The 57,352-nt window shown below is 40.3% G+C and overlaps 1 protein-coding gene across 1 annotated transcript; it reads right to left on the reverse strand.

Moving 5' to 3' along the window:
* Positions 1–2,332: 2,332 nt before the first annotated feature.
* LOC123944012 (synaptojanin 2 binding protein) lies at positions 2,333–42,582 on the reverse strand. The gene is made up of 5 exons (XM_046008658.1): positions 42,413–42,582; positions 19,614–19,750; positions 9,157–9,252; positions 3,494–6,551; positions 2,333–3,426 (listed from the first exon to the last, which is right to left on the reverse strand). Exons 1-4 carry the CDS (start codon positions 42,474–42,476, stop codon positions 6,411–6,413), a joined length of 438 nt encoding a protein of 145 aa, XP_045864614.1. The 5' UTR covers positions 42,477–42,582; the 3' UTR covers positions 2,333–3,426; positions 3,494–6,410.
* Between the last annotated feature and the right edge of the window lie 14,770 nt (positions 42,583–57,352).

Below are 57,352 nucleotides of genomic sequence, written 5' to 3' on the forward strand. Positions count from 1 at the left end.
TCTATTAAGTTCTTCTTGGGGACTAGAATTAAAGGAATTTGCCATTTCATGAATCCAGGAGCCTTTTCCTTCTGACTGTATGACCATAGGGCTTATTTATCAACTTCCTTTGCCAGTTGTTTGAAGGTTTCTGGAAGCATTAGAGTTCTTAAAGCCTGCCCTTTATGAGGACAGGGTGCAAAGCTTTTACTGTTTGTATACATTGGTGTCCGTCAAAAAATTATTCATTTTCTGTGTAACCCCAGAATGAGTACCCAGGGAAAAACAGAAGTCCAAGAAGAACGTTTGGAGACTAGAGCACTGAGAAAAATAAGAAAATTTGAAAACGAAATGTAAATGCATAAGAAGTTGGTATTAGGATGGTCTGAGGAATGGAGAAGCTGGTTGGTAAAGGGTTAATCTGTGGGGGCTGGGCTTCTGTGGTGAGGCAGATAGGGCCATGGGGAGCAGATGTCTGAGATGCACTGTGATGGGAAGGGAGTGTGCAAGCCGTAGCTAGGGAACAAAGCTCTGGGTGCCCTCAGAGCTAGACAAGCTTGGAAATAGACAGCTTCAGGGCATCTGGGTGGCTTAGTCAGTTCAGCGTCTCCCAACTCTTGATTTTTTTTTTTTTTAAGATTTTTATTTGTTTGACAGACAGAGATCACAAGTAGGCAGAGAGGCAGGCAGAGAGAGGAGGAAGCAGGCTCCCCACAGAGCAGAGAGCCTGATGCGGGGCTCGATCCCAGGACCCTGAGATCATGACCTGAGCTGAAGGCAGAGGCTTTAACCCACTGAGCCACCCAGGTGCCCCCTAACTCTTGATTTTGACTCAGGTCATGATCTCAGGGTAATGAGATTGAGCCCTGTTTTGGGTTCTGCGCTCAGTGGAGAGTCTGCTTGAGGATTCTCTCTCCCTCCCCTTCTACCCACCCCCGCCAACTCACATGTGCTCACTCTTCCTCTCTCTCTCTAAAACAAATAAATCTTTTTTTAAAAAGGAGAAGAAAAGAAAACAGAAGGCTTCTGAGGAAATGACATGAAGTTAAGAATTTCACTAGAAAATCAGTGAAGGAGAAAACACAAATTTTAAAGTTTGTATGAAGACCCTGAGCGGAAGAGTCTGGCATTTTTGAGTAACCAAAAGGCTTAGAAGATACGGTTTTATGTCCCTGTGTCTTCCAAATTGCAACAGGGCATCTATTTCATCTGAGAAACTGACTGCTGTTTAGATCTTGGCATGCAGTGTGAATTAGGATCAAAGTAGAAAGGAAGCAAAATAGGGTCTGTAAGGAACATAATCGTGTAAGAAGTAACATGGCCTGGGGGGTAAAAATGCACATAGATCCGGGAATAAGAAACTCCTTTTCAAATCAGCATTGCAGATGCAGAATTCAACTGGGATTCAATTCAGAAATCTGTAAACTAGGAAGAGGGATCATCCCGTTTTCCTGTGATTGGTTAATAAATTTCAGTGAAGTTCTTTTGTCAATGACTCTGTTAATGAGTGATTGTATTTGAAAACATACTCCAGCCCTCTCCCCTACTCTCTTCTCCTTGCAAGAAAAAGAAAATGAAGAGTATGGAAAATGTTTGGAAATGGGACCTAGTATCTGGAGAACTCCCTTAGACAGAGATACTTTCTCATGATATAGGTGGTTACAGTACCAAGGGCATCAGGTAAGCACATCAAGTGCTTTATAGTATGCTCATGTATAAATATCATCAGGCACAAGATCTATGGCAGTCAAGAACCTGATTCCAATCAGAACAGAATTCCTTAAAATACTGTTTTCTTTGTGATCACAACTGCCCTTTTGGATGTGAGTGCTGGTCTCAAAAAGATTGCTTATAGATCAAAGACGAAGAGCAAAAGGGGCCTATACCGGGATAGTAACCAACTCTAAACCTATTATAGGTAAGAGATTGACAGCTTCATAATTTAATCTTCTACTTCTAGAGGATATTAGCAAAATACTATAAGATCAACAAGACTCCCCCATGTTCAGATAATGCACTGTTTCAGCTTAGAGTGACTAGATCTTTGCATCTTTGTATTGTCAGCATCAAGGATGCAGTAGGCACTCATATGCTAAAAGAAAAAAAAGACTCATCTGTCCAAAGATAAAGTCTGACTAAAATGGGCTAGGATAAAATCTTTATTGGCTCCACGTGAAATTACACAAATGACACTCCCCACCCCTTGCCCATACTTGACAGCCTAATGTTTTTTGTTCCATTTCTTTAAATATAGTTTAAATTGCTATTTACACAATAAAAACAATGTCCAACATCAAAAACCCCCCACACTTCTCTAGTTTAGAATTACTGGAACAAGTCACAGAAGAACTCATGTGATTGAATTTTATATTAGGGTTTTCGCAGATTCCATGGAATCTACCAGTTCTGCATTATGGCTTACAGTCCCCAGTCTCTGTTCAGGCCCAAAGACAGATGACAGAAGTGGATTGAGATAAAAAGGATAGTTTCATCTATGTTCATGTAGTGCATACATTCCAGACAAAAATATGATACAGAAAGGGCACTTCTACAACAGACTAAGTCTTTGAACTGAGTTAAGTCTGTCCACCTCTTTGAGCTTTGATTTTTCTCATCTCTAAGACAGATTCATCCTAGAATCTTTCTTGCTCCCTTTTAGCTCCAATGTTCTTTGATTGGGTTCTAATTTATTTAAATAGATGCACATACTGAAACACTAATAAATTTTGCTGGTCAGTCCTAAACAAGCCCTAGAATGCTCCATTTTTCTTCCACATCTGTACTTGGGCAGAAGGGCATGGAGAGCTGGGCTCTAAAAAGACCCAAGTGAAATTCTCATTTTATACTGGAGCAAATGCCTGTGTGTGATCTGATCATTTATGTAAGTTTTTATTTAATAATTTAAATGCCACAGAGCACTGTTTACTGACACGGCACAGTGGAATCCACCTAATGAACTTTATTTTACTGCTGCCTAAGTCCCACTCTCCAGAGATTTTATTTAATTGGTCTAGGTGCAGCCTAAGAACCAGAATTTTATAAGCTTTCCAGATGATTCTAACCTGAGAAAAAGGGGACAACTATTGGCAGAGAGCAGTGATTCTCAAACCTTACTGTGCATCAGTCACCTGGACGGACTGTTCGAAGTGCTGTACGCAGTTTGATTGAGTAGGTCTGGGGTGAAGCCCAAAAATTTACTTTTCTAACAAGTTCCCCAATGATTCTGATGCTTTTATTCAGAGACCACACTTTGAGAGCTATGGCCAGTGAGAAATATCATTGAGAGTAGCACCTGAAGTCCCAAGTTATATCCTGAGTCTATCATTACCACCTATGTAATCTTAGGAAAAGTAATTTATTCTCTTTCCCTTAGTGTCTTTTTAACAATACTTAGACCTCAATGTTGTGAGTCATGAACAGTGTACCCACCCGGATTTAGTACACCACCTGGCACAAAATGCAGTAACAAGTATTAGTTTCCGAACAGTGTACCCACCCGGATTTAGTACACCACCTGGCACAAAATGCAGTAACAAGTATTAGTTTCCTTTTCCATTACACATGGCTAGACAGTGTGAATAAGTGAAATCAACAGCACAGATTAAAACTTGGCAGGAAAAGAGAGACAACTGAAGCAAACAATGTCTTATTAAAATTATATGTGTAATATCAGATGATAAATACAGAGAAGTGTCTTAAGTATACGGTCTTAAAATACTTTCATTCAATTTTTGAAACTTTAAACACAGTAATTTAGGTAGCAGGAATATTAGATACAATCTATAAAGTGAAAGAAATATTAGATTCGATCTACAAAGATCATGAATTTTTTTTAGTGACTTACAATAGACTCCAATACCTTATCTAGGGCAATTTCGTTTTCTAGAAAATCAGAAATAAAAACTGAATAGTATACTTGCCTGAAATTTTCATCACGGTCTTTAAATGCTCTTTAATTCCAGAGAAAACCTAAATTATTAAAGTGCGTAAGAATCCCTATTATTAAACAAAGCAAAACTTCGACCAACCAGGGGGTAAGTGTCCTTTTTCACATCTACCAACAAAGAAAAAAACAAGATAGATTTCCCTCCTGCTTGCCAATTGCTTCATTCTGAATGTCTCAAGGTCCTCTCAGAAGTTGATGCCCAAACCCTGAGCTGAATCCTGGGAGGGAAGCCAGCCCACTGAGGAAGCTGCTGCACAAGCCTCCAGACGCAGGGAGGGCGGCAGGGCTTGGGCCCGCACAGCGGGGCTGGTTGAGGTGAGAACTGGAATACTGTCAGTGCGTCTGTGCGGACCTACGAGTGCAGCCGTCTAAGTGAGGCTCAAAGGTACTGAACACTCCAGGCCTAAAGGCCTAAGTCCTACCAGGATTGTTTAAAGCAAGTTTCTCCCTATACCAACGGTTGGCCCAGAGGCAAGGCCTTAGGTGGGTTATTTTTAAAAGCCTTTCCTTCCCACTCTGGCCTGATGCCATTATGTGACAGCTTTCTTTTTTGGAGTCCCTAAAAAAAAAAAAAAAAGTGACGGCTGCCTGCACATCTCTGTTGCTACACTGTGCTCTGAATTTCTTTTTCCATTTCTTATTATTTTCAACTGTCACTTAACATAATGATGTACTTTTAAATTCTCATCTATTTATGAATTCTCTTAACTAGACTGTGAGTTCCTCAAGGGTCCTTCATTTGTCCCCTCCCTCCATGGGACTTTCTCAAGTGTCTTCTCAGTAACTGTTCCCTTTTGCTATCTGCAATATAAATTTGACATTCTTTGTAAAAAGCATTTTAACAAAGCTGGTGTCCAATCAACACCTGTAAAATGCTTACCGGATTATCCATGCTAAAAACTGGACATGACTGGTTTTCTCAGGGAAAGTCTTCATACTCATGCTTCAAGATTATGTAAGACTTGTAGTCTAGACAATATATTTGGAAGATGGAAATGATTTTTTTAAAGCCAGAGAATTAGCTTTGGTTCAGCTCTCCTTAGTGTTTCAAAATCAGTGTTTGATATCACATGAGCAGAATGGTTCCCACCTCATTATTAATGTCTTTGGTATTCCTGAGCATCCTTGCACCCATGTCCTTCTCTCAAGGTTTCCCCAGGAAACATCCACCAAACTTCCCTACCCACTAAAACAGAACAAAACAACAACAAAAAACAAACAAAAAAAAAACCTTTTCTTCCCTTCCCTGCAAAATGGTTTATTAGAAGCCACAGTCACTGTTTAGAGCCTTTCCAAAAAACCCACAATCCAAACCCTCTCAACTGACTCAGAAGCAGAGCTCATTTCATGCCTGTTCTGCCAGAGAGCAGTCCCTTCTCTCACAATTTGCCTATCACTAGTAACCAAAAAATATGCTAGGTGGCCCGAGAAGGTTCTGGTGCCACCCTGGAGGCATTATCTTTTTGTCTTTTAGAGTTTTTTCACTGGATTGGTCTGGCCCCATCACCAAAGCTCTGACCACAGTCAGTCCAGCTGATCCTTTAGCAGGACTGGGAGGTTCCAGAAAAGTCACTGAGGCATCCCAGAGAACAAGTAAGGTTTATCTTTACATCTCAAAGTGTGGGAAACAGACTGACTTGCACAAAGCTGGATTATGGCATTTTACCTCCACTTCAGCACAGCTATTATGAGAAGAAATGTTGTTCTAAGATTTTTAATTAGTTGCTTCGGTTTTCCTTTTTTTTTTTTTTTTTTAAATGACCCAGATTGGGCATCCTCTTTCAAGGCTCACTCTCTCACTCCTGCTATACATCAAATTCTCCCATTAAGAACTTCCCTTATATCAGAAACCTGAAACCAAATAGCAGCTTTCCACTTCTTTAATTCTCCATAAGGCATCACTATTATACTATCATGTATGGACATGTGTGTGTGTGTATGTGTGTGTGCATGCGCTCATGCAAGCGCACACATGCACAAGTGTTTTACAAAAGTAAAAATGCTCTCATTATCCTGTGTTTGATATAGGCACCCAAGTATGTAGATAGAAATTAAATAAAGGCCACAAAAACTTCCCAAGGAAGATCATGAAGAAGAAATATCCTCTCTTCCCCTGCGTCGCAAAGCCGGCCTTTGAGGCACGCCAGCTAAGAAAAAGGTATTACCCGTGCTGATGTGAAGACTGGACCTTTCCCTCTTTGGGTTGCAGCTGAACTTCTATTGGCAATCCTAGCAAAATACGTAATTTCCCATCTGTTCTAAGCATGTCTTTTCTTCGGCCTTCTTTCAAACAATACCTTCACTCTCCCATTAGATATGAGGATGTGGAGATTTGGACAATGAGGTCCTGCTTGGGTAGCAGTCTCTTTCAATGACACGTTGACTACGCAGAGAGAGGGAAGGATATGGGAGAATGGCAGGGGATAAGGGTGAGACGGAAAGAAAATGGGTCTTCTAATGGGAGCACTAGAAGAAAACAAACTTTTCATAGTTGCTTCCGGTATCTCATGAAGGCCCAGGCTGCTACCATGGTGAGGGCAAACACTGGCACCAGCACCAGAGCTATAGGGATCCCACTCGGCTCCCCTTCACTTCGATGTCCTATAGGCCCATTCTGCACCTGTAACTGGAAGGGAGAGAAAAATGTTAACACCAGTGAGCAATGTGTGTTCACCCCAACTCCAGTGTCCATGCTGACACATTACCTGGGTCTACACCACCCAAAGCTGTGACCTCCAAGAACTATCTGGCAGAAGGAGTCCTCTTTGTTCCTTCTAAATTGATGCACCAGAGCCATCAACTCTGTGGAAAGAAGTCTGATGGGGAGGCATTTAAGCTTGCTGTGCTACTGACCTAAAGGGGCCCGGGGGTGAGTGGATAACCATTCTGTTTCTCTGCTGCCTCCACCAAGCTCTGCATGTATCATGCTAGGAAACCGAAGACAGGAGGTGAAACCTACTGATCCTGTACGGAACCTCAAAATTACTGGGCAGGAGCAGAGGGTGCCCACCTTCCTAGAAATGTTTACTCAGAAAGATTGCCAGTTGTCAGAAAGCAGTAAGGGCCAGGTACAGTGACATTTTTGGAAATACTTTCCAGTTTCCAAAAGGCACCAACTCCCTCCTGATACAGTGTCATGGCCTTCGTCTCTATTTTGTAACACTAGACACAGATAAAGAGGAAACTTATATGGACAGAGATAAAATACTCAGAAGTAAACAAGTAAAAAGAAATCATATCCTAGTGGTAATTTTCCACTGCCTAATAAGCATTGCCGTTTGAAGGTGGGTGGCATTTCTTCATATTAACTCTTTTTTTTAAGCAAGCCAGTGAACAGGGGCTGGGAGACTAAGGGAGTCCAGGATGGGGATGGGGGAAGGGGCAGAAGGAGAGAATCCTAACCAGGGTCCATGCTGAGCATGGAGCCCGACATGGGGCTCAATCCAACAACCCTGAGATCATGACCTGAGCCGAAACCAAGAGTCGGATGCTTAACTGACTGAGCCACCCAGGCGTCCCTCTTCATACTAACTTTTAACAGCTAACTTGCAACAGTTATGATGCCATTTTGTCTTAGCTCGATTTAACCTCCTCATTACAACCCGTGAAAAGTCTGACCCCTCCATCTGAAAGGCAGCACTGCATGAACTACCGTTTCTATCCTCTAGCCCACCTCTACATCTTTCACTCATTTCCTATTCAGATGTCCTGGGAGGGCATGCCCAATAATAAGATGCGGTTTTTAGGGCTAGGCCAATTCTCTGACCAGTGTTTTATTAGGGGTTACTATGTTTTATTAGGAGTTATTTATAGATGTTTTCCAAAGGTGAACTTTGGAAATCGCTTCCCACATGCCTTCAAAAAAACTCTAATCATAAATGAAGTGTATACCTACATTCATTACTTGCCTTTACTATTGCATGAAGTCTTCCATACTTCAGAAACACAAGAGCCAAGGCAGAAGCAGCCAATTACCAATATTCTCACCTATTGACCTGTTTTCTAATCCACCACATAGATTCTGCTTGCAACTCTGGTATCTTTCATGCTGTGCTCCTTCTGCTTTGTACTATCTCCTGTCAAGCTCTTCTTTAGCCTCTGAAGCCTCACTCAAGAGCTGAGTGAGACAATGACAGCACCATTTAAGAGGGCACACTGAGGGCATCTGGTGGCTCATTTATTAAGTGTCTGCCTTTGGCTCAGGTCATGATCCTAGGGTCCTCAGATCAAGCCCGCATCGGGCTCTCTGCTCGGCAGGAAGACTGCTTCTCCCTTTCCCACTCCCCCTCCTTGTGTTCCCTCTCTCGCTGTGTCTCTCTCTGTCAAATGAATAAATAAAAAATCTTTATTAAAAAAAAAAAAAGAAGGCACACTGAACCTGTGTTGTAAATGCACCCCAAAGCCCTTGGGGTGGAATTCCTCCAAAGGGAGGAATTAGGTTTACCAGGCTTCTCTACCCATCATCCAAATTATAAAACACTAGGAACTAAGAAGTGGATGCAGGGAGAGGTGCTGCTTTGATTAAATTCTTTTCTTTAAAAATTTATTTATTTGAGAGAGATACAGTAAGAGAGAGAGAGCGTACATGTGTGGGTGGGGGAGGCAGAGGGAAAGCAGACTCCCTGCTGACCAGGGAGGCCAATAGTGGGCTCAATCCTAAGACTCCACGATCATGACCTGAACTGAAGGCAGACACTTAACTCACCAAGCCACCCAGACGTCCTTTGACTAAATTCTGAAATCTATTTCCTTTTTCCTGGAGATCCCCTTTGAGCATTACAGCTTTGGTCAAGAAGGTCAACAAGTTGATAAGAAAAGGGTTGTCGTGATTGGGAAAAGTGCACAGTGGGTATCAGGAAAGCCACCACCTCTACACTTCAAGTTTCATTAATAAGTATGTTCAAGGACAGACACATGTTTCCTTCCCTACTAAAAAATAAATTGATTCTTGCTGAATTTTCTCCCATTGATTCGAATCTGGTTGTCAAGCTTTACAGTTAAGATACATCTCCTGGAAGCTAGGACTTAGGCTGCAAGCAGAATGAATTTCCTTTCGTGATAAGCAGAAGTCCCTGAAGACCCCTGCCTGTGCTACACAAGCTCTTCAAAAGAGTGAGAAAGGAAAAAAAAAAAAAAAGCCAAATGCACTACTAAAGATTGTGTAATATGTCGTATTCCCAAGAATGATACAAAAGTTTGGTGCCAGCTTGCTGGCTGCAGCTAATACCTACCCTGTGTTGTACTCTTAGGGACACGGCATAACCTGCGTTACGGAAAAGGTCTACAGCATCCTGGTGCAGCAAGTTCCTTAGGTCTTGGCCATTTACCTGTCAAAAACAGCAAGAAAAGTAGTAAAAGAGGTAGATTCGTAAGTCAAAGATTGATATTCATGTGATTAAACATTTAAAAACTACAGAGCAAATTTCAAGGACTAGGAGAATGGGTCAAGTAACATAGAACTGAGTAACTTTTTCATGTTCAAAGCTACATTTTCCTAGAACTGAGGTTCCGTGGGCCATCTGAAGAGCATCAAGTTTATTAAAAAAAAAAAAAGTCTCTCCTTTACCTTGGCTCCTGTTACCTGTCTCATTTTGACAGTTGGGTTTCTGCTATGTACCTGTGTGTCTTCCCTAAGCATCAGCCTGCTTCCCTACAGCTAACATGATCTTCTGGGTTACCATCCTATCCTTCACATTGCTAATCCCTGGTACTGCCAGCTTCAAATCAAGAAATATAACTTTATGAAGCCCTAAAAATATAACTCTATGAAACTATTTATTTTGATGTGGTGCAAACCTACTAGCCCATTCTATTGGTCTTGTTCAATTGTGAACAATTTCCCTTGCTTCCATGGATACTCCCATCGTCCATCAATTTACTAATTTTACAATATTTCTTTGATGATACAAACTTCCAAAAAATGCTTCAGTGTAGGTTAGTCCTAACATCTAGAGATGAGAGATGACCAGTGGGATTAAATACTTCTTAGTGTTAGGAGTGACACTGTCTGCAAGTGTAATCTACCCAATGCTATACTCAGTGACATGGCATAGCCCATTTTATGCAAGATCTACCCATCTTTTGTACACATCAATGTCATTAACAGCAACAGCAGCAGGAACACCTCATGTATTTATTTGGTAGGTTCTGTGCTGTATGCTTTACATGTGCTAATGTTGTTCTCACGATAATCCTATGAGGTAGACACCATTTTTATCTTGTTTTCACAGATGAAGAAACTGGGACTTAGCAAGGTAGATAATTCACCCAAAGTCGTAGTAAGTGTAGGAGCTAGGGCTAGTATTTTTAAATATCTGAAGTAGCGTTACAGTGCCCTTGCAATTTACTCGTCCTTCTGCACTATTATTCTTCCACCTGGACTCACAAACTATTTTTAGCTGAAGCTCATGCCACTGATTTATTCAAGCCTCTCATCTTCCTTGTTACTGCCTTCTTTCTCCAAGAGGTTCACATCACTCCTCCATACAATCTCCTGCTAAGTGAATTAATCTAATAGTACTTTGGTGTTATAAACTGTCTTACCTTACTCTTAGAAAACTGACCACGATTTCTCTCCCTTCACACTTCCTATTTCTCTACTGAATCTGCTCATTATCCTCACCAAGACCTTTAAGACCCTTTTTTAGATTTTACTTGCATCCTAACCCATCCAGGAGTTCTTGCTGTTATTTCAACAAAGCACTTCGTAAACTATTAGAATCCCTTGTCCCCATGATCTTCTGCCATCTTTCCAGTCCCGTGAAACACAATGCATTTAGTCTCCTCGTCATCACTGAGTTTGATGTTCCTGGAGAAAATACATAGTCCTACTTCCCAGCACAGATCCATGCTGGCTGACACCTGCTGTATCCTTATGACCACTCTACTCACCTGGTGAACTCCCTAATGAATGCCCAGCAGCAGCTGTTCCAGACCTTTCCTATCATCAAACTACAACGCTGATCCTATCTCCTCTCTCCAGAGTCCTTTGCCTTACCTTCTTTGAGAATACGGGTAAATTTCCACACACTCTCCATGTTCTTTCCTGCTGTTTCAAAGTTTCCTGATGGCCTCTCACTGCCTCTTTGCCCTTGTTTCTGATTTAGATCCATTTCCTCTACCAAGGCTAAATTACCCACGGGTGCTATTGGTCACATTTCTTCCAGCCTTCTTAGAGAACTTAAGTGATCACTTGCTCCTCTTGATTCCTTCATGATTGCTCTCTGCTCCTTCTCAACTAAAATTATCCTTATCTGTAAAGAAAAAAATATAACTATTTCTTGAACCCACTATCACCCTCTTCCCATCTTCTGTCCTCCACCCTTCACTGCAAAACTTGTTTAAAGAGCTGTTAGAAAGCCCTGCCTCCACTTTCTCCACAGGCATGCACTCTAATCCCTGGTAAGGCATAGTATATGAAGAGGCAGGAAAGAATATTCTGTCCTGCGGGTTAGGAGGGACTTCCAATCCTCGAATCCTCCAGCCCTTTCCCAGTCGTCAGACTTCCTCCCTTTTGTAGTTCTCTCTGGTCTCAGCTTCTGAAGACTTAGCTCCCTTAGTTCTTGAAGGATTCCTTTCCCAATTCCTCTTCTTCTCCTTCCTTCTTAAGGGAAGTAAGCATTCCTCAATGTCTGTAGTCCTCTGTCCCCTTATCTTCTCTCCCATGGTGATCTTTCACAATTTCAACTGTACTCTGCAAGACAACTCCCAAATCTGTATCCTTATTTCTACTTCTGGACTTGCCAGTTTCCTGCTGGATGCCTGGACAGGAATATTTTGCTACACCCCAATTCAACAAATCCAAAGCCTCCTTTTTACTTCCCACAAAGCCAGACTACCTCACCTTCCCTCTTATTGCCACTACCATCCTTCAGACTAAAATTCTGGTATTTTTAAATTCCATGCCCTGTCGATGTTTACATACAATACCTTGCCAAATCCTATAGGCTAACAAATTACTATTCCTCACACCCCATTTTCCTTCAATTGCCTATTTAGGTGGTGGACACTTTCAGGTGAACTATTGTGATCACCCGCTCATTGACTCACTTTCCTCTAGCACGGCCCCCCATTCTATCCTATTCAAACATTGTCTCCAGATCAAGCCTCCTAAAGGACCATTCTGTTTCTACAAAACTGGGAGCAGGAGAGAAGAGACTGCATGCCTGATTTCTCATTCTGGTGTACAAAGTCCTCCAGGAAGCGACTCCAACCTACTCTCTCAATTTAATTTCACATTATTCCCTTTCATAAACCCTATGCTCTAAATCACAAAATTCACTGTCCCTAGGATGTAAAACATATATCCTTACTTTCATGCCTGTGCTCCAGTTATTTCGACCATCTGAATACACTTCCTTTTTTAAAAATTCCACGTATCTTCCAAGATTAATCTTAAATAGGATCAGTCCTGCTACCTATAGTGTGGAAGCGAATATAGTTTTCTAGTTGATAGACTTCAATTTCATGCCACCAAGCCACCTTCTGATTATGCCTTTGTTTGTTCTGGTGAACATGCCACAGAAAAAGAACTTCAGGAGTCCTAGAACTACCACAGTGAATTCTCAACATCTCAACTTTCTAGTTAATTCCTGGGGTAGAGAATCAGTGTAAGATTGTGGACTGTAGTGGGAAAGCTCATGTAACTAATCTAACTAATCTAGCCCATGTGATAACTGTACTTCTCATTGTAAGGAAATGGATATTTTCTCTTAGAGACAGATAAATTAGGTTAATGATGCAGTTATGTCAATATATGCCAAAGATACCAGAGCTCAGTATCACAGCCAAGTGTCATAGTGATAAGAATGCAAGTGGGAGAACTCAGTCACTAAATGACATTCAATGGCAGGAGTACTAAGTTCATCTTTGCAATCACAGCCCAAAATAACTGCCAGGAAACACTGCATATTTATTATCATGTCTGGAGCTGTCTCTTCATTTGACAAGTACTAACTTGTTTAGTCCTCACAATAATCCTATGACTTATGAACTCCGATTTAATAGATGATAAAACTTGGAAGGCTATGCAACTTGTCCATGGGCATATAGAATGGAAGTAGCAAAGCCAGAATTCAAATGGCCTGGCTGTAAAAGCTTCACTTTAAAACACTAACCTACAGAAATTTACATTGTAAGCAAGGATTTTATTTTAGCAACTTATCCCTATCCATCTCATTAACACTGTAAATTAAATTTTTACTGGTTTTGTAGTTTCATTTTATCTAAAAAGTTATACACTTTCAAAATTTTAGAGTTTTGTAGAATATAAGGTGTTTATACATTAATATTTTTATTCATGTGCATATATTGAAGCAGCATTAAAATTTGGGAAGTTAAAATTTAGTTAAGTGCCAAGTTGATGACCTTTCTAGAGAACTCTGCTAGATGTGACTGATTTATTTCTTTGAATCTTCATATTATGCAATGACCTTAAAGCTCAAAGTGAACTCTACCCTATTTTATATCACTTAACATTCTACTGTAAATAACTTCAAAAGGCTGTATCACAAAACTCATCATTATAACCCCTGTAATATCTGAAGAGTACTTTGAACAACACTTGAGTATAATAAATGTCACATGATTTCCTGAAGTTTGCTTGCAGACCGCACCCTGAAAAAGCCTTATGACATGTTCTCAATATTATACAAAGCTGAAAGGCCTGGACTCTGACAGCAGCTTTGCCTGCCCGTGATTCAGTGTGTAACCTTGGTCCTCATCTGAGCCTCCTTCCACTCACGGGGAAGGACATAGTGGTATCAGGCCAAAAAAGGTGCCACACAGGGCATAAGCCAATTATAGCAATCATGTCTTTCAACCCTCTTAGTTAGGCCTAAAGGTATTCTAATATAAAAGGACTATTACTCTAATTACTTTAAAAAAAAAAAAAAAAGACTCCAGACAAGAGGCCTTTGAGATATTCAAGGGCAATTTATTTTTTAAAGAACCATTTCTTATCCTTTGCCCAAGTTTAAAAACAGCCCCATAAAACAAATTATGATTCTGTCTCTTGTCCAGGTCATCTCTAATTCAAAGCCAGATTGGCTTTCCAATATTTGCCTCCTCTACGCATTTTCAGATTCTACCTCATATTGACTATCCACCAAGGTCCATAGATTTCATTCCTAAATATATGTGGAACTTGCTCTCTGTCACCTTCCATACTAATATAGACCCGGGGTTCTCAAAGTGTGACCCCAGAACCAGCAGCATTAGCATTCACCAGGGAACTTAAAAGTTAAAAGTAATCCATGCTTTCACAAGCCCTCCAAGTGATTCCAAATGAGTTAATTCTAACCTAACCTTCCTGAATCAATCTTTAACTGGTCTCTACACCCAGCCTGCTTACCCTATTCAATACAAATTCTGTGCATACACAGATTTCATCAGTGATTTTCCATTTACCAAAGTAGTGATTTTTCAAATATGAGTCTATGGACCCATCACAGAACACAGTGAAGTTAATCCAGTGGGTCAAGATCAGTATTTAATTTTAAAACAGTGAAAGTAGAAGAAAACACAGAATGTATCACGTATAGAAGGGATAAATGTTATTTTCTTAACCTTTGCTTCAGTTACATGTGTGTTTGCATGTATGTGTATTACCTGTTATAGGTCATAATTTAAAACGTCTGAATAACACTTGCCTAGAGCAGTGCCTCTCACAATTTATTCACACCCAGGGACTTTATTCACACCCAGGGATCTTACTATACTGCAGGTTTTGATTCCAGTAGGTCTGAGAGGGTTCCTGAGATTCTGCATTTCTAATAAGCTCCGAAGTAATGACCAGATGATCCCTCAACCTCACTTTTAGCCCAAGAGTTACTCAATGGAGAAATCTTAGAATGATGCTAACTTGCTACTTCAGTTTCCTTAACTCATGAATAGTTTCACTGAACCTGAGATATGGCAGATGTTGCAGCATGCTAGAAAATCCTACTGACTGAATGTTCAGAGAATTGAAATGCTGGTGTTCTGCTTAACAGATGGGGAAACATAGAATTTTTTTTGCTTTAACTATGGTTGTGAGCAATCTTTAAAAAATGAGTCTCCTATTTTCTGCCTTAAACTGAGTTTAAGAGTTTTAAACTGAGTTAAAATCAGTTTCCTTCATCTTTTTTTTCTTTTTAAAGTTTAACTTCTCACCTGTGTGATTTTTATGTATTCCTTTATTTATTTACTTTATAGAGAGAGACAGAAAGAGGTAGAGGGCAAGGGGGAACCCTCAAGCAGGCTACATGGCCAGTACAGAGCCCGACACAGGGCTCGATCTCACAACTCTGAGATCATGACCTGAGCTGAAATCAAGTGTCGGATGCTTAACTGAGAGGGCCACCCAGATACCCCCAAATTAATTACCTTTGATGATTAATAATTTTGAATTGCCTCAAGAGCTCTACCTATAGAATAGTATTAGTAAAAATGTAGATGATGTATGGAAGGAATGGACTCAATTTAATAAGCACTGACCCAGATTATACTGGGGATATTTTAATTTTTTTGCCAAGATCCTGAAATGAATCACAATGGGGGGGGGGGGCGCCGTTGTCACAGTTGAAGAAGGAAGAAAAAACCAGATTATCTAGTTCTAATTTATCAGGCCAAACCAAAAAGTCCATTATGCTATGATGCATTCAGAGCAGCTAACTTACTGCATGCCTACTCTGTGCCAGCTACAAGCCTACAAGCGGGGGCTACTGAGACAGGTGGACAAAGTGCCTAGAGGCATCCTTTGTCTAAAGGATTCTGCATATCTCAATGTCTTGGCTGCTGCCTGGGACGAAGGTTTTCTGGTGGATCTTTCCCACTAATTTCTAAGCTGTGGGCAAAGACAAGTCTTTCATTTTTCAAATCATTCTACAGCACCTGGCATGGTGGTCTGCAGGCTGTCAAGTAGAGTAGTTGTGAATGTTGAGGACTACTCAGCACTTTCATTCACCAAGTTAAGAATTCTATTTGACGAGAACATGAAATGCAGCTGGCTAGTGGCCTGATGGTGCCATTTTGTTACATAAGGGGTTTGGACAAAAGGGAATATTCACCTATTCAGTGTAGGGGTCAGTTCACATCACCCTGAGCATCACAAAAATGTACAGTTCACTGAGGATGGACTGTTCCTAACTATCCACCTGCCTTCATTTAGGCAGACACACAAGGGAAATGACAAACCTAGATAGTTTACATTTTTTCCCCACAAAAATAAAATTTCTCCAGGTTCCCTGGTAATCTATACAAATATTAAATCGTCCTCACCAACACACACACAAAATAAACTTTGGGTGAGGAATCTCCATCTCTAGCCCTCATCTCGACTTCAGGTTCATTCTATTAGTAATATCTGTTTTTGCTTCATGGTTGTCAGATGGAATAGGGCCTTAAAAACATTTGCATTAGTTAAAAAATACCCCCATTTTTTTAGTTTTTTTAAGTTTTTTAAGTTTAAACATTCCACAGAGATCACGAAAATTTAACTTCTGATAAGAGGAAACTGTGTAAGTCATGCAATTATTTAATTTTACCTGAAATTAAGACAAAATATGGGCATTATATCAAGAGAAATGGAAAGATTAAATTGTCAATAATAACTCAGGAAATCTAGATCACTTAATGAAACTTTCATTAATTATCCGAAATGGATGTGCTAAGGAAGTGACGTTCTTAGTCTGATTATCTAACAAAAGTTAAAAGAAAAAGAGTTGGGGCATATTTTGCAACATGGAAAAATAACCTATGTGAAGAGAGTAGAAAAACCCATCAAGAATCAATGAGAATATAGACTAATAAATAGTTCAGCATCATCATTTTACAGAGACTCCAAAGCCAGTAATAGAGCACTTACGAACATCAGAGGGAGAGACTGAGCTACAAAGGAGACATAAACATTTAACGGTTAATGCCCAGCAAATTTGCTTAAAGAGAAAAAGCGGAGAAGACGGTGAGTGAAGCAACAGAGGCAGTATTTCTTAGGAACGGGGTCTAGAAAGAATAATTTTGGAGCGGACTCTTGGAAGGGAAACTGGAACGAAATAAGAGCCCTAGAAAGAATGAAGAGCATATGCTGGGGGTGCCTGGGTGGCTCAGTGGGTTGAGCCTCTGCCTTTGGCTCAGGTCATGATCCCAGGGTACTGGGATCGAGCCCCACGTCGGGTTCTCTACTTAGCAGGGAGCCTGCTTCCTCCTCTCTCTCTCTGCCTGCCTCTCCGCCTACTTGTGATCTCTGTCAAATAAGTAAATAAAATCTTTAAAAAAAAATTAAAAAAAAAAAGAGCATAAGCTGGCCTCTTCCTCTTGTATATGCTCCATCTTCTCTTTCTCAGTCTTATTCCTCTCCATATCTGTCTTATACTTTTGCCTTTTCTTCACCAGGCATTTCTTCCCCCTTCCTTCCCATGTCTTAACTGGCCAAACATAAGCTTGAAACATAAAGTAAAATCCTCCTTGCTACAAATTTTGAAGTGAAAGGAGCTGAGTTTTTTGTTTTGTTTTGTTGACATTTACTTTTCTCTGCATGGACATCTTGAGTGGCCTTCCAATAATTTCTTTTCTCTATGAGGCAATGGTCCACATTAAGAAAGGCTGCTCATCTTCATTTATGTCTAATAAATTCTCTCACACTGAGCTCTATGAACTTTTTTTCCTAATTCTATCCCTTACAGAAAGATTGCTGTCAGTTTTTATATAAAACCACACAGAAAAGCTATGCATTCACCATGAAACTTTCTATTTAGGATACCTAGTCCTAGCTCCTCATTTACCTCTTAAGAGGCAGTACATCATACTGATTAAGAGTAGAGGCTCCAATTCAGGCAGCCCAGTTTTAGTCCTCTGCCACCTACTAGTTGTGTGACCTTGGGCAAGCTGCTTGACCTCACCAAGACTCAACTTCCTCAGCTGCAAAACAGTCATAATAAATGTACTCACCTCATAGGGTTATTGCAATTTTAAATAAATGTAAGGTTCTCAGCATATTGCTAGTATACAGTGCTCGAAAACTTCTAACCAGTCTCATTTTTCAACAATCTACATTTTACCAAACTTTTTTGAAAAATATGAGCGTCTTCTTAAACCCTACACTTTTCAAATGTAACCCAGGCCCCAGTGTTCTGGACAGAATGTGGTATGTCACTTTAAACTGCATAGTTTCAGGCTACCCCTTCGGGTCCCCTCTCTCCTTGGGAGCTTTATACTATCACTTTGTTATCGCTCAATAAACATTACTTTGCTGCCCCCCCCATAAGTAAATAAATGAATAAATAAACTTGCGGTTTCTACCTACAGGCTATACCTTCAACAACCTACTCTAAATTTTCCGTAATGTATCACTCAAGTTGATTTCATGTTTTTTGGATATCTTTCTCCAGGGGTCTATAGGAAATAATCTACTTGTAAACTTCTCAGTATTATTTTGAGATAAAAGGTATTTATCACTCTCTGTATCTCTCAAATTAAAAAACAGGATCTAGGGGCGCCTGGGTGGCTCAGTGGGTTAAGCCGCTGCCTTCAGCTCAGGTCATGATCTCAGGGTCCTGGGATCGAGTCCCACATAAGGCTCTCTGCTCGGCAGGGAGCCTGCTTCCCTCTCTCTCTCTCTCTGCCTGCCTCTCTGCCTACTTGTGATCTCTCTCTCTCGCTGTCAAATAAATAAATAAAATCTTTAAAAAAAAAAAAAAAAAAAAAAAACAGGATCTAGGAGACGCTTAACAGTCTGAAAAGCGACAAAATCTTCTCTTGGTGAGAAGAACAAAAGTAGGATATTACCATCCATGACATTATATTTTTATTCTGTATCAGCCAACCTTTCTAGGCTTGCCTGAAATTTCTCAACCTGTTCATCTGTTAAATATATAATGAACCTTGTGCAAGGATACAAAAGGTTAAAAAAGATCTAGTCCCTTTCCTTGAAGAACTTCTAGAAAAGAATCAAATTAAAGCTCACCACATAGTGGCTTATTATAAACAGCAGAGTAAAATGGGACCTCATTAGACAAAAACCCAAATGAGAATGCATTCCAATTTTTTCATCTTCATGACAGCTGAGAAAGGCTCTGAGTCTAAAAAGGACACTTGGGGCACCTGGGTGGCTCATGGGGTTAAAGCCTCTGCCTTCGGATCAGGTCATGATCCCAGGGTCCTGGGATCAAGCCCTGCATTAGAGAGCCTGCTTCCCTTCCTCTCTCTCTGCCTGCCTCTCTGCCTACTTGTGATCTCTGTCTGTCAAATAAATAAAATCTTTAAAAAAAAAGAAAAATGGACACACAATTCTTTTGTGTCTCTTTGTAGTAAAGGAAGACACACATTAGTCTTTCAATTAACAAAAGGGAGGTAATAAAGTATATTGATAAAGTATAAATAAAGTATAATTGAAGGACAATTGTGGGTTTTAAGTCCGTTTCCCCCACATCAGTCCCTCATCCCTACCTGTTTCCTGTCTTTTAAACTTGGCTAAGTAGCTTCATTCTGGACTGAATATGCCTTGTCTATCAAATGAGGAATTATATCCTCTTTGCTCTATGTTCGTGTTGGAAAAGGTAATTGATCAAGGTCCCTCCTCCCACCAAATTCTATAATCAGGTATTTCCAGATCCAAACAGGCAGGCAGAAAACTTCCCAAGGAAGGGGCCAAGGGTTAGAACTGGGGTCTAGGGAGCAAGGAACAGTGAAAGAGGCCGAAGCCAGTTCTCACCGAGAGGATCTTATCACCCTCCTGGAGCCGCCCATCCAGGGCCGCAGCCCCATTCTCTTTGATGCGGCTGACGTAGATGCCACTGTCGTTGGAGACATACTGCTGATCTGTGCCACCGACGATGTTGAAGCCCAGCCCTGAGAAAATCATGGAGGAGTTGTAAAGGAGATAGTGATGAAGAAGAAGGGGACTAAAGGAGAAGAAGAGAGAAAGAGGAAAGTTCTAGTTGGGAGGGGAGACTGATGAGTCAACTGTGATATAATGGGTCAACTGACATGGGCAAGGTCAGTGAAGAATACCATCAACAGAGGTCAAGAGTACCCAGAGTTGCCCACTTAAACCAGGCAAGACTAAAAATATAAATGTAGTCATTTTGTTTATACTAGTCATACTAGTTTGCTGACTATAAAAAGAGCTATACTAAACTCAGTGAAATAATGGTGATTCTTATGCACTTCTGTTCACATTCAATTTTGATTCTGCCGGAGACATTTAGAGGACCCAATTTTTTACTTCCCTGCTATTAATGTAACAATGTGAGCTGTGTTCATGAGAAGTCATGCTTTTAACTATTTAGCAAATGAACGATCCTTAATTCAGTGGAGGAGAGATTCTTAACCAAAGCTTCCCCTTCATACTTCCCTTCTCCCAATGTTCAGGACAGTTTGTGTATGGAGGTATTTTGGAAGAAATGGTCTTAGGAGTTTCATTTACTTTCCTATTTTGAGTATAGGTGTTGGCAGGAATCCTGGGAACCAAAAAGATAACTAAAGCTTCTCAATAGGACTAAATCACCAAATTCACTGTTTCCTTTTCTACCTCCAGTGCAAATGACCATGAATTTGGGTAGTCTGCCAAGTTTTATTCACTGCAGGAAACGGACTACCCACTGATTAACAACTGTCCTTTCTCCCCCTGGCCCTAACCCCCGGCAACCACCCTTCTATTCTTTGCTTCCCTAAATGACTAATTTAAATGGGTATAAAAATTTCAGTTATGCAAGATGCAAGATAAGTTCTGGAGAGATGATGTACAACTTGGTGCTTATAGATAGCAAGTGTTACTGTACACTTAAAAATCTATTAAGAGAGTGGGTCTCATTTAAGTGTTCTTACCATAATAAATTAAATAAAATTTTAAAAATAAAGAAGACTAGTAAAGTGTCATTTCCATGGACAAACCACTAAGTTGTGGGAAGAATTTCACTATACAAAAAAAATTGTTATAAAGAGATTTTATCTATGTATTAAAAAGGGGGGGGACTCCCTGGGGTTTTCTTTCTGTCAGATTTTGTAGAATTCATAGCCACAGTGCCAAGAGAAAAGAAATAGTATGAAAACAATTAAAAAACAAAAATCTGGTGGCACAATTAGAAGGACTAGCCATGATCACTAGCTTACTATTGGTTTCAGTAGAAAACAAATACTTAAGGAGATACATGTGGGCTTTCTAAAAAATTCTCCCCATTGGTGTGAAGCTCACAATATTAAGTACTGGCAAATCAATCTGTGACTTAAGAAAACACATGGCCAAAGGGAGAGAAGCAGCAGGAAACATCTCATTTAGACAGCATACCTTACAGACAGACTATCTCAGCTAGAGAATGAAAAGGGTTCAAGATACAGGATAGCAAGAGTTGCTTCTAAAGATGCCTATTTCAACTTCCTTGAAGAGTAGGCTAAGAAAATTTAAGTTACTAAATGGTTTCTCATAGTGGGTAGGAGGTACTGGAAAGGAGATGGTGGGTAGAGATGAGATAAGACAGAAAGGTGGGTGAAGTCTGATTAATGAAGGCTTTGAAATTATTTCCAAACTGATAGGTTTGAGCAAGGTGGCTGAGGACAACCAGCCTTTCACAATACTAGCACAAACAATTTAGAGAAAATCTTTCCAATCTAACATCTTCACCAAACACTACAAATGACTCTGGGGACTTGGGGTACAGGGAGGATGTGTTAAGTAGCTAAACACAATCCAGTAGTTAGAAAGAGGGGGGACTTTGCTACCGGTTACTGAAAGCTACAGAACAGTGCCTAAAAAAGGAGAGTGGAAGAAATCGTACTGAAATTTTCTATAAACATGCAAGTGCTTACTCTCACCCCAAAATCATGTTATATAAGCATGCTAATAAGGAACTGCTCCATTAGCTGTACATGAACCACAGCACTTCACAGGAAAACTCTTGAGACCCACATGAAGTCTCTCTGTTCCGCGGGAACATTTCTAAAATGGAACTTACCTATAATATGAAGCATTGCTGAATGAAACAGGAGTCACCAAAGCGCTGAGCAGCAGTACTACCAATTCAAACCTGATCATTTACTATGCGTCAGGTACTGTGTTATGTTCTGAAGAAGACATAAAGCTAAATGGGACAGTCACCTCTTTAACCAGAAACAGAAATTTATTCTTTTCCCTGTCCCTTTTAGATTTTGCAGAAACAAATTAAAGTCAGAAGACCTGGTCACAAATTCAACTCCATAATTTACGAGATGTGGACTAAAATAAGTTAGTGTACCTCTCTGATACTCGGTCTCCTTTTCTGTAACATAAGGATTACAAATCCTGCCCTCTCTACTTCAAAAGCCAATTGGTAGGGTCTAGTAACATAAAATCTGAAAAAATTCCTTTATGACCTACAAAGTAGTTACTACAAGAGTAGCTGTCAACAAACTGGTGCCTGCTACTGCCCCAAATTGGACAGTCTGATGGAGAAAAGATTAACAAATACACAGTACCAATGTGGAAAGCCCTGAAATATAAGGCAGATAAAAAGTCCATTAATAGGACAAGACTGGTTTGGAACTCAAAGTTAACTGAAATTAAGTATGTCTATTACTCATGACCCAGACAGCCCCATCATGAAGTTTCTAGCAAGGCTGGTATTTAAAATATGCGACAGTCAGTCCAGCACATGTACCACCCAACTGCAACAGATGTCAGCTGGAAATAAGCAAAGGAGAAGGCCTATCCCTGTATGTATCCGCTGATTATCAACTGTGTCCTAGGAAAATCTTCCATAAACAGAATAGATCACATATTCTGGTTTGTCTGGGAGTCTTGATATATACCTGTTGTCCCAGTATTATTAAAATAGTTCCCTTCAATTTAAAAAGCATCTCATATTGGACCAATATGACCATCCTAACTATAAAGGGTAATGTAAGGGGAAAAAAAAAGGTGATGTAAGAATGTGAATTGCAGCATGCTTTGTGTTGGGTGGAACTGATGGTAATTCAGGTTATCTATCCTTTGGGGAACAGATAACTAGAATTTGGTTAGGAGTCAGAAGATCTGGGGCACCTGGGTGGCTCAGCCACTGGGTGTCTGCCTTCAGCTCAGATCATGATTCCAGAGTCCTGGAATTGAGCCCCACATCAGGCTCTCTGCTCAGCGGGAGGCCTGCTTCTCCCTCTCATACTCGCTCTGCTGGTGTTCCCTCTCTCACTGTGTTTCTGTCAAGTAAATAAAGAAAATCTTTAAAAAAGAGAGAAGTTCTGAATAATCATATATAAGGTAACAGAGTTTTAAAGTGTAATGTTGACACTAATAGCACAATACCTTCTTATAAATTAGAAACCCAGCACACAAAACAGTTATTACCTACTTACAAAAATACATGTATATTTAAAGACATGTAGAAACACATTAGAATGGGTGCCTCTGGGGGAAAGATACAGGATGAAGTTTAGGGATGAAGGGCAAAAATCAAAAAACAAAAAGCAAACAAACAAAAAACAGAGAGGGATCTTGCATGTACTGATGATGACAATGTGTGACAGAACTACAGGATATAATTAATTCAGCTCTCAGCATCTACAACCCAGAAGGGGCTGAGGGCAGAGGGAAAAAGAAATAGACTGGCACTCAAAAGACTTTTCAAAAAGTGAGGGAATAAAGAAGTATTGCATAGTGAACTCTGGTTATAATGTGCCAATAAATTTTTTAAATGTGGTAAGATTAAAATGGGTGCTTGGTCTGCAATTTGGAAGAGAAGTCTAAATGCAAAAAAGTAAAAAGACAGCTGAAGACTGATGCCACCATAGGAGTGGGAGAGAAAGGAAGTACGTCTCTGTATAAGAGTTTTGTACAGTTAAACAAGAAATGCCTTCTACCCATCTCCAGGTCTGGACCCTGAGCTTGTTCATGCATAAGAGCAGTAATAGCAGAAGCAATGCTTAATGTTTATTGAGCATTTAATATGTACCAGGTACTATGCTACCCACTTGACATACATCATCTCATTTAATCTCAACAAAGAGTGATTATTACTCACATTTTACAGATGAATTTCAAGATGATGCATTTAGAGATTAAGTAATTTTAACAAAAGGTCACACAGCTCCTCACAAAGCAAAGACAGTGATTACACAGTGTGAGTTTTAAACCATTTTGCCATACTGTATCTTTGCAGTAAACAGAAACAACAGCTTTAGGAAAAAAAAGTCTGCTAATAAGTAAGGCTGCCAAAAAATTAAAAGTAAAAAAAAGTAAGGCTGCCTATCTTGGGAGTCAACCTGCCTGTGTTGGAATAATGTTTGTAGAACAGTTAACGAAAGTAGTACATTACAGAGGAGGAACTGGTCCTTCTGGGGTTCTGTCACCTTAGTCAGGGTCCCTATTGTTTACTTTAGGCAAGAGAAGGAAAAACCCTTTGTTTATTTTAGATTCTTATCTATAGAATCTAGAAGTTATAAAGTAAAAGTAAAAAAACAATGTTTAACCATATTACATATTATTCTAGAACTAATAATTCTGGACATAATTAAAATGAAACAGTCCATTAACACCAACGATGGTAGCCACTTGCTGAATTATGAAAACCAGACTGACAAACCTTATTCGCTCCCATCAACCTGCAGGTTTTTTCTAGCCCAAGATAATCTCACAAATTTTCCCTAGATGTCAATTAAATTCACTGTTTGTTTAGCGGTAAAATATATGTAACATAAAATTTATCTTTTTATCCATTTTTTTTTAAAGATTTTATTTATTGGGATGCCTGGGTGGCTCAGTTGGTTAAGCTGCTGCCTTCGGCTCAGGTCATGATCGCAGGGTCCTGGGATGGAGCCCCGCATCGGGCTCCTTGCTCAGCAGGGAGTCTGCTTCTCTCTGCCTCTGCCTGCTGCTCTGCCTGCTTGTGTTCTCCCCCACCCCTCTCTCTCTCTCTGACAAATAAATAAATAAATAAAATCTTTTTAAAAATGTATTTATTTATCTGACAGACAGAGATCACAGATAGGCCCCAATAACCTCTATCATACTTTATTATCTCTAGGAGTCTGCCTATTCTATACACCTCATATAAGTGGAATCATACAATATTCGTTCTTTTGTGACGTGCTTTTTTCAGTAGCATAGTATCTTCCAGGTTCACCCATGTTGTAACATGTATCAGAACTTCACTCCTTTTACAAGCTGAAATACATTCTATTGTACGTCCATACCACACCTGTCAGTGGACATTTGACTGTTTCCACATTTTGGCTACTGTGAATAATGCTAACATCTTGGTATACAAGTGCCTGTCCCTGCTTTCCTTTCTTTTGGGCAATTATCTGGGAACTGAATTGCTGGATCACATGGCAATTTTTCTGACAACTTGAGGAACTGCTCAACTATTTCCCAACAGCTGCATCATTTTACATTCCAACAAGCAACGCCCAAGGTTCCAATTTCTCCTTATTCTTGCCAATACTATTTATTTTCACTTTTTTTGGAGAATAGTCATTCTAGTGGATATGAAGTGGAAGGGGATGTGCTATGTCATTGTGGTTTTCATTTGCACTTTCCTAAGACTGGTGATACTGAATATCTTTTCTTGAGTTCATAGGCCATTTGCATATCTTCTCTGGAAAAATGTCCCTCAAGTCCTTTGCATATTCTGAATTGGTTTTTGTTGTTGTTTTTGTTGCTGAGTTGTAAGGGTTCTTTATATATTCTGGATATTAATCCATTATCAGATACATGACTTGTGAATATCTTCTCTCATTCTGTGTGTTATCTTTAATTCTCTTTAGTGTCTTCTGATGCACAAAATTTTTGATAATTTTGATAATTAAACTTGGTAAAACCCAATTTATTTGTTTCTTTTGTTGCCTGTGCATTTGATGTCATATCCAAAAAATTATCAAGCCCCAAAATGTAAATATTTCCCCTATCTTTTCTTCTAAGAGTTTTATAGTGTTAGATCTTTGTGGGGGGGGGGGTAGATATCCTGTTTAATTAATTTTACGTTTTTATTTAAATTAGTTAGTTAACATACAGTATAATATTAGTTTCAGAAGTGGAACTTAATTATTCAACACTTCTATATAACACCCAATGCTCATAACAAGTGCACTTCTTAATCCCCACCAATTTAATCCATCCCCTTACCCCCTCCCCTCTGGTAACTATCAGTTTGTCTCTGAGGTTAAGAGTCTGTTTCTTGATTTGGGCCTCACTCTTTTTTTTCCCCCTTGACTCATTTGTTTTATTTCTTAAATTCCACATACGAGTGAAAACATAATTTGTCATTCTTATTTCACTTAGCATAATACTCTCTGGCTCCATCCATGTCATTGCAAACGACAAGATTTCATTCTTTTTTACAGCTGAATAATATTCCATTGTATACTTATACTGTATCTTCTTTATCCATTCATCAGTCAATGGACATATAGTGTTAGCACTTACATTTAGGTTTTTGATGCATTTTTAGTTAACTTTTGTATGTGATATTTAGGGCAAGAATCCAACTTCTGTGTTTTGCATTTGGAGATTGTTTTCCCAACATCATTTGTTGAAAACTGTCCTTCCGTGAAACAAATGGTCTTGGCACCCTTTCAAAAATCATTTGACCATAAAGGAGAGGCCTTATTTTGGGGCCCCTTTTTCTATTCCATTGCTCTATACATCTGTCCTTATACTTCTGTCCTCTATACATCTGTCCTACCACACTATTTGGAACACCGTAGTCTTGTAGCAAGCTTTGAAATCAGGAAGTTGTGAGTCCCCCAACTTGGTTCTTTCCTTTCAAGATTGCACTGGCTATTAGGGAGGTCCACTGAGATTTCATATGAATTGCAGAATGTGGTTTTCTTTCTGCAAAAAGGCCAATATAGGGGCGCCTGGCTGGCTCGGTGGATTGGGCCGCTGCCTTCGGCTCAGGTCATGATCTCAGGGTCCTGGGATCGAGCCCCGCATCGGGTTCTCTGCTCCGCAGCGAGCCTGCTTCCTCCTCTCTCTCTGCCTGCCTCTCTGCCTACTTGTGATCTCTCTCTCTCTGTCAAATAAATAAAATCTTAAAAAAAAAAAAAGTCTATGCTACCTAGAGCAATCTACACATTAAAAAAAAAAAAAAAAAAGGCCAATATAGATGTTGACAAATATTGCAGTGAGTCTGCAGAATGCTTTGGACAGTACTGTCTGTCATCTTAACAATACTAAATCTTTCAATCCATCAATGTGGAATATATTTCCACTTACTCATGTATTTAATTTGTCAAATTTTGTAGTTTTTAATGTACAAGTTATTGCTTCCTTAAACTTATTTACAAGTATTTTATTCTTTTTGATGCTACCATAAATGGAATTATTTACTTTCCTTTTCAGATTATTCATTGTTAACGTGGAGAAACTAAACTCATCTTGTGTGTTGAGATTGTATCCTGCAACTTCACTGATTTTGTTATAAATTCTAACAGGTTTTGCTGTTTGTTTGTAGAACCTTTAGAGTTTACTACAAGTAAAATCATGCATCTGTGAATAGAGACAATTTTACTTCTTCCTCTTCAATTTGTATACCTTTTCTTTCTATTCCTTGCCTAATCAATCTTTCTGGCTAGAACTTTATTTATTTTTTTAAAGATTTTATTTGAGAGAGAGGGAGAGACAGCACATGGAGGGGGGAGGGGCAGGGGCAAAGGGAGAAGGAAACTCCCCACAGAGCAGGGAGCCCAATGTAGGACTCATTCCCAGGACCCTGGGATCATGACCTGAGCTGAGGTCAGATGCTTAACCAACTGAGCCACCAAGGTGCCCTGGTTAGAACTTTTAATACCATGTTGAACACAAGTGGTGAAAGCAGGCATCCTTGTCTTATTCCTGGTCGTAGCTTTCATGCTTACATAAGTGAGTATGATGTTAGTGGATTCTTCGTATATGGCCTTTATCATGCTGAGAAAATTTCCTCTTATTCCTTTGTTTTTAACACGGAAAGGTGTTGAATATCCCTAAATCCTTTTTCTGTATCTGCTGAGATGATCACATTGGTTTTTTTCCTTCATTCTATTATCAAGTCGTATTACTTTGAATTAATTTTCTTTCACTGAATCTTCTTTGCATTCATAGAAAAGATCTCATTTTGTCATGGCATATATTCCTCTTAATGTATGTTATACTGAATTAAAACGGTGTAGCTCAATGACCACCCTAAAATTCCATGTGGAGGCAATTTTTTATCAAAACCACATGGAGCTGGACCGAAGCAGAAAACTACAAGCTTGATGAAATGGGGATTAGAGTTTGGAGAGGGTGAGGTTGCTGGAAGTTACAAGGCAACGTTCTAGAAAGGAGGAACACAAGCAGGAAAAAAAAAAAAAGAGAGATTCAGGCATCTGCATGAGTCTTTACCAAGTACTGGCCCATGCACATGTTGAGTCAAACTCCACAAAGCTGGAAAAACAAACACTAGGAAGTTGTATGCTGAACTGCTATCAGAGTTCACAAAACGCAAGGAGACTTTCAAGTTTTGACCAGCCAGAATGGAAATCCTCAATGATTCATTTGAAAATTCTGTGGACACTCACTTAGAGCATCCCTCATTTGTAGAGCTGAACTATATGTGAAGTAAATGCTACTTTAGAACCTAGAAAAGGTTACAAACAGGACTTCAGGAGGTCAAACCCATCTATAAGTTACTTAGTTACTTAACTGCCTGCTAAAACAAAGGTAAACATTGTAACATTAACAATGTTAATGTAATAAAACAAAATGCAGACATGCAACAACGTAATATTTACAACATCCAGAATCTAATTAAAAATTAACATGCTGGGGCGCCTGGGTGGCTCAGTGGGTTAAAGCCTCTGCCTTCGGCTCAGGTCATGATCTCAGGGTCCTGGGATCGAGCCCCACATCGGGCTCTCTGCTCAGTGGGGAGCCTGCTTCCTCCTCTCTCTCTGTCTGCCTCTCTGACTACTTGTGATCTCTCTCTCTCTCTCTCTCTCTCTCTGTGTCAAATAAATAAATAAAATATTTTAAAAAATTAACATGCTAAAAAACAAGAAAAATGACCCATAATCAAGAGAAAAATCAGTCATTAGAAAAAGCCAGAAATAATAAATGATGAAATGGGCAGACAAGATGTTTAAAAGGCTATTATAACTATGTGGAAATAAAGTCAAACCTAATGACAAAACAGAACATTTTTTTTCAAGACTTTAATCCATTTTGAGTTGATTCTTGTATATGGTATAAGATAGTGGGTTCAGTTTCATTCTTCTTCATGTTTGCCTGTCTTTTGCATTCTGTCCAGTTCTCCTAATACCATTTTTAAAGAGACTATCCTTTCCCTATTGTATATTCTTAGCCCCCCATCATTAATTAATTGACTATACATACAGGGGTTTATTTCTGGACTCTCTATTTTGTTCCATTGATGTATATATGAATATGGAAGATTTTTTTAAAAAATGAAACTTACATGTTTGAAAATTACAACGTCTAAAAGTAAAAATATACCAGATGTGATTAACAGCAGATCTGATACCACAGGAGAAAAGAAAAATGAACCTGAAGACTTAGAAACCACAGTAACATGGAGGATAATAGCAGTATGTAACTGGAGTTCCAGAAGAACAGGAAAAAGGGAAACAAAAAATATTCAAAGAAACAACTGGCTTGGGGTGCCTAGGAGCCTCAGTGGGTTAAGTGTCTGCCTTCAGCTCAGGTCATGATCCCAGGGTCCTGGGATTGAGCCCTGCATCAGCCTCCCTCTGCCCCTCCCATAGCTTGTGTTTGCTCTCTAGCTCTGCTCTGCTCTAATAAATTTTTAAAAATTTAAAAAAAAAAAGAAACAATTGGCTCAAATTTGTGAAAAATCTACATAAACAGATCTAAGCTCAACAAACTCCAATCAGAATAAACACAAGAGGAAAAAACAGCAAAGTACATCATAACCACATTCCTCAAAGACAGATATAAAGAAAATCTTATAAGTAGTCACAGGAAAAAGGACTTATGTACTAAGGCGCAAAGATGAGAATGACAATAGTCTTTTCCTCAGAAACTATACATGTCTTAAGTCAATGAAACATCATCTTTAAAATGCTAAAAGAAAAATAAAAGTCAACTTAGAATTTTATATCCAGTGAATATAGCATTCAAAAAGAACGGCAAAGTAACTATCTTTTCAGAAAACCAAAGTTGTGAGAAATTGTCACATGCAGATCTCACCTATGATAAATGTTAAAGAAAATCCTTCAGGCAAAAAAGAAATAACATTGACCAGAAACTGGATCTATATAAAGGAATAAAAGCACCAAATATCATAAATAAATGGGTAAACACACGTTAAAATGAAAAGGATGGACAAAGATACACTGAACAACTGGATTGGCCCTTTTAATATCATAAAAAGTAGACTTCAGAACAAGGAATATTACCGAGGATAAAAAAGCACACTTCCAGGGCACCTGGGTGGCTCAGTGGGTTAAGCCTCTGCCTTCAGCTCAGGTCATGGTCCCAGGGTCCTGGGATCGAGCCCCACATCCGGGCTCTGTGCTCAGCGGGAAGCCTGCTTCCTCCTCGTTCTCTCTCTCTGCCTGCCTCTCCAACCACTTGAGATCTCTGTCAAATAAATTAAAAAAAAAAAAAAGCACACTTCCTAATGAAAAAGGAGTCAATTCTTAAAATTGAAATTAAAATATGAACATACCCAAGAGCAGAACTTAAATATTTATGGAGCAAAAACTGAAATGAAAAAAAGGCAACTAAAATATGACACTTGCAGCTTTTAACACTTTCCTTGCAGTAACTGATAGAACAAGTAAACAGAAAAATCAGTAAAAACACAGAATACTTGATGGGGCGCCTGGGTGGCTCAGTGGGTTAAAAGCCTCTGCTTTCGTCTTAGGTCAGGATCCCAGGGTTCTGGGATTGAGCCCCGCATCGGGCTTTCTACTCAGCAGGGATCCTACTTCCCTTCCTCTCTCTGCCGCTGCCTACTTGTGATCTCTCTCTCTGTGTCAAATAAATAAGATCTTAAAAAAAAAAAAAAATACAGAATACTTGAGCAACACTAAGAACCAACTTGACCTAATTTATCTTTACAGAACAACACACTCAACAACTATGGAATAACATTCCTTTCTAATGCACAGGTAATGTTCACAAAGATTGACCACAGACTACTCCATAAGTCTGTGCTGCTAAATTCAAAAGATAAAGACATTAAAATTAGAAATCAGCAAAAATAACTGTTTTAGTTTTCTTGGGCTGCCATAACAAAATACCACAGACTACAAAGTTGAAATTTCTGTTTTGGAGGCCTGGGAAGTCCAAAATCAAAGTACCAGCAAGGAAAATTTCATGCTGAGGGCTCCTCTGGACTTGTAGGTAGCTACCATCTCACTATGTGCTGCTGCTGCTGCTGCTGCTGCTGCTGCTGCTGCTGCTGCTGCTGCTGCTGCTGCTGCTGTTACTGCTTCTTCTTCTTCTTCTTTTTTAAAAAGATTTTATTTATATATTTAACAGAGAGAGAGAGATCACAAGTAGGCAGGTGGGGGTGAGGGGGAAGCAGGCTCCCCGCTAAGCAGAGAGCCCAATTCGGGGCTTGATCCCAGCACCCTGAGACCATGACCTAAGCCAAAGGCAGAGGGCCAACCCATGGAGCCACTCAGGTGCCCTTCACTGTGTGCTTCTTTGTGCCTGTGCAGAGAGAGAGAGAGAGAGATAGTCATAGAGAGAGACAAAGAGTTCTCTGGATCTTGACACTAATTCTATAGGATCAGAGCCCCACCCTTAAGTTCATTTAACTTTAATTACTTCTGTAAAGGTCTTATCTCCAAATCTTCAAATACTGTTCACACTGAGGGTTAAGGCTTCAACATGGGGGAGGGGGTTACCACAAACATTCAGTCTCAGTCCATAAAAAAAGATATTGAAAAAAATTTCCTCGATGTTTGGAAAACAAATAACCAATGAGTAAAAGATGAAACTGTAAAGGAAACCAGAAAACACTATAGTTGAATGAGAATGAAAACGAAAGCACAATATATTAAAAATTGTGGGATGCAGCCAAAGCAACATTTAGAGGGAAATTTACAGTTTTACATGTTCACAGAATAAATAGGTATAAAATCAATGATTTCAATTTCTATTCTAAAAAGCTAGAAAAAGAAGACTAAATTAAACCTAAAGGAAGTAAAAGAAGAAAATAAAAGTGAAAAAAATTTAGCAAAGCAAAAAAGATGGTTCTTTGAAAGAATTAATAAGGTTGACGAACTGCTAACAAGACTAATCCAGAAAATATACTTTATAGATTAACAATTTCAGGGATACAAATGGATTATCACTATATATCCTAAAAATATTAAAAGGATAAGGGAATATTATGAATAATTATGGTGATTGTCAGTAAAATGGGAAATTTCTTAAAAAAAAAACAACACCCCCAACTTATCAAAACTGACTCAAGAAGAAATAGAATGTCTGAATATCCCCATATCTATTCAAAATATTTCCAAGTGTAGGGGTGCCTGGGTGGCTCAGTGGGTTAAGCCTCTGCACTTGGCTCAGGTCATAGTCTCAGGGTTCTGGGATCAAGCCCTGCATCCTGCTCTCGGCTCAGCAGGGAGCCTGCTTCTCCCTCTCCCTCTGCCTGCCTCTCTGCCTACTTGTGATCTCTCTCTCTCTCTGTCAAATAAATAAAATCTTTAAAAAGAAATCTCCAAGTGTATTAAAGATACTGAATTCATAATAAAAAAAATTTTCCCACAACTTCAGGCCTAGACGTTTACACTGGTGTATTGTAGCAAACATTTAAGGAAGAAATAATTTCCGTATGCAAAAAAATCCAGTGTGTTCATAACTTCACAAAATGTTTCTTAACCCATTTATTATGAAAAAGATCATCTTGGTACCAAAACATGAAATACAGATTAGAACAAAACTACAGAAAAATATTCCTCCTGTACATAGACTCAAAAATTCCCAAGAAAATATTAACCAACTGAACCCAGCAATATACAGAAAGGATGAATGTTGGGTTTACCTAAGGAATGTAAGGTGGTTTTAACACTGGTCAATCAAATGAACAAATTCAGCAATTAGTAAAGGAAAAATCATGATTATCTCAGTAAATGCAGAAACAGCACGTGTCATGATAAGTATTCTTAGCAAACTAAAAATATAAGGGAATGTTTGGGGTGCCTGGGTGGCTCAGTGGGTTAAAGCCTCTGCCTTCGGCTCAGGTCATGGTCCCGGGGTCCTGGGATCGAGCCCCGCATCGGGCTCTCTGCTTAGCGGGGAGCCTGCTTCCTCCTCTCTCTCTGCCTGCCTCTCTGCCTACTTGTGATCTCTCTCTCTGTCAAATAAATAAAATAAAATGAAAAAAATATATATAAGGGAATGTTCAATCTGATTAAAAGCAGCTACAAACAACTAACATCCCTAAAACTCAGTGCAAGGAAAGGATGTCCACTCTTTCCACTAGTATTTTTAGCATTGTCCTGGAGGTCCTAGTCAGTATGGTAAGAAATAAAAGACAAAGATTATAAAGAAATAAAACTGTCACTGTTGATGGATATGTATGTGTGGGAATGGGGGGCATATAGGTAATCTCTATACCTTCCTCAATTTTGCTGTGAAACCAAGTGCTCTAAATAAATAAAGACTTATTTTAAAAATTAATATTTGCCTGTTGGTGGTAATACAAAGTGGTGCAGCCACTGTGGAAAACAGTACAGAGGTTCCTCAAAAAGTTAAAAATAGGGGCGTTTGAGTGGCTCAATTAGTAGAGCATCTGACTCTTTATCTCAGCTAGGCTCCTATCTTTATCTCAGGGTCAAGAGTTGGAGCCCTGAGATGGGTATCACACTGGGTGTGGAGACTACTCAAAAAAAAAAAAAAAAGTTAAAAATAGAACTACCCTATAATCCAGTAAGCACACTACTGGGTATTTACCCCAAAACACAAAAACACTAATTCAAAGAGATATCTGCATCCCTAGTTTAGAGCAGCATATTTACAATAGCCAAACTAAGGAAACAGCCTAAGTATCCACCCTGATGAATGGATAAAGAAGTGGCATATACATACAATGGAATACTACTCAGCCACAAGAAAAAGTAACATCTTGCCATCTGCAACAATGCGGATATAGCTAGAGAGTATCATGCGATGTGAAATAAGCCAAAGACAAATACCAAATGATTTCACTCAGATGTGCAATTTAAGAAGCAAAACAAATAACCAAGGGGTAAAAAAAGAGAGAGGCATACCAAGAAACATTCTCTTTAGAGAACAAACTGATGGTTACCAGAGGGGAGGTACTGGGGTGTGGAATACGTGATGGGGATTAAGGAGTACATTTGCCCTGATGAGCACTGGGTGCTGTATGGAATTGCTGAATCACTATACTGTACACCTGAAACTAATATTATACTGTATTTTAACTGTATTGGAATTAAATTTTTAAAAAAAATTTTAATAACTACTACTACTCTGTTTTTCAGCCTTCTACACACAACAGCTATTCCTTATCTCCATGACTTTGTCTTCTTCCCTTTGCCTAGAAACATACTTTACGGTAATTACTTGTTTTATTATGTCTTTACCCTACTGCAGTAATTAGTTTCAATTACGAATAAGCTGCTATAAACACCCGTGCACAGGTAACCAGCTTTTGTGCATTTTTCTATCTCCTGTGCCCACACAGTACCTCGTCAATATACAGACCTCAGTTGGTGTGAAGTGACCGTTACTGCCGTTGGAAAGAACACCCAGGCCAGAAACAACTAACATTTCTGGCTCTGAGGAAATCTAGCAAGGTTTAAAAATTCTCTGTGAGACTCTAGCAAGCTTTTTCATAATCCAAAAAAAGGCAGCACAAAAGAAAAAGAAGAAAAATATTGAAGGGCAAGGCCAATGACCTTAAAATTCCTATGACACAGGGGACCCTGCCTTTCTGGGATGACTACCTCTTCTCCCGCTGGAGTCTACACGCCACACAGCAGCGGTAATGGCAGGCACCACTTCAGCACTTGGAGTGAATGGAATTATCTTTTGGTAAAATGCTTAGAACAGTGCCTGGCACAGGGTCTACAATATAAAAATATTTGTAAAACAAACAAATTCATTTAAGTCTCACAAGTCTATAAGTAGGTTTGATTAATACTCTAAGGAAACATCTAAGGAAGATGAGTCATTTAGAAGTGTGGTAACTCGCCCAAGGTCTCACAGCTAGGAACTTAGCATTTTGGCTCTTAAACACTATGTTCTGCTGCTCACTGCAATTATGTTAAAATTCAATTCTCTTCTGTAGCCACAGTATCTAGCAAAAAATAAATGTATGTGGATTGAAAGGATGAATGAATGATTCAAATGAGTGACTCAAGAGATGAAACGACTAGGCATCCTGTCATTCAAAACCAGCCTGGTGGTGATTATTAAGAAAAGCATATATTGCATGGAGCACTGGGTGCTGTACATAAACAATGAATCTTGGAACACTGGCATCAAAACCTAATGATGTATTTTATGGTGACTAACATAACACAATTAAAAAAAAAATTATGCTCTGGGGCGCCTGGGTGGCTCAGTGGGTTAAGCCGCTGCCTTCGGCTCGGGTCATGATCTCAGGGTCCTGGGATCGAGCCCCGCGTCAGGCTCTCCACTCAGCGGGAAGCCTGATTCTTCCTCTCTCTCTCTGCCTGCCTCTCTGCCTACTTGTGATTTCTGTCTGTGTGTCAAATAAATAAATAAAAAATCTTTAAAAAAAAAAAATTATGCTCTGCAGAAATCCTCTGGTGCAAAGATAAAATACATCACTTGCTTTTTGCTATCTTCGAAAAGACGTTAACAAATAAATATGCATTGACAAACAGAGAAAGAGGGAAAATCTTTAACAGTGCAGGAACAAGAAGATGGTGCCACAATCCAAAAATGTGTTACCCCCATGGCCAGTCCTTTCCTATCACAGTGCTCCATCGACAGGGGCAACAAAGAATACGGCCTCCCAAAGATGGTTCAGGCAGTACTGAGGAGGTATACCTGGGCCTCCATTTATTGCTTGTAAAAGAAGTTTCAAAATGAAGGAAGGATTGCCAACTAAGAGTCACTCAAAACAAAGTGCAAAGGACTTTGAGGAAGTAGGCCTTATGTACCTCTCCTATTTCAATTCTCAGAACATCATTACTTTTTTGACTTTTGCCAACCGGGCACATCCTTCTACTTTGGACAAAAGAGAGCTAATACAACACCTGTTAATTAAATAGCCAATCCTGCATCAGATAATCAGTTTAAACTCTGCCAGCACCATTAATTCTTTCAAAACAAGTTATGTGACCTTGTGGCATTTACCTTTATAAGCCTGTTCTCCTGGCTCACAATTCACCGCACACTTTCAATTTTGGTTAACCCTGTCTCCCAATGAAACGACAAAAACATTCTGACTGCTTTACAGCCTCCTCTTCTTTACTGACAGCTCCTCAACTTCTTCTGAAATATCTATGTAGGTATCTTTAATCTCTCATTTCAGGATAAGCCTTTGTTCAAATATTGAACATACATGCCAGGTCTCTACTGGATCATGTCTCCATTTGTTGCCTTTCTTTCAAAAGTTTCGATCTCTTCATTTTCACCTCATATTATAATCTGAACCCTCCCTCACTGCCATCTTTTCAACTTTCTCTTACTCTACTGCTTTTTACCCAAAATATGGTAATCTGCACATTGTAGTAGGCATGGATACACCACAGTTTTGTACAAGGGGACGATATTATCTAATTTGTTTCTGAAACATTTCCTAAAGACATTTAATATGGTCTTGAGTCTCTTGTCTGACCTACAAGAAACCAAACATACCTTATGAAGGTCCATAGTTATTATGGTTATGCTACCTCTTGAAGGTACCTGCCATATGCCTGTCATAATTAATAATTATTCTCCTACTGAACTGCAAAATTCTTAAAAATAAGGATCTTTTATTCTTTTAGTATCTATGATTCCTAATCATAGTGTAGGCACATAGTAAACATCAAATGAATGTTTTTAAGAACAGCTTCCCTTTATTTTGGACTCTCCTGAAACCAACAGTTTGTTGCTAAATAAGAAAAGATCATCTTAGATCTTTTTCCTCAATAATTTTGTACTTATTCAATAGTCATTGATGACTTTTCTGCCTAGTCATATGGCTTTAAAAAATGTTTCAATAGCTCAGCATCTATCAGCTTGCCTTTCTACTTCTTCAAAGTAATTCCTAGATGTTTTACTTCAGTTATTTTTGATTGTCTTGAAAAAATATTGACAAAAATTATCTTTGAAGCAATCTTAAAGACTTGTATAATACACTCTTTTTACTCTATGTGATTTTTTAGCTATGCTAGCTCCTTGTTTCTTGAATCTTAGTTTCGTATGCATTATAACGCATTATGTTCAAATTCATTCTTTCTTATGCATAACACATTATGTTTAAATTCATTCTTTCTTTAAGTTAGTTGAGAACCCTGTATGACTTTCTGAAAGTTGAATTAGACCACGTTACTGGTTCTTTTATCAATATTTCTATTCTATTTTTCCCGACATTTATGTCTTCCTAGTCATTTCATGAACACTTACACACCACTTTGTATCATACCCAGTAAAACATTAGGAAAACAAAAGACGAAGGATATATATCTTTTGAATCAGAAGAGCTCATAGAGGGAGGAGACACAAGTAAGGAAGCAAATACAGAAATAATCACTAAGACAGAGATATGTACAGGGTCCAGTTGGAGCCTAAAGAGAACAAAAACTTTGTATGATGGTTCACAGCCTGGGTTTTTAAGTCACACGGACTTGAATCTGATTCTTAATGCTACCTCTTAAAGAAATGTGTGACGTTAAGAGTCAAGGTTTTCTCATTTGTACAATGGTCTAATAACCATTTCACCTGTTCCTTGTCGGGAGTGCAAGAGACAAAGTGCTTAGTTTAGCAATACATGACAAGCATTCAATAAATGGTGTATGATATTCGTAACAAGGAGGCAGCTAGCCTATATAAGGCTTCCTGGAGAAGGTTTTTGAATTCAGTCTTAATCAATGAATAGGAAGGGAAAGGAATCAAGATGGAACCTTAGAGAAAGGTTAAGTTTCCACACTAGCATTAATAACTTGTCTAACAACCTCAGCAACCTCATCTCCCTTAACTCTCCTAAATGAACCGTCCCTTCTACCCAGGCTGGTGTACTCACTGACCTCAGAATATGCTTTACTAATTTTCTCTTTTCTATTACTACACAGGCCATACCCTTCCCTGTGCCTGGCACTCATCTACAGACTGTAACATAAATTCTACCTTCTTGAAATTGATGGGTTTGGCCCTTATCAATGGCTCCATTCTTTGAACTTGTCCTGCACAAGGTGAGATTAACACACTCTCCACCACACTTCCCTTGCCCTATGACAACATACAGGCTCATAATAGTCCTTAATCCTTTGCACTGAGATTTCACTTTTCAGGCATAAATGTAATGTCTCCATTGGAATGTAAATTCCATAAGGGTAAGACTTCAAGCAAGCAAGAGAAAATAGGGCAAAGACATAGCACCTTAGTCTCAGATCTATTTAGTACATGAATGAACAGTTCAGAAAACTTAACAACAGTCTCAAGGTCAAATGCAAAGTGCATGACCAATCTGTAGAGACTTAAATGCTTGGACTTAATGAGGTTTCCTGTTTATAGGTTCTCCCTTGAAATGCCCTCAGCTCTACCAACAGCGAACTATAAAAACTTTCCACTGTGGACTGTGCAATTGTCTAAGATGCCTCAAATCCTTAAGGCATGATATAATCAAATAAAGGCTAGGAGAAAGGCTGGGAATCAACGCCTTAGACATGGCTACTATATTGGAAGGCAACATATGGAATAGTAGAATCAACAGATCTAGGTTGAACTCACTGGCTTTAGAACTTGGACAAATCCCTAACCTCTCTGAGAGATATTTCCTCATCTAATAAAGTGGATGAATCACTTAGCACTCATGGTTGCTGTGAAGATTAAATGAGTTAATATATAAAGTAACTAGCATAGTACCAGAAATATAATACCCCACTAATTATTCATTATTAAAACACCATACCAAAGCAGTATCCTCTGCAAAAAAAAAAAAAAAAAAAAAAAAAAAGGCAGAAAAATAGAGATTCTCTTCCTTCTTTAAAGATAATATATCAGGAGCAACCTGCTGAAACCCACTGAGGCCTCAGCCCTGAACAAAGAATCCTAATGTTAACACCCAGTGGGTCACAAGGCTGTTTTTATGGCCAATCTCTATCTGTTACAGTGGGGCTGGGGGTAGGGGGTGGAGGGGGTGAGCTAGATTAGATTCTTGTGATACTTCTTAGAGTAACTGGGTCTTTTCAGAATTAAGAACTCTTAATTTAATAAAGGACAATGTGGGAGGCTTAGAGACTGTAACCAAGCTGAGCTCCCACAGAAGAAAAAAAATCAACAGTATTCCATAAAGAATAAAAGGTGAACTTTTCAAGTCTTTGAAGCCATTTAAAATTCTGACCACTGCCTCTGACAATTCTTCAGATCACCCACTGTCAGTCCAAAATGGCAGGAATCGTAAGATAACATGTGGAATACCCCTCCCCCGCGCCCACAAAAAATCAACTCTTCGAAGTAAGTAGAAGACACCGCCAAAGTCATCCAGCCTAAGTGTCGCCTTAAAACAGTTGAGGAAGACGGAACAGGTGAGATGCCAAGCTACATGCCAAGCTTCTTTCTGCCTCCTCAGATACTCACTTCTTCATCATAACTTCCCCAAGATTGCATTCGTTCCCTTGCAGTAAGCATGATCAGACAGAGTAAGTTCATTTACCTTGCAAAATGGGCCCAAACACTGAAAATATCCCAATACTCTTGCCCTTGACAGAACACTGGCACAAAAGTGCAAGAGAATATACATTTTTTGCTGTCAGCTGATTCAACTTTCAGGTCTCTGCACAGGAAGTTGTACAAAAGAGTGACAATGTTGCCTACAAACAGAAATGCATATTTAGAACTAGAGGCTTTTCATGTTTCTTCTGCAGAGCAAAAGATCTCTATGAGCCTATCAAAGTTACTGGGATAAATGACTTCTTCCCTGTGTGTCTTCATGATGACACAGCGAAGAAAAGCTGAATCAGAATGTGAGACTTCTTAGACGTACAACATACCAGGTAACTAGTTCTGAGAGGTGAAAAACAGAAACTTGAAACATTCTCTTGTTAACTGAAACAACCAAACATCAAATGACTGTTTTTATCCCACTTCAATCCTAAATGAAATGACTGTTTTTATCCCAGTTCAATCCTAAATTTGGGGCTCTACTCTCCTAAACTCTTAAGTTTATCAATTTATATGCCTAAGACATGAGCATACTTAGGAAAATTAATGGAGTCACTTGATGAATAAATATTCATTGTGAATAAATGCATATATACTATAGAAACTAAAGTACTTTGGGGGGAAATATATTAGCTAGATATAATCATTTTTCTTAATTAGTACCTTGAAGTTTGTCCTAACTCCAATGATTCAGAAAAATGTCAACACCAGGAACTTTCAGTCTGCAAGATCAACAGTATCAGAAAATTTTAGCAAATGGTGAGCTGAACATTTATCAACCCTGCTATGCAAACACCAAAAAATGTGATATTACATTGAACTTTAAAAAAATATTCAGTGACTTGAACACACAAAATAGTATCAGAGTTCTCCTCTGCTATAGCCAGGAGATCCTGGAAATATTGCGGATGCCACGGCAAAAGAACCACGTCAAACTACGTTAAATTCTTAACAGACAAGAATCAAATTCCAAATCACATCAAGGCAGCTAATATAATAATGAGGGATGCCTATGCTATAGACGAAAGAGACAAAATGGGAGCAGAACAACTTTAAATCTTTGCAGGACAATCAGAAAAAGAGCTAGCATTGTTTTAACTGGTCCTAGGAACAAGTACCAATGGATAAGAAGTACAGAAAAGTAGATTTTTGGGTTAACAATACTTTTTCATACTGGCCTCAAAAGTCAATAAATACTAAGAGTGAGAGGAGAAATTTACATAAAGGAGGAAAAATGAATCTAAAAGAACTGGGCATCCTGAATGAGCATTCAAAAACGTTTAGGAGCTCCTATGAAGTATGACACTAAATCATGCAGGTTAGAATGAGTTACTTTTCTATAAATAAAGCTGACTTCCAGTCTGATATAACTAGGAAAAAAACACAAAGTACGGATGACTCGGAAAGCTATATTTTATGAAAAATGGTCTGTAAGTGGTGGTCAAGATATTGCAAAATTCCACATGAGAAAAGATGATGGGCTGTCTTAGGTAGTGGAGATTCCAGCGGCGTCGCGGAAAGGAGCGGGAGATTTACAGAAACATTTCAGAACTAGAGCTCTGAGTACTCGATGACTTATTGAAGACTCTTGGAAAAATAGTTATTTAGCAGGATTTACTGTGCTCATCTATCTATTCCTCTATCCAGAATAACAACAATAGTAGCAAACACACAGTGCTTTCCAGGTGTCAGGCAATGTTCTGAACGTTTTGAAGTACAGTCTACTATCATGCACATTTTACAGATGAGAAACTAAGGCTTAGTTTATATCAATAAAGTTAGACAATCAGTGTCAAAGTTCTAGTAAGAGGTTAGATACCAGATGGATCTACATAAGCCCAACGCTAAAGCTCTTAATCCATATACTAGACAGCTGTAAAGGGGAGGCAACAAAAACCAAGGCAGGCTGACCTTGAACAGCGTTAAGAGCCCACTCGAGAGAAAGCGTTGGTGGAAACGGGGGGTGGGGCGGGGGGTTGGAGGGGAAAGATGACTGAAGGCTAAGTGAGGATTTAGCGGTATCGTAATCACAGGATGTGCTTGTTTAAAAACAAAAAACAATCTGCACTGAATCCAAATTCCTACAGATGGGACCTAGGGATGAACTTAAAAAAAAAAAAAAAAAGATTTTATTTGGAATTAACATTTTTTAAAGAAAAATCGAGAAACCCTGGATCATTTTGAGGCACAACCAGGTCTGAAAAGTGCTGTAGTAAATCTCTAAGGTTTCTTTCCGTTTTAGCATTCCAGCTGACATTCTAATGAATTTCCCCAAAACGGAAAGAAGGCGGGAGGGATGTTTCTAGGACCAAGAAAACGGCTATGCATTTACAGTCAACACCGTTTACGCTCCTGTTTTTACTGAAGAGTCTCTCTCACAGGAACAGGGATTAAGCAGGCAACGGGAAGGAGGGGTGTGGTGTTTAAAAAGCAGGCTCTGGGGGCAGAACTTTCTAGCACTATTAGCACGCGAAAGAAAACCTTCCTGACTAGAATACAGGTGATACGCCGACTGAAAAATGAGGGGGGTTCCTCAGGCCCGGGTCGGGCTAACGATGGATGCCCATATAGTCTTCTACGTGCTCAGAGCGTTGTGGGGGAACCTCTAGGCTGGGGCCCGCCGGCTCCAAGGCCGAAGGAATCGGGCTCAGCAGGAGAGTTTTCTGCCCTGCCATCACCTCAAGCACCCTGCGCCCAGAGACGACCTGTGCCGCACATACCCGAGGGTCCTCTGGTAAGACTGATCTCCTCCTCAGTGACTACATAATCCACTCTGCCGTTCATGTCTCACGGCTTTTCTGGTTCCCACCTGGGTCAGCCCGGGCTCGCGCAGGTGAAGGTGAACCAATCTCCGCGCGGCGCCCAAAGCACAGCACTTTCGGTTTCAGGAGCCCGGCGACCGGAAGAGGAAGTCGGGAGCGCCGGGAGCGCCAGGTATACTGGGAGTTGTAGTTCTCCCGGCTTCCCTCGTCCCGCCCGCGGCACGAACTACGAGCTGAGTCGAGTAGGTTACCATCCTCCTACTTTACCGTTGGGAGTGGGGGTCGTCAAGGTCAGAGACACAAATAAATTGATATTGGCGAGGAGAAATTAAAATCTCCTGACATCTCGTGGGGGAGGGGAATAAATTCTGTTATTCAGATTAGCAGGGGCGTCGCTGGCAATCCGCTAATGCGACTGCAGAGAACGAAATCTCACCCTTTTACAGAGCGGGGCAGATACAATCCATCCCATTTATGTTCTCGTGGGAGAGAACTTAACACCGTTTGCTGTATACATTCTTCGGGATCTCACCGCTGTAATGGCCACCCTTGTTAGGTAATTGCCACGATCCGAAGGAAAAATAACTGTGACAAGCAGGATGCTTAAAGCTTGGAGCAAGGCGCCTGGGCCAACTCCAACAGTGAGGGGAAATGGGAGCACTCTTTTCCCTTCAAATCGAGTTGTACCTGACAAAAAGCTTTTTGGCTTTTGAAAAAATGTTATGTACAAATAAAAGATACAGAGGAGGGGTGCCTGGATGGCTCAGTTGGTTAAGCCTCTGACTTGATGTCGGGGCAGATCGTGATATTAGTGTCCTGGGATGAACCCTGCCTCACACTCGGACCTCAGGGGGGCGGGGAGGTGGGGGTTGGGGGAGTGAGGTGGGGGGAAGACTGCTTGTTTCTCTCCCCATGCACCACGCGCCCCATCCCAGTCCCCCGCTTGCGCTTTTGCTCTCTCGCTCTCTCAAATAAGTAAATACATTTAAAAAAAAAAAAAAGATTTTGTTTATTTGACATGGAGAGACACAGCGAGAGAGCGAACACAAGCAGGGCCAGTGGGAGAGGGAGAAGCAGGCAGGGAGCCCGATGTGGGGCTCTATTCCAGGACTCTGGGATCCGTGACCTGAGCGGGAGGCAGAGGCTTAAGGACTGAGCCCGCTCCCCCAACCCCGCCCCGCCCCCTCCAACCCCGCCCCGCCCCTCCAACCCCGCCCCGCCCCGCCCCGCCCCGCACCGCAGTAAATACATTTTTTTAAGAAAATTTAAAAAACAGACGAAGGATTTATAATTATAAATTTGCTCAAGAAAATTCGCTAAGAAAAACAAGAGGGGTAAAGTTTTCTTCCTTTGGAAAATCCAAGGTTTTTATTTATTTCTTACAGTAAGACTAGTGGATGCACTAGCTGTGACTTCATCAGCCTTCCTGACTTTTGAAGTAGAATTCCAAAACAGAACTCTAAGGAATGATTTCGGATCAAAAACTCAAAAGCCTTAAAGTGTAGGAAGGGTACTTAAATGTGGGTAACAACCACAGGGATTGGTGGGGCACCTTGAAGGGTTGAAAAGTGCAGCTCTGATTAAAGCATCCAAATTCAGATTAAAAGCAGGAAAAAATATACAGTGGGGAAAAGACAGTCTCTTCAATAAACGGTGCTGGGAAAATTGGACAGCTATGTGTAGAAGAATGAAACTCGGCTATTCTCTTACACCATACGCAAAGATAAACTTGAAATGGATTAAAGATCTCAACGTGAGGCAGGAATCCATCAGAATCCTAGAGGAGAACGTAGGCAGTAACCTCTTCGACATCAGTCACAGCAGCTTCTTTCAAGATATGTCTCCAAAGGCAAAGGAAACAAAAGTGAAAATGAACTCTTGGGACTTCATCAAGATCAAAAGCTTCTGCATAGCAAAGGAAACAGTCAACAAAACAAAGAGGCAACCCACAGAGTGGGAGAAGATATTCGCAAATGACAGTACAGACAAAGGGCTGATATCCAAGATCTATAAAGAACTCCTCAAACTCAACACACACAAAACAGACAATCATGTCAAAAAAATGGGCAGAAGACATGAACAGACACTACTCCAAAGAAGACATACAAATGGCTAACAGACATGTGAAAAAAATGTTCATCATCATTAGCCATCAGGGAGATTCAAATCAATACCACACTGAGATACCACCTTACACCAGTTAGAATGGCCAAAATTAACAAGACAGGAAACAACATGTGTTGGAGAGGATGTGGAGAAAGGGGAACCTTCTTACACTGTTGGTGGGAATGCAAGTTGGTGCAGCCACTTTGGAAAGCAGTGTGGAGATTTCTCAAGAAATTAAAAATAGAGCTACTCTATGATCCTGCAATTGTGCTACTGGGTATTTGCCCCAAAGATACAGATGGAGTGAAAAGAAGGGCCATCTGTATCCCAATGTTCATAGCAGCAATGGCCACAGTCACCAAACTGTAGAAAGAACCAAGATGCCCTTCAATGGATGAATGGATAAAGAAGATATGGTCCATATACACAATGGAGTATTATGCCTCCATCAGAAAGGATGAATACCCAACTTTTGTTATGAACATGGACGGGACTGGAAGAGATTATGCTGAGTGAAATAAGTCAAGCAGAGAGAGTCGATTATCATATGGTTTCGCTTATTTGTGAAGCATAAGGAATAACAGAAGACATGGGAAGATGGAGAGGAGAAGGGAGTTGGGGTAAATTGGAGGGGAAGACAAACCATGAGAGACTGTGGACTCTGAGAAACTAACTGAGGGTTTTGGAGGGAGGAGGGGTGGGAGGCTGGGTGAGCCTGGTGGTGGGTATTGTGGAGGGCACGTATTGCATGGACCACTAGGTATGGTGCATAAACAATGAATTCTGAAACGTGGAAAAGAAATTTTTAAAAATGAATAAAAACTTTTTAAAATTTTCAGATTAAATAATCAAACCAGAACCTACCATGTTAAAAAAACAAAAAACAAAAAAACAAGAGAAATAGATTCAGCAGGAAGACCTCTTACTTGCTAATCCTGCGAGAAGTTAATAAGGAATAATGGAAAGAACACTGGAGATGATGTCAGAAGACCTGGTCTCAAGTTTTGGTCCCATCTTCTTAGTTGTCTGGCTTTGAGTGGGTAACCTAACATTTCCTAACTGTGATTCCCCATCTGAAAAAGGGCATGATAATAGATCTTTAAAATGCTGAAAGGATTAAATGAGATGACATTTTAAAAATTACTTCTCACAGGGCACCTGGGTGGCTCAGTGGGTTAAAGCCTCTGCCTTCGGCTCAGGTCATGATCTCAGGGTCCTGGGATCGAGCCCCACATCGGGCTCTCTGCTCAATGGGGAGCCTGCTCCCCCCCCCCACTGCCTGCCTCTCTGTCTACTTGTGATCTCTGTCAAATATATAAATAAAATCTTTTTAAAAAATTACTTCTCGGGGCGCCTGGGTGGCTCAGTGGATTGAGCCGCTGCCTTCGGCTCGGGTCCTGGGATCGAGCCCCGCATCGGGTTCTCTGCTCCGCGGGGAGCCTGCTTCCTCCTCTCTCTCTGCCTGCCTCTCTGCCTACTTGTGATCTCTCTCTCTGTCAAATAAATAAATAAATAAAATCTTTAAAAAAAAAAATTACTTCTCACCTTCAGGGTCTCATGGGTTGCTCAGTCAGTTGGGCATCTGACTCTTGGTTTTGGCTCAGGTCATGATCTCATGGGTCCTGGGATTGAGCCCCAGGCCAGGCTCTGTGCTTGTCAGGGAGTCTGCTTGAGATTCTGCTTGGGATTCTTTCTCCCTCTGCCCTGCCTCATGTGCTCTGGCATGCATGCTCTCTCTCTCTCTCAAATAAATCTAAAAAAAAAAAAAAAAAAAAAATTCTCATCTTCAAACTCAGATTCATACCACCCTCACTTCCAAGCCTCCTCAACATGTTGATTGAATGAGTGGATAACATGATAATAAAAAGCAGAATATGGTAAGTGAAAAAAGTAAAGTATAAATAAGTGAGATTGGAATATCAAGAGAGAATAGAGGAAATAGAAGTGGGAAAAGCAAATCATCAATGAGGGAATATGCAACAAATGAATGAAAAAAAAAACAAGAGAATTGCATGGAGCACTGGGTGTTATATGTAAATAAGGAATCTTGGAACACTACATCAAAAACTATGAGATACTGTTTGGTGACTAACATAACACAATAAAACTTTAAAAAAAGACTCAAACGGAAAAAAAAAACTGTTGGCTAACAGAGTGGGAGGGATTGGGGGTGGGGCAAAATACCTGAAGGGGATAAAGAGGTACAAAATTCCGGTTATGAAATAAGTCACGGGGATATAATGTATAGCATAGGGAATATAGCCAATAATATTGTAGTAACAAACCCTGGCGAGGTGCACGTGAGCACCAAGTCAAGGGAGAGGGAGACCAGAGTGAGGCCAAGGGAAGGTAGGAAGGGGGCCCCAGAGACCCCCTAGGGATCACCCTCACAGTGGTACCTCCACTTTTCCAGTGACAGTGAAGACACTACTAGTGACGACTACTTTTGACCCTCACCCCATCCCTGGCCAGGGCTTTGAATGCCAAGCCCAAATGGTTCTACCCTCCCTTGTTCCATCCTCATTTGCTCAGGCTTCCACTCTTCCACACTCTTCTCTGTGGTTAGTAGCACGTTAGGGTACTATGTGAGCCCCCAAGAGACTGGGGCCAGCCGAGGCAGGATGGAGATGGGGCAAAGAGAGAAGAAGGGCTGTTCGAGGATCCTTCTCCTCATGGGATCCCAAACTGTACAACCAGCTCCTCTTTTGCATCCACAGGGATCTGAGAAAGTGCACCGTAGGCATAAGCAGCTCTCCTGGAGACCTGCTGCGAGTCCGCGGAGAGGATGGGCTGGCTGGCCAGCACTTGGTGGGGCTGGCTGGTGAGAGATGGCAGCCATGGCAGCTTCTTTCAGTGGGTCAGGCTGCTGCTCAGCATAGCCAAGCAGGTGCCTACTGCCTTGCCCGGTCCATGTACTCATGCTGCTCCATGTCCACAGCAGACATGTCAGTGATGTTGCTAGCTGTCTTAGCAAGGCTGCTCATCTATCTGTGCGAGTGGTGGCAGGCTGTGGTAGTTGGCTTCTGCTCCTTTGAGGGCTTTGGCAGCGGGGCTGCTAGGGTCCAGCAGGAGCTTCCACTCCTCCTGGTTCTGGTCCGAGTACTTGTTCTTGCTGCTGTAGCAGCACCCCGTAGCTGGGGTCCAGCTGAGTGCTCAGGCCAGGGGAGGAGAGCCGGCATCCCTTGGGATCCCTTTGGTCACATGACCTGTGTGGCTGCATCTAGCAGGCAGCCACCTGCCTCCCCACCTAGCCCTTCTCAGAGGTGCACAGCTGCCCTTGTTCCTCTGTGTTTTAAAGTCTATTTTGTGGTAAGCAAAATAAGTCAATCTGAGAAAGACGATTATCATATGATCTCACTGATATGTGGAATTGAAGAAACAAAATGGAGGAGCATAAGGGAAGAGAGGAAAAAATGAAACAAAATGAAATCAGAGAGGAAGACAAACCATAAGAGACTCTTAATCACATAGGAAACAAACTGAGAGGTGCTGGAGGGGAGGAGGATGGAGGGATGGAGTGATGGACATTAAGGAGGGCATGTGATGTCAGGAGCACTGGGTATTATATGCAACTGATGAATCACTGACCTCTACCTCTGCAACTAATAGTACTTTATATGTTAATTAATTGAACTTAAAAACAAAATTTAAAAAATAAAGCCTAGGGGCGCCTGGGTGGCTCAGTGGGTTAAAGCCTCTGCCTTCAGCTCAGGTCGTGATCCCAGAGTCCTGGGATCGAGCCCCGCATCGGGCTCTCTGCTCAGCGGGGAGCCTGCTTCCCTCTCACTCTCTGCCTGCCTCTCTGCCTACTTGTGATCTCTGTCTGTCAAATAAATAAAATATTAAAATAAAATAAAATAAAAAATAAAGCATATTTTGTCTGATACAAGTATTGCTTCCTAACTTTATTTTATTTTCACTTTCATTTGCATGGAATACCCTTTGCCATGAGTTTCAGTCTATGTGTGTCTTTTTTTTTTTTTTTTAAGATTTTATTTGACAGGCAGAGATCACAAGTAGGCAGAGAGGCAGGCGGAGAGAGGAGGAAGCAGGCTCCCAGCTGTGCAGAGAGCCCGATGTGGGGCTCGATCCCAGGGCCCCGAGACCGTGACCTGAGCTGAAGGCAGAGGCTTTAACCCACTGAGCCACCCAGGCACCCTAGTCTATGTGTGTCTTTAGGTCTGAAGTAAGTCTCCTGTAGGCAACATATAGATGGGTCTTTGTTTTTTTTTTAGGGCATTCAGTCATCTTGTGTCTGTCTTTTGATTGGAACGTTAGCCCATTTACATTTAAAGTAATTAATTGACAGGTGTATATTTATTGCCATTTTGTTGTTTTCTGTAGTCTTCTCCTTTTTTCTTTCTCTCTTCCCTTGTGATAGATGACTTTAATGTTATGCTTGGATTTCTTTTTATTTTTTTGTATACCTGTCATAGGTTCTCAGTTTGTTACTATGAGGTTCATATATAAAATTCTAAGTGTATAATAGTCCATATTAAGCCGATGGTCACTGAAGTTTGAACACATTCTAAAAGCACTACATTTACACTTCCCCACTCCATTTTTTATATATATTATATCATACTTTACATCTCTTTATGAATCCCTTTACTCATGTTTTGGTATAATTGATTTTACTTTTGTCTTCCAACCTTCATATTAATTTTATAAGTGATTGATATTCTACCTTTATTATATGTTTGCTTTTACCAGTGAAAGGTTTTTCTTTTTTTTTTTTTTAAGATTTTTATTTATTTATTTGACAGACAGAGGTCACAAGTAAGCAGAGAGGCAGGCAGAGAGAGAGGAGGAAGCAGGCTCCCCGCTGAGCAGAGAGCCCGATGCGGGGCTCGATCCCAGGACCCTGGGATCATGACCTGGGCTGAAGGCAGAGGCTTAACCCACTGAGCCACCCAGGCGCCCCAAGGTTTTTCTTTTGTAATTTTCTTACTTCCACTTATGCTCTTGTCTTTTCCACTTAAAGTGGTCTCTTTAACGTTTAGAGGTGATGGACTCCTTTAACTTTCTTTGGTCTGGAAAATTCTTTACCTCTTCTTCAATTAATGATTAATTTTTCATTTCAGTTGTTGTATTCTTCAGCTCTAACTGGTTCATTTTTATACTTTTCTATCTCTTTATTGAAGTTGTCACTGAATTCGTTCAGTCTCCTCTCATATGGTGAGCATCTTTATGAACATTACCTTGAATTCTTTATCAGGTAGATTGTTTATCTGTATTACATTTAGTTCTTTTTCTGAAGTTTTGTCTTCTTCTTTCATTTTGAGCATATTCCTCTTATCTTTTCATTTTATCTGACTTTCTCTGTTTGTTTCTGTGGGTTAAGGGAAACATACCTCTGCCAGTCCTGAGGATTGTGGGTTTGGGTGGGAATATCCACCATGTAGACTACATGTGCCTTTTGACTTTGACTGCTTGGTTGGAACTGTGGTGGACTTGGGCTGGGTGGTTCCAGGGCTTAGGTCCACAATAAGGCTACCCTGGAGGGGCAGCTGGAGCTGAAGTGGGCATGAACCAACAGATCCCAGGGTGCTCTGCACAAGGGCTGCTGGGCAGGACAGCTGCCTGGAAGAATATGGCACTCCATGCAGGAGGCACTTTGGGGAATGGCTGAAGCTGAAGCAGGCATGGGCTTGGGTGTGTGGCCTGGTGTGTACCATGCCAGGGCGGCCTTGGTGGGAAGGCTAGAGCCAGGGTAGGCATAATCAGGGAGCCACGTTTGTGGAACAGCTGAGGCTGGTGTGGGCTAACGGCCCAGGGCCCACTGAGGGGGCAGACTAGCTAGAGTCCCGCTCCCATCTGCACTATCATAGTGGAGCGACAATGTAAGCAATGGTGCTTGCCAGCAGCTCCAACCTCAGAAAGAGTTCCAATAGTTCCCCAACTGTTTGATGGACACTCAAGGATTCATAAATGAGTTTCCTTCACTTATAGTCTAGTTGCCCTTTAAACCACTGGGGTTTTGTTTTGTTTTGTGTCTGTGTGTGTGTGTGTGTGTTTTGTTTGTTTGTTGTGATTTTTTGTTTTTTTGTTTTTGTTTTTTGCTGTGTCCCAGGTTAGGTGAATCTATGCACATCCCTCCAACCTCCCACCCCTGCCCCACAGTTCATAGCACCAGGTGCAGGGTTTTGGTCATTATTGTGTCTCTGTCTCTTTTCTGTGTGGCTCCCCTATCCTTTGCTGTGCAAAGCTGTTTCATCAGCCCTACCTCAGTTCTTTCTCAGGAGGAATGACTATGTAGGTGTAGATGCTGTATGTTTGTGGGAAGAGGTGAGGTCAGAGTCTTCCTACACCATCATCTTCAACACTTCCTATATTATATTTCAGATGTACAAATTTTGTCTTCCTATTCAAATCCCCTGTACAGTGACAGTGAGTTTAATAACCAAACATAGCAATTATTCACTAAATACTTGTTGAATGAATAAGTAAGTTAATTGTCCTGGAATTGGACCAGAGAACATGTGAGTGACGGGATCAGTTTCTCACAGACCACTATGAACTGTTCTCCTTGACTAGATCCCTTCTCTAAATACCTTATTCCTTCGAAACCAGGTCTCCTCTCATGCTACTCCCTGATGATAGTGCAGATTGTATTATCTTTTGGTTTCTGAAACTTAGTTCTAGTGTCAGTCTTGAAGTGCACTTTATCATTTAACTAATGGTGGGAACAAGATGCGTTCATTTCAGTATATTATTTGATTTAACCTTCAGAGTTACCTTCAGAGTAAGTATGGGTAAATCTATGTTGTAGATGAGGTGGCTAAATTTTAACTTGCTTAAGAGCACGTGGCTAGAAAGAAGCATTATCAGAATTTGAATGTAGGGCTTAGGTGTTGATGGTCTTTCTAATACATCTCCCTTTCCCAAAGAACCAGAGAATGATGCAATTAGGATTCCTGGTAGCTTGTTGTAATTATTCAGACTTCATAAGATAAGCATATACGTAGGTCCCTGGTTGACTGACTACGTTAAAAACTATTTTCTGAATTTCACATTCATTTCTCACAGGAAGGGTGAAATTAGCAAATTAGTAGTAATAATAGTAATAGCAAAATAGTAATAGTAGTGGTTTCTGTGATGAGTTGTGCTGTGTCAACTTAATTAAGCTAGAAACTGAGTTTCTCAAACTAAGTTTCACTACATGGCTCTAACTGAGGCTTTAACCAAAGGAAAAAACATGTGTTTAGTTTGGAAGGCAGAAATGAACTAGTAGTTTTTGAAATTCTTTTTGCAGTTGTGTATGATGATGGACAGCGCCAAGATGCCTGGTGGGTTCTAGCTCATTTTGTTTTCTTCTGTCCCATCCATAACTCTTCTTCCTAAAACTTGTCCAAGATGATCAAGAGAAGACCCAGGCCTAGCCCTAGAAACTTGAGCACGGACACACAGAGGAGGTAGGAACACAGAGGCAAAAACTTCCTTTTACATTCCTACTTCAGAAAGCTGGATGTGGGCAGCTTTTCAGATTGACTGCTTGGTGTTCCCTTCTCTGATTCAACAGGATGCCCTTCTTTTCCTTTCCTTCTGATGTCCTCCATGGTATTCCTTATGCTCCATGAGTGAAACCACATGATGATTGACTTTCTCTGCTTGACTTATTTCACTCAGCATAATCTCGTCTCACCTATGTTGATGCAAAAGTTGGGTGTTCATCCTTTCTGATGACTGAGTAAAATTCCATTGTATATGTGGACCACATCTTCTTTATCCATTCATCTGTTGAAGGGATCTTGGTTCTTTCCACAGTTTGGCTATTGTGGACATTGCTGCTATGAACATTGGAGTACATATGGCCCTTTTTTTTCACTGCATCTGTATCTTTGGGGTAAATACCCAGTACTGCAATTGTCAGGTCATAGGGTATCTCTATTTTTAATTTTCTAAGGAATTTCCGTATTGTTTTCCAGAGTGGCTGCACCAAGTTGCATTCCCACAAACAGTGTAAGAGGGTTCCCCTTTCTCTACATCCTCTCCAACATTTGTTGTTCCCTGTCTTGTTAATTTTGGCCATTCTAACTGGTGTAAGGTGGTATCTCAATGTGGTTTTGCCATGTGTTTTTAACTCTGAACTTTGGTCACATTTTATAGTAGAAATGATGATCACTATTTTGTGATCAATAAGTTATAGAGTAAATACTAATTACTTAGCACTTAGTAGGTACAAATTAAATGCTGCTTTCCACCCATTTTTTCCCCTCAGCTTTCCTTTTCTCTCCAAACAAACCAATAGAGTTTATTTGAGAAAAAGAACCATTCATGATTTGGATTTCAGTGAGTTACATTTCAATCCAAGAAAAGAACCTAATGAAACTAAAATAAGTAAAGGAGGGAAATTTTACTATCAACGTTTCCTATTTTCCCACTGGTTTATTATATGTGCAGTATCCTCAGAACCCCTCTACCTTGCCCTCATTAGGCTTTGGAATAAGTTAAATTGACAAGAGCATGAAATTCATGCTCCTTGCTGTGCCATGAGAAATAAAGTCCTTTGTCTCTGAACCAGCATCTCATCTTCTGCTACCACCCATGAAACTTAGGCCACTTTTAGGCAACAAGCTCGAGCAATGGAAACCTGATTATGGTAAAAGGGCCCATAGCAACCACCAAGCTGAATGCAAACAGGCAATGCAAACAGGCTCATTAAATGACCCACCTTGAAATGGCCATAGGCCCTAACTGACCGATTACAAGCAGGCACAATTCCTAAGATTACCAAAAGAAGGAAAATTCCCCCCCTTAGCCCCATTCCCACAGCTCCCTCACTCTGTCCTATAACTGTGGTTCCCCCACCATCACCTCGTCCCAGTCTTTCCTTTGCTCTCCTGCCTGCCACTCCTTTACCGTGTATTCAGTAAAGTTCTATCTCTTGTTCTGCCTTAGGTAAATTCTTTCACCATCCACCTTGCTGGACCCCAACCAATTGGGATACACCATATGTGGTGCCCCCCATCCAATCACAGTGCCCCCACAAAATTGTGGCAGGCTAACTTGTTAGCATGCACATAGGGTAAAATCTTAGACCTATCACATCTCTTGACAGATTTTGCTGACAAAGATGGGATGCCAACAGAAATATGCTTTTCTGGAACAAGAGAACAAAGGCTTCCACAGGCCAGATTGATCCGCTACTGAGTGCTCATGATCAAACAATGGACAAGAAGAGAGTGAGGGTTCCTCTCTGCCCTACGTTCAATAAATGCTTAGAGACTGAGCAATGAGTAAGGGCTCAAACAGGTCTCAAAGGCTCCTTTGACTGTTGTTCACTCTCCTCCAAAGAGGGACGGGGAAGGGATGTCATTACGACAATAGAAGCAGAAATCCATACAGCCCTAGCCAAAATGCAGTATGGCTATAGCTGCTGACTCAAGGCATCCTTAAAGCAGAAATAAATGGTGTCCACAATGAAGATTTAGAAATTGAGTGGGTGGGAGGAGTCAAGATGGCAGAGAAGTAGCAGGCTGAGACTACATGAAGTAGCAGGAGATCAGCTAGATAGCTTATCAAACCATTGCAAACACCTACAAATCCAATGGGAGATTGAAGAGAAGAACAGCAATTCTAGAAACAGAAAATTGACCGCTTTCTGAAAGGTAGGACTGGCGGAGAAGTGAATCCAAAGCGACGGGAGATAGACTGCAGGGGGAGGGGCTGGCTCCCAGCAAGCGGCGGAGCAACAGAGCACAAAATCAGGACTTTTAAAAGTCTGCTCCATTGAGGGACATCACTCCAGAGGCTAAACCGGGGTGAAGCCCAGGTGGGGTCAGTGTGGCCCCAGGTCCCGCAGGGTCACAGAAGGATCGGGGGCATCTGAGTGTTGCAGAGCTCACAGGTATTAGACAAGGGAAGCCGGCTACAGAGACAGAGCTGAGGAGTGAGCTCTCAGCTCGGGGTTACCAGTCGCAGGCTGGGTGAGCTCGGAGCACGGCCGGAGGCCAGGATGACGGGAGAGATTGGGTGCTTTTCTCTGAGGGTGCACTGAGGAGTGTGGTCCTGAGCTCTCGGCTCTTCCAGGGCAGAGATTGGGAGGCCACCATTTTCATTCCCGTCCTCTGGAACTCTACGGAAAGTGTTCAGGGAACAAAAGCTCCCTAAAGCGAACCCGATCAGATTACTTAGCCCAGCCCCTGGTAAGGGCGGTGCAATTCCGCCTCCGCAAAGACCCTTGAGAATCACTACAACAGGCCCCTCCCCCAGAAGATCAACAAGAAATCCAGCCAAGACCAAGTTCACCTACCAAGGAGAGCAGCGGAATTCCAGAGGAGGAGAAAGCAAAGCACGGAACTTATGGCTGTCTCCCCATGATTCGTTAGTCTTATGGTTCATTTAATTTTTTTTAATTTTATTTTTTTCTTCTGCTAATTTTTTTTAACTTTTACCCCTTTTTTAACATTTTTAACTAGTTTATCTAATATATATATTTTTTCTTTATTTGTTTTCTTTTTTTAATTTTTTTTCTGAACTTCTTTTTATCCCTCCCCCCCCCCATGATTTGGGGTCTCTTCTGATTTGGTTAAAGCACATTTTCCTGGGGTCTTTGCCACCCTTTTAGTATTTTATTTGCTCCTTCATATGCTCTTATCTGGACAAAATGACAAGGCGGAAAAACTCACCACAAAAAAAAAAAAACAAACAAAAAACAAAACAAAACAAAAAAAAAAAAACAACAAGAGGCAGTACCAAAGGCTAGGGACCTAATCAATACAGACATTGGTAATATGTCAGATCTAGAGTTCAGAATGATGATTCTCAAGGTTCTAGCGGGGCTCAAAAAAGGCAATGGAAGATATTAGAGAAACCATCTCTGGAGAAATAAAAGAACTAAAATCTAAACAAGTTGAAATCAAAAAAGCTATTAATGAGGTGCAATAAAAAATGGAGGCTCTTACTGTTAGGATAAATGAGGCAGAAGAAAGAATTAGTGATATAGAAGACCAAATGACAGAGAATAAAGAAGCTGAGCAACAGAGGGACAAACAGCTAGTGGACCACGAGGGGAGAATTTGAGAGATAAGTGACACCATAATATGAAACAACATTAGAGGGGCGCCTGGGTGGCTCAGTGGTTTAAGCTGCTGCCTTCAGCTCAAGTCATGATCTCGGGGTCCTGGGATCGAGTCCCGCATCGGGCTCTCTGCTTGGCGGGGAGCCTGCTTCCTCCTCTCTCTCTCTCTCTGCCTGCCTCTCTCCCTACTTGTGATCTCTATCTGTCAAATAAATAAATAAAATCTTTAAAAAAAAAAAAAAAAGAAAAAGAAAAGAAACAACATTAGAATAATTGGGATTCCAGAAGAAGAAAGAGAGAGTAGAGCAGAAGGTATATAGGAGAGAATTATTGTAGAGAATTTCCCTAATATGGCAAAGGGAACAAGCATAAAAATCTAGGAGGTGCAGAGAACCCCCCTCAAAATCAACAAGAATAGGTCCACACCCCATCACCTAATAGTAAATTTTACAAGTCTTAATGACAAAGAGAAATCCTGAAAGCAGCCCGGGAAAAGAAGTCTGTAACATACAATGGTAAAAATATTAGATTGGCAGCAGACTTATCCACAGAGACCTGGCAGGCCAGAAAGAACTGGCATGAGATATTCAGAGCACTAAACGAGAAAAACATGCAGCCAAGAATACTATATCCAGCTAGACTGTCATTGAAAATAGAAGGAGAGATAAAAAGCTTCAAGGACAAACAAAAACTGAAAGAATTTGCAAACACCAAACCAGCTCTACAGGAAATATTGAAAGGGGTCCTCTAAGCAAAGAGAGAGCCTAAAAGTAGTAGATCAGAAAGGAACAGAGACAATATACAGTAACAGTCACCTTACAGGCAATACAATGGCTCTAAATTCATATCTCTCAATAGTTACCCTGATGTTAATGGGCTAAATGCCCCAATTAAAAGACACAGGGTATCAGAATGGATAAAAAAACAAAACCCATCAATATGTTGCCTACAAGAAATTCATTTTAGACCCAAAGACACCTCCAGATTTAAAGTGAGGGGTTGGAAAACAATTTACCATGCTAATGGACATCAGAAGAAAAAGCTGGGGTGGCAATCCGTATATCAGATCAATTAGATTTTAACCAAAGACTATAATAAGAGATGAGGAAGGACACTATATCCTACTCAAAGGTTCTGTCCAACAAGAAGATCTAACAATTTTAAATATCTATGCCCCTAATGTGGGAGCAGCCAACTATATAAACCAATTAATAACAAAATCAAAGAAACACATCAACAATAATACAATAATAGTAGGGGACTTTAACACTCCCCTCACTGAAGTGGACAGATCATCCAAGCAAAAGATCAACAAGGAAATAAAGGCCTTAAATGACACACTGGACCAGATGGACATCACAGATATATTCAGAACATTTCATCCCAAAGCAACAGAATACACATTCTTCTCTAGTGCACATGGAACCTTCTCCAGAATAGATCACATCCTGGGTCATAAATCAGGTCTCAACCAGTATCAAAAGATTGGGATCATTCCCTGAATATTTTCAGACCACAATGCTCTGAAGCTAGAACTCAATCAGAAGAGGAAATTTGGAAAGAACCCAAATATATGCACACTAAAGAGCATCCTTCTAAAGAATGAATGGGTCAACCAGGAAATTAAAGAATTGAAAAAAATTCATAGAAACAAATGAAAATGAAAACACAACAGTTCTAAATCTGTGGCACACAGCAAAGGCAGTCCTGAGAGGAAAATATACAGCGGTATAAGCCTTTCTCAAGAAACAAGAAAGGTCTCAAATACA

The sequence above is a fragment of the Meles meles genome, chromosome 6 (assembly GCF_922984935.1).
Source record: "Meles meles chromosome 6, mMelMel3.1 paternal haplotype, whole genome shotgun sequence".
Lineage (NCBI taxonomy): Eukaryota > Metazoa > Chordata > Mammalia > Carnivora > Mustelidae > Meles > Meles meles.

Bases quoted from the DNA above. Each gene is read 5' to 3' on its own strand.
- LOC123944012 (XM_046008658.1), bottom strand. From the start codon at position 42,476: ATGAACGGCAGAGTGGATTATGTAGTCACTGAGGAGGAGATCAGTCTT. The intron at 19,751-42,412 runs GTATGTGCGGCA...TGATTTTCTCAG, and splicing joins TCTTACCAGAGGACCCTCGG to GGCTGGGCTTCAACATCGTC. The intron at 6,552-9,156 runs GTAGGTATTAGC...TCTCCCTTCCAG, and splicing joins CCCTAAGAGTACAACACAGG to TTACAGGTGCAGAATGGGCC.